General features: G+C 38.2%; 1 protein-coding gene across 2 annotated transcripts; it reads left to right on the top strand.

The window, feature by feature from the left end:
- The first annotated feature begins 20,221 nt into the window (after positions 1-20,221).
- Positions 20,222-47,376, top strand: TANK (TRAF family member associated NFKB activator). 2 transcript variants are annotated; one of them, XM_054069695.1, is made up of 9 exons: positions 20,222-20,353; positions 20,741-20,874; positions 24,556-24,702; positions 28,083-28,191; positions 29,019-29,131; positions 36,987-37,063; positions 39,290-39,408; positions 41,047-41,627; positions 45,840-47,376. In XM_054069695.1, exons 3-9 carry the CDS (start codon positions 24,604-24,606, stop codon positions 46,005-46,007), a joined length of 1,266 nt encoding a protein of 421 aa, XP_053925670.1. In that variant the 5' UTR covers positions 20,222-20,353; positions 20,741-20,874; positions 24,556-24,603; the 3' UTR covers positions 46,008-47,376. The 2 variants fall into 2 exon arrangements, with proteins under 2 accessions (XP_053925670.1, XP_053925671.1); XM_054069696.1 differs by lacking the exon at positions 20,222-20,353 and adding an exon at positions 20,506-20,660.
- Positions 47,377-68,323: the final 20,947 nt, after the last annotated feature.

Below are 68,323 nucleotides of genomic sequence, written 5' to 3' on the forward strand. Positions count from 1 at the left end.
TTAACTATCTATAAAAATTACCCACAAAACTCTGTTGAACCACCTATCTGAATCTTGTTGAAGCCAGCTCGCTTTTTTCTTCCAAAAAGCTCACAGAAGTAAGAGTTACTGAGTAACAAACTCAACATTTAAACCTCACAATGCATAAAAGCAGGGTCAGACTTCCATGCTGCTTTCTGAAACTTGCATTAGAAAGGCAGACTTGTGCAAGATTAATAAGCAACTTATATTTACTCAATACCCAATTCTCACAGTTCTTAGTGCCCAGGTCCCAGTGGACATTCATCACAGGGCTAAATTTCTCCTGAGGGTCAGTTACACACCGGACTCAGTTCTCATTTAGTCTGTCTGCAGAGGTGTTCTCACATTTATTTCTAATACATGACTGGTTTTCAGCCATACCTTTGAAAAGACCTTTGCTCACACTAGAAGTGGAGCCTGTGTGAATCTTTAAGTAGTGACTGGGGAAGACTGATTGGGGAAGCCTTTGTATTGGTTGTGCTTTCAGGAAACTGTTCTGCCCAGCTTGAACTTGTCGGAGTACACACCAAGCACTGAATGTGATATATAACTGAATACTTACGGCAAAATTTTCAGAGCAAATTCAAATCAGTGGTATTGTCACAGGTAGTCTCAAAATATGAATGTCATTCTAATGGCTATCATATAGAAATAATATATGTATATAAAATTGCAGCTCAGTTCAGAACTCAGCAATAAAAAGGGCACCTTAGGGTATGTTTACAAGTGCCTTACCAAATGCTACACTTAGGAAAAAATCATAATGATTCTTAGCAAAGACATAGAATTGCTTCAGACCTCTGGGTACTTAGAATACCTGCTTCTTGCAATAGGACTAGCTTCACTCAATTCAGAAACCAAAACAGTTCCCAGTGCTTAATCTCACAAGCTTAAAGACATAACAACACAACAAATCAGAGTCCAACCATCTAGCAATATAAACAAGATCAGTGCATGTCTCTGATAGCCAAAGTCTGATGGACATTTCTATTTTAGAACTCATTATTTACTTAGACCAAAGAACAGGCTCAGTGCTTTACAAAAAGGAAAATAAAAGTCCCTACTTCTAAGTAAGCAACACATAAACCTTGGCAGCTAGAAAACAAAAGAGCTGACACAGAGAAGATCTGAAGTACCACCCGCCTAATTCTGTATTCACTTCTCAGCAGAACTTCTTTCAGAATCAATGTGAATTACAATGATGTAAAAATTGCAGAATTGCTCCCCTACTTTGTTAGCATGATAACTACTTCTGTTCTAATTTCTGCTATGACAGTGCATTAGAGGTCTCAGCCTTTCTGCACAGTCCACATTCTGTACAAATACACAGAAAACACCACTGGCTGTCCTGAAAATCTTAATTTGATTTGAAGAAACTGTGAAGAGAGGAAGAAAATCAGAAAGTGAGGGTCATTTATTTGTACAGACAGAGGGGGAGTACTACTATTCATAAGGGTATCAGTATGTGGCTTCTATTTCCATATGACCATGATTTCTATGCAGAATGTGCTTCTGTTTCTTGTAATTAATTTGTTGTGAGGAATCCATTTTTTGACAGGTTTTGGGGAGGTTTTTGGTTTGGTTTTTTTGGGTTTTTTTTGTAGGGCTTTTGTTTAGCTGCAGTTATTCTTTGAATTCTTACTGATGTAATAAGGTATGTTATTTCTCTCTGTCTTTTCTGTCATATACCTGTACATTTCTAAATGTTTTGTACACAAAGTTAGCCTCCATTTTTGAGGGAAAGTATATCCAGCATATTACAGTAGAGACACATGCAGGGAATTAATCCTTTTGTTTTCTGTTTAATTTAAAGGAAAATTAATTCAGACAGAATGTCTAGAGTTGATCTTTGGGTAGGGAAAAACATGATTATTATTCATGCAGCAGTGTTTATTTCCATCTGTCACCATAGCAGTTCTTGTAATAACTTATTATACAATTAGTTCAATAGCCTTTCTGCTCCTTTTGTATCACTGCAACATGGAACTCCCCTATTCCTAATGCTTTCACTGTTCACATTTAACTAGCCATAACTAAATCTATTTTGAAATGTTTTATGGAATGCCGATTATGTTTCCTATGTAGTTTCTAAGATTAAATTCCAAAACACATTTTAGAAGCTACATATACAGATTACGTACAAGGTAAACTGTGAGAAAAGGAACCAAGAACCATGTTTAGAAACTAACGGAACAGTTCTTATATCTAAAATTGAAAATAAATTTTACACCGGCAGAACTTTTATGTACTTCTTCATGAGGACATGAAGGCTCTCATTTCATCTTCAAGGAGGTGTCTGAGCTCTTTCAGATCAGCAGCTTTTGGAGGCTTCAACAAGAAAAGAAATGCACAGACCGTGCAGTCCTTCACAGCCCCACAGGCCTAACAGGAAGTTTTACAGCAGAGAGAAGACACATGATGAGTTTATATTTACAGAATCAGCAGACAGTCCCTTACTAAAAAAAAAAACCACAACAAAAACAACTGAGTGAAATGTTATAGGGAAAGGAAAGGAGAAGTTGGGCATGGAGCGGAGAAAGAACTGTGGAGCAACTGTCTGGATAGTATCTCTGCAGGAAAGGACCTGCGGTCTTGCTGAGCATGTTGAAGGAGTCAGCAACAGTGTCTTTGTGGCAATGAAGGCTGTATTAGCCAGGGCATAGCTAGAAGGTTTGGAGAAGAGATTTAGCACTGGAACACGCCGCTCAGAGAAGTTGTGGAATTGCCTTTTTTTTTTGAGATTTTTGAAACTCAACTGGATGAGTTTCTCCAGAACTGGATCTAAGTTTGAAGCTGATCCAGCTTTGAGCATGAGGTTGGGCTAAATGATCTAGAGAGGCCTCAATTACTCTGTGGTTCCAAGTATAATACTACAGAGGTGCATTGTTTTTCTTCATCATATCTCATCTTTTTGGATAGATCTGCTTCATTAATACTCCCATCCCTAGAGGAGAAAATATTAACCTGAGAACTGACTTGAACAGTTCTGTTCTTAATTTCCAGCCCATGTAACTCTAAATATCTGATATCCAGAGGACAATTTCCTGCAAAATCTGTCCCACAGAATTACAGAGAAAAAAGAATGTGCTGGCTAAGGAGGAATGTTGTATTTCTATTTCTTTAAAACGGGGGTAGGGGGCTGTTTTTTATATAAATGTTTCAAATGATCACACTAGGCTATGAGATTCATTTAAAAATCTGTTTGAAATACATAAATACAGAACAAGTGGACAGAAAAGCAGTTGCAATTGCCATCTGGTAAAAAAAAAATAAAGAGATCAAGGACATCTATGGCCTGTGGAGATGCAGATGAACAGATCCAATAAAGAGATATGGATATTTCAGTAGTTGTTGTTTCAGTAAAAAAATACAGAAACCCATTAGTGAGTGTTGTACTTCTGCTTATTACTTCTCATTGTAAGGCTAAAAAAGCATCTGTATGCCATTCCGAAACTTTAAATTGTCTCTGATGAGAGAATTTAACTAAAAATTTTATATCTCATAGCACAAATTATAAAAGAACAAAAAGCTTTACAGTTTTATACGTGTACTAAGTTGTACATAGATAAATGAAAATGTGTTAGTATTACTCATGCTGTGACCTACATTCTAGAAGGGGTAACAGGTTTCTAAGTGGCTCTATGGATGGTCATCACTGAAAAAGTCAGAGAAGAACCACATTAGCAAGAAATTGCAAAAAAACTTGCTCTAATTTTAAATCTCTCGTGGGTATCCGCTTTTAAAGCAATATGCACATAATAGTAGTAGTAACCAGTATTTCTCAGTTTCTGCCAGTACTTCTAGTTAGCCAGCTTTTCCTGAACTGACCTCTGTCTCATTCCATGTTTGAGAAATATCCCTTGGTTAGTTGCTCAGATGAATGCTGTGGGATAGGTATGACGTTCTCCTCCTCTCTTTATCATAGGACAGAACATGACACCTTCTTAAGCTGCAACATACTGCTGCGAAGACATTTCTGTTTGTTTAGTTCAAAACAATTCAAAATTCATGATCTAAAATCTAAATATGTTGAGAGATGAGAGAAACTCAAATAAAAATAGGCATGCCAATAGAATATATATATATAATGCTTAACTAAAAAGGCTTTCTGCCTGCTGTAAAATGAAGATAACCAGTGTTTTATAGGCAGCTGGTAGCCCATATGCCAGATCTACTAGATCTGAGTAGAGGAGTTTGGACTAATCTGGTAAGCATGCTATGGGAGAAATGGGAGTACATCCTGCAGCATTTTATTATATCAAGCGAAATACCAAGAAATGTAGCTAATTTGCCTTGACCTGAACACATCACTGGCAAAAAAGGTACCCTGACAATATGAAACTTGGCCATCACCCAACCACATATCATACTTTTCTCTTCACTCCTTTTTGTCAAATATGAAATTTTTCTTTTTTATATCTTATAGGACCTCAATTCTTTTTGCTCTTTCTGTTTCTCAGGGGTTGGGGAGAGGGTTGTTTGTTTGGTTTGTTATTCAAGATTTTAGGAGTCTTTTAACCAAAGTATAGAAACAAAGGTACTTACCAACATGCCACTTCTAAGGAAATAGGACAGCTTCTTATGAAAACACATGGTTTATAATAAAAAAGACTCAATTATTGCTTTTGTGCAAATACATTTAGATTACAGGTTTTCTTTATATATCGTCTCTTCCTGCAGAAGTTCCTTTTAGTATATACCCACACATCTGACTTCCCACTGCAGTCACCCACCCTCTGTGGTACCTATGCTGAAAAAAGGGGTTTTTTGCAATGCTAGTAACATTCTTTTAAATATCACTGTCCCTAAACAACAGTTTAGGCTGAGGAAAAAAAATAAATAAAACCTAACTGTTAAAAGACAGCTTAGGTATTTCTGTATTGTATCTGTTCAAAGTTTGCAACAGCTAAACTTTATTGGCCATATTTACTGAATTCAAATCTGAAACTCTCCTCATCCTTCCCAACAAGCTTTCAGATTCAACTGTTTTGTTCAGTTAATCATAACGCAGTGTGCAGTGAATAGTTCTTCCTATTTCCCGTTATAAAATAATACAGACAGACAACTCATATCTCAACAGTATTTTCTAATAATGCTTTTTCACCTGAAAAAAATGGATATTGATACAGCTGGAGAGAAGCTTCAGGAAAGTAAGATTCAAGGAAACAGTATAACTTCAAATAAGAAGGATGTTCAGTCTTTGAAATACTGATACATGTCAGCGTTCCCTGAGGTACAGCACACAAACGTAGTTGTAAATCATCCTTTGTGACTATTCTAATACAGAAGCCTCTAAAATTCTCTATTTCATTGAAGCTGAAGAAAAAACACTAAGTAAATTTTAAACATCACAAGCACAGTCTAGTGAATGACAGATGAGGAAAGAATATCATATGTTTTGTGATCCATGTGGTTTTCTCTTTTAAAAGGAATATACATGTGTGTATTGCTCATAGCTTTGTAAATGTAGTGACCTTTCTTTACATTTAGCTTAACCATACAAATAAGAATGACTCACCTGGGAAAGATCACAGGATCAAACACTTTGACAGAACTAGACTATTTAATATTTTAATTTAAGTCACAATCCCCATCGCTTCTAAATGACTGATCTGGTTTCAGAGGAAGGTAGCAGAAATAACAGCAGAATCCAAGGGTATGTCATGAATAATCAGTAAGAGTCTATATTATAATCTGCATAGGAAGGTATTTGCAAATAACAAATAAGTTCTCTAAATGTCAAACATAAAATGCTATGATGAATTGCTGTATTGAGGAGAAATTATAAACTGACCCTCTACAGTAAAATTCATATTTAACAGATGAATCTGAGGCTTGATGAGTGTAAAGAAAATGTTTTCAAAAAGCACCTTAATTAGTTAGCAAGAGATTGCACATAGCAGGCAAACTTACTGTATAATAAATTTATAACGCTATTATCACCTATCTTGTGAAGTCAATCATTCTAGTTTGGACACTTAATTTACAGCACGATTTTGATGAGCAGTCTTTTGAGTAGGCTTCACTGGTACAGGGGAAAAAGACCTGAGCAAATCAGAAAGCCATCTGCCTGAAGGTTTCCCTGCTAGTACCAAAGGTGCATGTCAGATGGTAGAGATGACAGGGGGACTTGGTAAAAACTATCTGGTTTTGAGAGGCCCAAAAAGCCGATGACAAATAGTGAACAGAATGTTCAGAATGTTTTGATTCCCTTGTGAATAAACCATAGACCTTTTTTTTCACAGTGTGTCCGGGCAAAGAACTTCTCATCTTCCATATTGGTACACTGGTCATAGGCAAAGACACAGAGAATGTAGCAAGCATCAAGACAGGATATGGTGCAAAGCAGGGATTGTCCTTGTCTACCATTGCATATTAATTTGCAAGATCAGAAAAATAACCCAGAAAAATGAAGTAATAAAGACTTATGAAAATCTATGGTTTAGAACAAATCATCCTATCTTTTTAGACGTATTTATAAGTACCTTATTCCAATACTTTAGGTAGGGATATGGGTCTGTATTTCACCAAATCCGCCCCCTTGCCCTTTCAGAAGATGGGCATAATATAGGTCTTTCTACTAGTCATCAGGAACTTTCTCTAATAATCACAACTTTTCAAAAGATTTTTAACAAGGCCTTCCACCTACAACCAGTTCCTTCAGCACCACTAGATAAATCCGATCTGTCCTATGGACCTATACATGCCCAGTTTACTCAAGCTGATTTTGATTCAATTTTCTATTGTGGACAGTAACTTTCTCTCCCAAACTTTGCTGCTAGGAACAGAGACCTGCAAGGCCTTAGAGCAGACCTTGACAATAAAGACAGAAACAAAGATAGCATTGGTGTCAGCCTTCATCTTCATTATTAGATTGCTTGCCCTGTTCATCAAGAGGCACCATTTTACAAGGTGTTCCTTCTTCTGTCAATGTACCCACACATCTGTCTGGCTTTTTTTTTTTTTTTTTGGCTTTTTTTTTCCTGTTCACATTCTTTTCAGTTTCAGGTCTGGCTCAGCTGTGATCTTCCTAATTCCATCCTTGCATGTCCAAGCAATGCTTCAGTATTTGTCCTTGATAGCCTGACCATGCTCATATCTCCTGCACACTTTCTCTTTGTGCTTGAGTTGCCAAAAGGAAATTATGGGATTATGAATGGGTAGGCATGATCTGTGAAATCATGAATGGACAGGAGACATCCAAGTTACAAGATCATATTGATACAAAATCTTATCAATTTGAGAATAGCTTCCACAGATAAAACTTACAGGGCACTGTGTTATTTCTTACCATTACCTAACTCTGGGTTTCATCTGGAAGTTCACCATTGCCTCAATGACCTGACACAAAGTCCTGAAATCCATTAGATGACTTAAGAGAATTATTCAGAAAACTACCAACCTGAAATTTCATGAGCAATCAAGGAGCACCATCTGTAACGTTCTGTTCAAAGTATGTAATAAGAAAAAACTGTTGAGGTGCAATCTCTATCATTTTGATATTCAGAAACATACGGTGAACCCAAATGCTAAACTATGTAGCTAATGAAATATGTTGTTTTATTATACACATGTATAAAACAATATGAAAACGAAGGTCATAGGAGGACAGCATTTTTAATAATTTCCCAAAACACCTTTTGTATTTGACAGCATTTCAAATCTTTTAATGCTTTTCTATTTTGCAGGAACCTATTTTTATTCTTTGTATTATTTATGTAGCTGCTAACTGAGGTATGCTTACTAGTCATGTATGCATGCTCATCTTCATGCATTAGCAAGAGAAAAGTTAAAAACAGTAGGGAAATGGCACCTGCAGCACAGATGGGGAAAATCCCCAAGGAGCTGGATAAGCTTCAGGTAAATGCCATACTTTTTAATAAAAAAAAAAAAAAGTTCAAGTCACTTCTTATTTTTTCAGAGCAGTTCAGTCAATCTTGGGCAAGCTGTTTGTTGGTTGTTGTTTTTGGTTTTTTTTAACATTACCCTAATGCCAAACACATTCAGATAAAAAAGGGGTGAAGATAAATAAATCTGACAAAATAAATAAATCTGGTAATACTATCACTATATATTCATTACCCTTCCTGCCAGGCTGACACTTGTAGGGCCTTCAGACATCCAAAGAATGCTGATAGATCTTTGATTTCAAGTCCATTTGTTTTGAAAACTCACAGGTTTAACCAACAAGAACAACAATTTGGTTTAAAACCCAACCTGAAATACCATGAATGATGAGTGGATTTAAAGATTCGGTCTCAATGTTAACCTGAATGTTCAGGAGGGGGTGAGATCAGACAGTAAAAACTTTGTGTGACAGGGAAAAGATAAGGATGGCAAGAGGTAACTGGCACTAGGCAGGCTAGAACCCAAGTAGTGCTCTCTTTTACCTTTTATCACCACTAGGATTCGCTTCAAGACTTTTCTGTTTTAATTTTCCATAATCCAGTGTCCTTTGTTATTCTTACAGTCATAAGCAAGCCTGCATCTCGGCAAACAGGATTTGTCTTTTTACAACTGCAGACACCCTTTACAAAAAAATCAAAACTGACAACAGTCATGGTTCCTTCCAGGTTACTAGTTGAAAGATCAGACTCATCCTCTAGGTACGGATAATCTTGCAAAATATATCACAGTCTGTACCTATGAATCTCTTGTTACAACAATGTTTCCTTTATGTCATCATTTTTCTTTGCCTTTGGTTGTTTCTTTATGTCATCATTTTTCTTTGCCTTTAGTTGTTTCTTTAAAGGCAGGTGAATTCCTGCTTTCTATACTACTTCTACCACTACTTTTCCACTTCATTTATTTTTCTACCCAACTATAAGGCAGCAAAAGAAGAAAATCTTCTTGTTTCCTTATCTCTAGCACTGGGGAAGCTTCTTTATGCTGCCAGTCTATGAAGCTGGTGTTTGTCATGTCAGAACACATATGCTAAAAACATACAAAAGCCATTGTGAAGAAATATCTAACTGGAAAAAGTCATGATGGCCATAGAATTCCAAGGCTGGGAGGCTTCTGGGGTATAAGAAGCTGAATGGGAAAGAGCAACTGAGTTTAAAAAAGTTGGTGGGGTCTGGGTAAAGGCAAAGTAAAAACTGAGAAACTCTTACAAGCCACGTAGAAGCAGCAGGAAGTGAAGACAGAAGGATCTAGAAGGAATGGAAATTATTCTGGAGGAGAAAGAACAAGCAGAAAGATCAATGCATGATGAACAGACAATGCCTGACTGAAAGGAAGGAAGTTTTACCTAGCATTCCTCAGTTTCGTTGGCAAAAAATCCCTAATATGCAGGACCATTCCTAAGATGCTTTGCATATTTGTTGGCCACCAAAGGTAGGAATAGGAATGAAAGCTGTATTTCTAATGTAACAGAACGCTACTATTATAGATTAAATAATTGGTGTCTGACATCTCTCCATAATTAACCTTTTTCATTATACTCTACACCCTTCTTAACCTCGTCAACTACTGTTTTTTTTCCTGTAGTGTGAGACGTTATGCTGTCATTTCTTTTAATATAAAAGAGGCCAAGAGATTCATTATCACTGTTTATTATCATTATTCCTAATGATATAATGAGTTATTATCCATGGCATTTTACTGTATGTCTGCTCAAGTAGATTGGGATTTGCAGCAAGGTCCTATTTAGACATTGAATGAACCCAACAGTCATGTTTAATAAGTCTTATGTTCTGTCAGAAAAAGCAGCTTATTACTAATGAGATGTGTTATGCTATTCAATACCCAAATAAAACTGTATTTCTCAAGTATGTATGCCTGGGGCACAAATCTGACAAACACTTAAGGAAGCAAAATGCTGTCCAAAGAGACAGTGATTAATAAAGACCAGTTGGGGGGAGGTTGTTTCCATGTTCTAAAATACTGGCTTTGCTATACTTATTTCTTGGAGTGAATCCAGTCTGAGAGAACAGTGTAAGTATGCTAGGGAGAGCTTCAGAGAACTGAGGAATATTCACAGGGTCTCTGCCTACTGGCTGAAACGTCAGCCTTATATGGCAACGGCACTGGAAGCAAGAAAGACTTGCTCAGTTATGCCTGGGCATCTTCTGTTTCCTTAGTTGGGGGCTCAAGCATAAATAAGAATTAAGGTGAGTTACCATTATGTTTTGCATTACCTTTGCGTAACATTTTAGCCTGGATGCACCCTATGGACATCACCTTTACTCCAAGAGAATTCATAGAATTTAATTAGCACAAAACACATTTCACAAGCTACACTATGGAAGAAAAAATATAATTGCTTCCATCTTCTGCTGGGCTACTAGAGGTAAAACCTACAATCTGATATGTCTATAGAATGAGCTTTCCCAGCTTTCTGACACATTGGAACAGTCACATCTACAGAACCATTGGTACCCAGTGCTAAGTCACAATCACCTGGTCTTTCCTTGCATAAGATTGCCCTTTTTTATTCAGAGACTCCAACAGCAACTGGAAGTGGATGCCTAGGGAAGTGAGTTCTCTGGGTAGTTCTCTGGGTAGTTCACCTTTCCTACATCTGCTCCATTTTATTTAAAACTCACCTCAACACAGTCAGTGTAATTATAGATAATATTTATTTTCAAATTACTTCCATGCAAAAGTAAACATTTCTACACAATTTAAGAGAAACAAACTTTTGTCATATATCCTATAGCAGTTAAAAAAAATTAACCAAGATAGAAAAATGTTATAAAAATGATGTGAATATACATAATTCTCTCCTATTTAATTCCTCTTTGTTAAAATTGTCCATGAAGGTTTGTAACTTTGAATTTCTCTCCTATGTCTCCTAATTGCTTACAAACTATTCAAATATGTCTATATATTCCAAATACAGATGTAGTTTGGGTTCCTCCTTGAGATTGTCCTTTTTTCTTTTTTTGAAGAACACTTAATTTTAGCATTTATTAACCTTGTTATTTGTAATCATTATGATGGTATTGGTTGATTTAAATATTTGTATTTATATGACAAGAATTTATTAAATAAATTAATTAAACCATACAGTAATCCTAAATTGTCAGGCATTCCATTTGGCACAATGGAAAAGAAACACAGTAAATAAGGTTTTGCAACACAATTGATGTATTCCAACATAAAGTTTATGATTTAATAGACAGTACACTGTCTTCACGTGGCTTTATAATGGGAAAAGAGGTTTAATACTCAAGAAAGACAATACAGTGATACTTGATTTAGTCTGGTATTGCCCAGAAATAAGAACGAGCTGGCCTTTGGAATAATGAGTAGGAGAAGCAGTCTGGGCAGAGCATAATCTACCAGGGAAAGAATAAGGAACAGGTTGTGCTTATTTATTCTGATTTTTATTGTTCCCAAATAAATGAATGTTAATTGAGAAGAAGTGCTGTTACACATTTCATGTCACTCTGGGTGCATGCTCTGAAATCCCATGAGGCCTGGTTTAAATTCAAATTAATCCTAAACTACACTTAATTAGCATTGCTGTAGTTGATTTTGCTTTTTCTGTTTTAAGGAATAATATGATATCTTACAGTTTTGAAATGTTAAAATATATGATGGAGGTGAAGAAGTGATTTGGTAGCTGAATGACTTCCTGGCAGGAGAGAATCTGACAGGATGGCATTTTACTAATTAAGAAGAGTGCTGGACTAACCAGATGGGAAAAATACATACTGAAACTTTTTTCCTTTCTTTCATTCTTTTTTTTTTTCCCCAAGACAATGTAGAAATAAGCAAGGACAATGAAGGGCACACAAAGAAGGACTAGTAAGTAAGGCAATTTGCTAGCATAAAATAAACCTACACAAATCAGATAGTAACCAAATAATCCTGCTTAAATCAGATAAAAAATCAGGCAGTAACTGGAAGCCACTGATGTGAGCAAGATATTTCTGTGCTTCTGAGCCAACTCTAACATAAATGTCCAGTGTGACTTCTGGCAAATCAGTCAGGACTAGATCTATATAGACATTTGAAGTGCCTAAATCCAGTATACAAACATCATTATGATTGTTAGGAAAAAAACAACAAAACCCAAGGATTTTAAGAGATTTTCCATCTCCCTTAGAAAAAGAGGAGATAATACAAATCACCCCAGTACTATGGACAATGTAAGAAATGTGCTTTAAAAAATCCCAACATGCTAAATAACAATGAGAATGTTTTAACTAGAATGCTTTTAACTACCTGACATAATAAAGTTTCTGCTTTCTATGCTCTAAGCTAAATTACTGAGGAGTATAAAAGTATGTTAAAAATGTTTAAAAAAGATGGCAAACCAAGATAAGTCAAGGCACAAAATGGGATAAATTGCAAGGCAGAAAAGAAATATGTATTCTGGTAATACATCTGTAGCAAGACAAAGACAAAGAAAAGAGAGGTCTGCTACTCAGTAAAGAGAAAGGACAATAAGATGGTACTTGAGAGGCTGATAACTTTTTTTACTTTTCTTCACTAGAAGGGTCGACCTCAATCAGCTGGCTAAAATAATTAGTATCAGTGACAAGGGGAGAGAATACAGGCTAGAACAGTAACCTAGATAAAATATTTTCAAACCAGCTGGGCTTGAAGAAATTACTCTCAGCAAGCTCAGAGAACAGAATAAAAAACATTTCAGAGCCATTAGCAATTATCTTTGAGCACTGGTGGAGAACATATGAGCTTCTAAAAGAATGAAAAAGGACAGACGTCATGTTTATCTTTAAGAGGAGAGAACAGAAGAAACCAGGGAACTACATACTGTTCTGTTTTACTTTCATTCTGAGAAAAATATTGAAAGAAATAGTTGAACAAGTTTGTTTAAAGGCTCAAATTTTTGTCCTGTTTTAAGGATATAAAACACTCAGCTTGTATTTGTTGAAAACTATGGTGGAAAGTCTCAGCTGGTGCATCTTGTCCAGTTTGTTCATTGTACCTTGTGGAAAGTGTGGTTCAACTGAAGAATAATTAGAGTTTTAGAAAAAAATCTGTAAGGAAGAACAGAAGGTCCCTTGGGAGGCTGTGAAATCTTTATCACCAATATAGATCTTCAAAACAGGCAAACATATGTTAGAAGTGATTTAGGTAAAGCTGATGCTGCCTTTGGCAAGGATGGTATCTTCAGAGGGCTGGTTCTAGGCACCCGTAAAATAGAAAATCAGTCAGTAAAGCCGATCGTCAAAAACAGTGAAGTGGGAATGACCTACTGCCTACTGTGCCATAGAACATGCAAATATTGTTAGAATGGAGGCTGGAACCCAAAGATCATTTTAGCCATGAGACTGGAGAATTATAATCCCTGTGATCTGCCCTAAGCAGTCCATGCAAAATTGAATTTTCATCTCCAAGAGGCATGACTATAAAGAATTCAGGACTACAGACTATTACCCAGAGACAGCAGCTCTACTTAAAGCACTGCTTTTCAGCAAGTGCCATACTCTGTGTAGGAAAGAAATCAAATATCGGAGGCTGCAGCAGCCTTCACAAAGTCGCTAGTACCATAACCGTAAATTCCTTTTGTGATTCTTGTCTTTGGCTACTCTACTATCTGTCAAAAAAGGAGGAGCAGATACATTGGAAGACACAAATGTATCAGAGGTTGGACTGATAGAACAATACTTTTTCAGCCAGTTGCCTCTAAAAATTTGGAAAAGAAATTTAAGATCCCTTCTGTAAGGTCCAGGCCACAGCGTAGATCAAATCTTCTAAAAGAAGGCTTTAGAGACAGCTATCAGTTTAGCTGTACTTCAGAGTGTGGATGGAAAAGTAATGCCAAGCATGAGGGAAGGAGTTCCTCTGGTGTTTAATTTCCTTGTTCCCAACTAACCGGACATATACCACTTTACCTTTCTCAGTTTTATTCCCCACATTAAGAGTTGTCTTTCTTTACTGTTCTTTTTGCCCAGTCTCCCTTTTGCAATATAAAATGCAGTTGTTACTCACTGTTGCAGGGAATGATTTTTCAGTTCTGGGTAGAATTCTCCCATTGGATTTAATACACAATAAACTGATCACAGCGCAATTTAAGAGCACTGTCAGGTATGTAATCACACCGTACCGATGTTCAAAACCTAGTCAAATAAGTGTACTTCCAAATGGTACAGATAGAAAATAGCGTGAGCAAAATACCACTGAGAACATTTAATTCTAGGTTCTTGATGTTTAACTACTGAAGGGAACTGATAATTAATACAGACAAATTAATGTATAATAGCTTTATAAAAGTGTGGCAGATCTGAGTTATCCCATGCTTATTCAGATCTCTGATACAAGCCAGAATTCTCTTACATCTTTTCCTTCCTGGAAGCCAACAATAAATGGATACAATGCTAGAAGAGCAGGTGTGTTTTCACTCAGAGGAAGCAGCTATGGATATGAAAATGACTTAGCAGCTGGTGAATAAGAAGACTGAAGCTGTGCCAGACGAAGTAAGTGAGTGTGTGTGTGCGTGCGTGTGTTTTGCCACTAATTATGCAAAAAGGCCCAAACCCATTGATCATGTGTTTCTCTCCCTAGTTCACCAGGAATAAATCTCAAAGTGTGACAACTCTTTCAGAAAGTCTATTACTAGTGATACATTTTCTGTATTAGAGCTGAGAACACACAATTAATTATCCTTTTTTTATTTTACCTTTTTACACACATATTCCTGTTTACAGCACGGTAAGACACGTATCATTTGCAAGAAGCTGTTTATCATTTAGTCCTCATAGATTCACAGATGATGAGGCTGTATTCAACCAAGCACAGTGTCAACACGCTGTAACCCACTACACAGCACACAGCCTAAATCTCTCCTTGCTTAAAGTAGGGCAAGAATTACCACAAAATTCTGCAGGCACAGCTCTGATTTATCTTTGGTGCATGCAGATATCAAGAAATTTCAGTTAAAACATGAACAGCCTGACTGCTCAATAACTGCTGAAATCTCTTTAGTTTACTTGATTATAGAACTTCACTGCAATGGTACGTATTAAGATTTACGGAAACACTCATCTGAGCACACTCTCATTGTCAAGCTTAGACTCACCAAATTCTCATAGGATGACTATGAGTAAGAATGAAGAAAAGCACTCTGCTGAAGTCATAAAGCCATCTTTTCATTTATAAAACAATTTTAAAATTAACACGAGGAGCTGGAACATCTATATCAACAAGAAAAAGGCTGCAGAGATGAATCATTCCAAAATATTTTTTCACTGTGCAAAGAAACAGAACTATTTATTTTCAAATTCCATTTTAACATACAATCAAATAATGTTGAAAGGAAGTACACCAACTCCCTGTGTCAGGGAAGTTGTACATACATTTTCCATTGCTCTGTCATCTTGTAAAAATAATTAAAGGGCATTTGTGTATTTCCTTAAAAAAATGAAACAGAATCAAAAGCATTTTACTAGATTTCCCTATAAAATTTACTTTAGGAGGAAGCAAAGTTTATTCCAGTGCACAGATTTCAACAACATTTGCAGACCCAGTTCAAAACTCCTTCACTAAATAAACTCCATTAAATGTTTAAATGCTGTCACCAGCTAAAGAACAGAAAAAGATCTCTAACCACCACACTTTCTTGAGGCCTTTTTCACAAGACCTCTTTACAATCCACCAATCAAGAAGGCTGTCTTGCTATGTACTTACATAGATACACCCTCTTGTAAGTTATTTATGCAGTTAGAATGATTACTAACAATGAAAGCCATGAGATTAGGCAGCTGATCTGCTGGTCGTCACAATTTAACTGTAAACATAGTAAAGCTATATACAGCATCTTTTCAGCAACCAGATAAAATTCACCAACTGATAAACTTGCTCAAAGGTTTCATCTTTCAAGTGGATGTTCTAAAATAATAAGAAATAATTCTGAATGGATGTTCCAAGATCTTTTGGAGCTTCTGCAACAGAAATGTTCCCTATCCTCCTGCAGCATCCTATCTTTTACAGGAGATTGTTTAATGCAAAGAAATTCCTTCACATTTGTATCAGCATGAAGTCATTAACATAAGAACATATGCCACATTGGTTCAGACCAATCTTATCTTCAGCAGTGGCTAGAAATCAATGCCCTGAGAAGAGTAAGAACAGGGTAAGCATATGTAATACTTTCTCAGAGTCTTCTCCCAGCTGCCAGCAATTTTCAGGTCAGAGAACTTCCTGAGATTGATGCTGCCTGTCTCTTCAGTTTCCCTCAATGAATCTCTCAAGTATTTACTTGTCCAGTCTCCCCTTGAACACATCCAAAATTTTCACATTCTGAATAGTTTTGACAAGAAGTTCCATAGGTGTACAAACACAGGTCCATTAACTTAATGACTGCATCAACATCTGTCTCTTCCTTTTCCCCAAACTCTGGCATTTTATGAGACTACAGAAGCAAAAATAATACCATGGTGTGAGTGATCTTGCTGCACTACATAGCTCCCCTTTTTGCAGAAGAGGAAAAGAGGTCATAAGATCCCAGAAATGAAATATGTTATTTCAAATACATCTCTTCTTTGACTTCTTCCGCTCCTACTTTACACTGACAGCTTGAATAAAGGCTTGGGATCAAACAACATTCAACAAATAGTGCAAAGACTCTTTACATCAATCTTGTTTTCTTAAATTAGATACTGAATACAATGTAGCTTGTTCTAAATCAGCTACCAAGATTTACTGAATTTTAACAAGGAACAGAGGGAGAAGGCCTGTGTAATGTAGCCGATGTAACGATATCTTACTTCTTCACATTGACTGGTCTAAGGAATTAACGCTTACGTGTAAAATCTTCTGAATACTGGTCTCTATGGCAAAGATGCACTGATGCTAGGGAAAACAAATTTTCCAAGGTAAATGTTTTCCCTGCATTGTTCTACAGAAACTCAGTTTCACTATACAGTGGTTTGGGGAGGAAGACACAATAAGGATAAAAGTTAAAGAGAGCTCAAGAGTCTGCATAATTAAGTTCCTTTGAAGCTTAACTAAGAATCAGTGGATTGGCTTTGTGCTATTCTTCTCTAAAAAGTATTTCGGCCTCCATCTTCTTGCACTCTAACACAGGTTACATCCTGTAGAGATGAATAGCATTAGTGTTACAAAGCTGCTGCTGTTTTCCGTTGGTATCATTACCATCACTGGCTTTTTCTTCACAACACGTTAAGAAGTATGTATTATATTCAGTTTGAGAGCCACTATGTATGTTAAGTGTTCCCTAGAATGCACGGTTGCCTGTTCATGCACTGCTGCCTTTTCATACAAGGTACCTTTTCCCAGGGTAGTGAGCCTCCAAAAATCATTGACAGCACTTAGGGAAATAAGGAATGTTGCACTGGATCCAAAGCCACTTCACAGGCTGTTTCTGCTGAAGTTTCTGCTTCAAAGAATGGCTGGCTGCTTGCAGTTGCATTTAAGGAAGTTCTTCAGTTGTGTATTTCTCAGTGGAAGTTCCCAGCTAATATTAGTCATAAGCAGTACAGAACCACATTTCATAATCCTGTTGACACTCCTCCCAAGCAATACAAAAATTGTCTGTACTGTTACTAAAGCAATGAGAAAAGAAAATCCAAACCTTTGGTTTCAACACTTCGTAAACAGAATCAGTAAATTATACTTATAAGCTTCAGCATTCACATATATAGAAAAAGTATAAGATGAGCTACAAACTTTGTAACTGTACTAACACTATGTGGCTTATAATGCACCAAGTCTGTACGTCTGCACTCTAATAAAACTTTCTTTCTTTAGCTTCTGGAACACGGGTTTTGTATGTTACAACCTATAGAGAAAATACACACCTTATCGGCATTGCATATAATACAGTTTCCACGGGCTCATCAACAAAATACTATTGTTATTGAGAAAAAAAAAGATTCTGCCTCACCTTCCTTCTTACTATGGAATGACAACACTCATTCTAAATCAATTCACAATTATCCTTTTCTGACCAGGAAAGGCATTTCAAGAGCAAAATATGCTTTTTATTTTGTTAAAACAAGAAGAGGAAGAAGCTATTGAAATAACGGAGAAACATCACAGAGTAGCACAGACCCTTTCAGCCCCCCGCGGAGCACCAAACGTTCCTTTGGGACCACAGTTCACAAGCCCATGGAAGGGTTTAACCCTCTGCCGTGAGCCACCTAGTGTCAGAGCGCACGCCTACAAGAGGGGTGGCAAGGAACATTTTAACATCCTTCTGAACGCTGGTAGAAGTCAACTTGTACCTATAACTTCGAATTGTATTAAGGAATCAGGTTTAAACCTTTACTGAAATACAGCCTTTCAGCAACTGCCGCCCCAAAAGCCTGCGTTAAGAGCAGTCAGTTCCTCTCCAGACCAGCAGAGCAGAACCAGTGAACCCTGTGATCACATCAGGAAGGACTACATAAAATTACTCTTAAAATACTGTTTTGGAAGTAATGTCAAACCATAAACTGTATACAGATGATGTGAGGTATTTAAATAAATAGATTTCTTGACCCAATGGAAAACATGAATTTTCAGTCTGAAAAAGTATTAACTTAGTAATTCTGCCCACCCAACAAAAAAAGTTTCTAAGTATAATTAGTCAAAATAAGACTCGGAGTCTGAAGACAAAGTGAAATGAAATAATAAAAATCTGAACCTCTTCACCACCACTCCCAAACTCTAGATAAGTGGTTTGCAACTCGTTTTAAGATTAGTAGATACCTAAAATCTTAAATCATATTAAATTATACTGATAAGTGCCTGTTCTTCCCAGTTATCTCATGAAGATTACATAAAGGAAAGTAATTCAGCCTTCACAATGACATAAAAATGTGAAATATTGATGTGGGACAGAAATACAGAAATTCGTTACAGGAATAACTGTAGGGAAGGAAATACAGAGACTGAAGAGAAGGAAGCAGGAAAATATAAAAACAAAGCAAAATGAGGAAGAAAAGCACAAAAAATAATTGACCACAAAGCGAAACCACTCTAAAAGATCAAAGTTAGAGAATATGTTAGCTACACAACACAGGTTTTTTTCTTTCATTTAACAATTTTTTCAGAGGGTTGGAACTCTCTAAGAATGGCAAGAAGGGTTTACTGTAAAGCTTGTAACATACATCTTACTGTAAGTGTGGAAGAAAAAAATAAAAAAAAAGAAGATACAGAACAGCTTCTCTCATGATTTACTGCAAAAGAATAATGATATGAATTTAAGAATTGCAGATTTTATTTCCATTACTAACTGAAATGTCCATTACCATTTAAGTGCAGGACTACTTGCAAAACTAAACAAAAATATACAAATTAAAAAAGAAACAATAGCATCTTTTTGCCCTTTAAAAAAAAAAAAAACCTAGTTGAATAAAACCTTAACTTGGATATTTCAAAACACAATGTCTCTGAAAGAGGAAATTGAACCTACTCGCTCTCTTGGAAACATGCTAACAGAGCAAATCCTCTCTGGCTAAGATTCGGTAGCCACTCGTTATTGCCTTATTAAACTATCTGCCTCTAAGTCTCTTCAGCCTTAGTACAGGCTAAAACAGACCAAAAGAGTTGTTAAGGTCTCAGCATGAAAGATAAATGATAATAGAAATAACTTTCAAAGGAGAAAAACTGGTGGCTGCTCTTCCTATGGCGGTTTGAGCGCAGTCTTCGGGCTTACAAGCGCACACACCCCGGGGAAGGTGAGGTTGCCATAGCTGAAACGCAGTTTCTGATCTGTGGTCAGGCAAAGGGGGGATGTTCTGCTCTGGGAGAACCAGCACAGCCTGGCTGCGTGCAGGGATGGCCGAGGCTACCTCGAAATCTGTAGTGCTTCTCTGCTAGCGCTGTGGCTGCAAGCATGTTAGAAACGCCTTGTTTTCTCCCATCAGCTCCCTCCCTCCTACACACCTTCAGGAAAAGAGTTGTACTCATACATGTGACCTAAATAGAAAAGAGTTTGTAGCAACAGCAAAATTAGAACTGCGTGTTTCTATTATATTCTCACCTATAAAATCCATTGCCCGCATGAAGTAAGTGCGGGGAGGGGGGGGATTGCCACCCTGATAACCTATAAAAGTACAAGACCCTTTAGCCTTTAGCATGGGAAGTGCAGCCCTGTTACAAACATCAGTGCTGTTATTTACGAATCACGGAGAGAGACCTCCCTAGGAAGGGCCGGGTGGTAGTCGGGGGCAGCACAGTCCGCGGTGGGGGCTGAGGTGACGGACGAGGTGCTCCCAAAGGCACTGCGAGGCCGGGGCGCCCAGCCCAGCAGCAGCCCCCGCGTCCCCACCGGGTCGGCACAGCGGGCGCCGCCGCGGCGCGCCGCCACGGGGCGGGGAGAGGCCCGGCAGGAAGTCCCTTCTGGTTCCTGGGTCAGGGCGCTCGGGCGCGCTGCGGCGGCGGCGGCGGCCGCGGGCTCCGTCGGGCGCTCGTAAGTGCGGATCGCTTTTGGAGCCGCTCCGCTCCCTTCCGTGGGGCGCGGCGGGCGCTCGGCATGGGGCGGAGCGGCGCGGGCCGCCTGCCTGCCCGACCACCCCCGCCCCGCCGCGCTTCCGCCGTCCGCTTCGAGGGGCGCCCGTTCCGCTCCGGGGGCAGGGCAGGCGCGGAGTTTGCGCGCGGGGCCTGCGGCAGGCGGGGCCGGTGGCGATCGCCGCGGAGCGGAGCGGGCCGCGCGGGCGGGGCCGTTGTGGCGCTGGGGGCTCCCGCGGGGCTCCCGACTGGGCTCGCAGTCGGAAAAAGTAGGAATTTGTTCCTTAGACGAAAGAAAAACCGAAAGCGCAGTGAGCTCTCGATCTCTTATAAACGATTTCCTCAACAGGTTTCCCGTTCCCAAGATGATGGCAGTGTAACTTACAGAGCATTTCCTTTGGAGGGGTTACTTTGAAAGCAGAAATACGTAGAGAAGTATTGGCTTCTGGATGGCATCTGTGTTCTCATATGACCCTGAGAGAGGTAGGCACGTGTATCATGAACAAATGCGCATACACACAGGATTGCCTAAAACTTTTTTTTTCTTTTTTTTCAGCATTTAAGGTGTTTACTGGGGCACTATGAAAACTCAAAATATGCCTATAGTGATCTGTGGAGCTGGGATTTGAGGATGTACACCGCAGTATGTTGCTAAGCTTTGTGTCTGAGCTTTTTTTTGCATTAGACTCCTAGAAAATTCATATTACTGCTTTTTTCCCCCTACCTATATCACCAAAATGTTTCTCATTTGAACCAAGTATTTTAAGTGAACCTACAGGTTTCCTTGGGTTTGTTTACTTAAAAGTTTGTCTTGCAACATTTGTTACACCCAGTTGTTTTCTCATGTTCAAGTTTGCCAGAGCTCCGGCAACACAACACTCCCAGGTATGCACATCTGCAGGACCCCCTCATCAGACAGACTCTGGAGCTAATCTTTCTCTAATTCTGCCTGTTAGAATAAATGCAGCATTTTGTATTGCTGCATCTGTTCTGGCTGCACATTGCTTTTCATTGTTGTGAAGGTCTTTAGGATCTGTAATGTCACTAAAGATCAGGGTTGTCAGCATTGGGCTGAATATGTTCCCATTGCTATATGGATACAGCATAATTAAGCCAAATGAAAACTGTGAGGATATGTGTTTGGGGGTTGAGGACATTTTGTTTTAGGGTTGTTTATGGGGTTTTTTTAACTCTTGAAGTGATATAGGGACAAGAATAAATGACAAAGAACATTTGGCAAATTCCCTGATAAATATTGATGCTTATGGAGGAGAAGCAGAAAAAGGAGCCAGTTTTTCTAACTGCAAGGAGTTCTGGATATGAGATAGATAGCATAAGAAGCAGTTGCTTATTCCAGCAGTAGGCAGATTGGGGTGTGACTACCGAGTAGTTTAATCCAATCTAAATCTAGACTGCTGCAGTCCTGCCCACGGCTAGTCTCATGTTCCCACTACCTCCTGGTGTTGGTAGTAGTGCTCCAGCAGCTTTGCAGTGAGCCAGCTCCCATTTAAATTTGGGGGTTGTTTTTTAGTGAGTTTGTTGTTGCTATTTTTAGGAAGTAGAAAGGTACTTTGGCACACTCAACCGTGTGGCATAGAAATGCTGACACTAGTACAAGAAAGTGACAAAAATTGATGGCCAGAGATTCCAGCCAGAGTATCCTTTCCTGTGGCAGTGCAGACTTGCCATCACTGTTACATAACCATGACTTCATAGTACAGTTCCTGAGCCAATGCTGACATTGAACAAAGGAGTTCTGTTTCCTTTTCTTGATGTCTTCTACTCCTGTGCTGGGTTCCTTCTGTTATCATGCCATTTCAAGTGGTCTGTGCAGCTGATCTGCATCAAAAGGAACATAGCAAAAATACTTCTGGCATTTAGTCTTAAGCTGAATTGGTTTGCTGATATGGCTTATAGTAAGGCTGTTTGTGCTGGAAGAAAAGGAAGGATGAGGTAGAAGCAAAAATTAGTGTCATGGGTATGGGGGAATATAAGACCAATTCTTCTAGTTACAGTTCCATCTTAAAGTGTAACTAGTGATAACTGTTGCCTCTTTCTTACTGCATGGAGTATGGATTTTAGGGAGCTACAATTAATACTTCAGGTGCAGTGTTAAATTCTGCTTGATGGATCAATTATTTTTGTTACAAACAGTCCAGATAAGAGCAGAACTCTTTGTTAATACTCCCAGTCTCAATCAATCAGTAAGTAGAAGGCTGGAAGTTCGGTATAAATTTTAAATATTATTTTTCAAATTGAGATTTGAACTTGCATGAATGAAATTAATGCCTTGATTTTCTATGAACTGTGTGTCATATGGAGCTGAACCCCATTCCCTCTATCAGAAGCTGAACATAGTCTTTTGAATCCCATCACACTCATTTTTGGAAGTTGCCTTTTTAAGTCCAGGGCACTGGAATTTACTAGGTAATTTGTTACAAGTGTCTCCGGAGAATTCAAGAAAAGTACAAAATCAACATCTGTGCAAACTGTGAGTTTTTTAAGAATGTGAGAGCACACTTGCAGTCATTTTCAGCAGTAACAATGCCCTTCTGTAGTTTAGTACCCAGCCCTGCAGTCAGCTGTAATATCTGATTTTATTCATTGAACTACAGAAAACAGTCTTTAATTTGAAACTGAAAAATAGCCTGCCCATTTATTTAAAGAAGTGCCCCAGCTATTAGAATGAATATTATTCTAATAGAGGGGATACTCTTTGGGGGAGGAGAAGAGTTGATGAAGTGTCCTGTACTACTAACAGTGTTTTGAGACAGTATGCATGGACCTGAGTTTATTAACTAGTGTTTAGGAAAGAAAAAAAAAAAAAACCAAACCAAGACCAAACACCTTTCATATGAAACAGTATAGGAGTTTTACACAAATATGATTCCAAGCTGTTAAGGAATTAATTTTGCTGCTAATAAAGTACAGTCGTGCTGTAGCTGAGATACATTTGCTTTTGCAATACATACACATCATTAAAAAAGGTGTGACTAAAAGGACAAAAAGTGTGACATCCATACAGCAGTCTGTTGCACTTTTTAGGAAAGTCAAACCACATTTCTGTATTCAGGCTCTATGATATGGAAGAACAAGGAAACATCAACAAAACCTTCAAGCTGCAATCCTTAGAATTTTGACCAGTATCCAAGACAAGTTATCCTCATATCCTTCTTGCTTGGCTTATCCTCATCCGAGTGCAGCACTCTACTTAATAGTGTCTGAGGTTTATGGATAATCCTAGAAGATAGTGAGAGATTATAGTGGCTCTCCATACTGTGTACTATGAGGTAACCATGCTTTAAATATCAGGAGAGGAGATGTGAATTACTGATATTTATTTTTTTTTTAATGCTGGTATTTGAGGGGGGATGGGGTTGAGACTTCACTAACCTATCCTCTAATGTTCTTATGATATCTTTTTATCTTAAAATTCATGTCATATACTACTATAGAAGCAAATGACTTGTGTTTACAAAGTTCACTTTATCTTGAAATTGAAGTCTGTGACAACCCAGAGTGTTGTAGTCTTACATGTTAAAGTTCATGAGCTGTAGTTTCAGGAATTGTTATTAAAATTGTTCACAAAGTTTAAAGAGTTCATAAATCGCATGAAAAGTTCTGAGTCTTGCTAATTCTTACCAGCGGGTATAACTGATTTTTAGATAAAAGATGTTCTAATTCACCTTGTAGTCTTGATTGTGTTGCCATTTTCAAATATGACATAGAACATGACCTAATGTTCTTGAGGTTTTATATTTTCATTGCTTAATGCCAAAAGTTGAGTTTTGTTTTTTAATGCTACCTATAATCTCACAATTCAGTAAACATTAAACTGTTGGAAATGTCATAAAATCTGGTGATCTTGCACCAGTTGTAAGTCCCAGTCCTCAAATACTGTAACTACACACACATTTACACATTCTGTGCATCCAGAATTTGATTCAGAGTTAACCTGCTTTTATTTAAACCTATCTCTGGACATAAAATTAATTGTTGAGGTAAGCAGAGCTATAGTCCAAGCTATAATATGAATTAATGTTCAAACGTACCTCACATACTACTTGAATTTGTTATTAATACAATATATGCTATAATATTACTTTTTAGTTATATACCTCTCTTTCATACCATTTTCTGTTTTCCTTTCTGATTACTTTGCAGGTCTGTTAACTTGACCATCTTTTCAGTGATGAAACAGCATTTGAAAGTATGGACAAAAACATTGGAGAGCAGCTTAACAGAGCTTATGAAGCATATCGACAAGCATGCATGGATAGGGACCATGCTGTGAAAGAACTACAGCAAAAAGTATGTGCTGGGTTCTAAATTGTACTTTTAAAGCCATCCTAACCATGGAGTTTTGTGGTACATGCAGATTTCAGTTTCACCGTCATGAAATGAGGCCAGTACACTGAAAAGTAGTTCATTAGGCTGCGAATGTAGTAGGTGGTTTTCAGGTTTTGGACCTTTAATTTTTTTGTAGTTTTAAAAGTGAGAAAACTGTTGTCTGTTTTGGAGGATAAGTGGAAGTCTTTTCATGTAAACAGCAAAGATGTACATAAAATTTACCTAGCTTTAATGAAGTACTTTTTGAAATTAAATTTGCTTTATGAAAAAATTGCTTTTTAAATTATTCATGTAAATAGTTTAAATCATTTTTGTGTTAATAGGAAGATACGCTATATGAATTACTAGTTTACTTAATTTAAAGTTCATAGGCTCTAATATGGTAAGCACTGTGCAAGACATTAGGAATGATTTGTGTGTTCAAACATTTACAGCAAATTTACCGTGAAGACTAAGTACCAATTTTTAAGAAATAATAATCTTGTACAATTAATTGTTTAATTAAGAAGTAAAAGAAAGATTCTGGAGGCATTCTGACCAGTAAGGAGCACCTTTGAACTTTTACTTAGTCTGCTGTAGAAAACTTAACTTCAACCAAAACTCTTGTAGGACTTCTCATCACATATGCCAGCACATTGCAAAGCTACCAGTCTTGGGCTTTGTAATACTGATTGTATTGTGCATATTCTTCCCAGCAGTGAAACTTCTGTTATAGGAAGGCTTGAATGTTTTTCATGTTACAGTACTTCCTGATACTTCCATAGAACTGGTAGGCTGGGCCTTTGTTCAGGGGCAGATGAACCACACTCGGAGTCAAGTTATGGAAGCAGTAGTAGAACTGGTAGTACAGAAGGGTCTACTACAGAATACTCTGATATCTGGGCACAATCTTGCCGTGGCCTTGTATGGCAAGGTAAGTAGACAAGGTGCTGCAGAGCAGGTAGCAAGTCAGTCACATGTGCAGTCGTCCATAGTGCAGTCTATCTCCATTCACAGTCTGTTGCAGTTGTGCTGGTGCAAATCTGTAGCGCTTTCTGTACTTAACAAACACAAGTAGTGTGTCACAGAATCACAGAATCACAGAATCACACAAGGTTGGAAAGGACCCATTGGATCATCGAGTCCAACCGTTCCTAACACTCCCTAAACCATGTCCCTAAGTACTTCATCCACCCGTTCCTTAAACACCTCCAGGGAAGGCGACTCGACCACCTCCCTGGGCAGCCTGTTCCAGTACCCAATGACTCTTACTGTGAAGAATTTTTTTCTGATATCCAACCTGAACCTCCCCTGACGGAGCTTCAGGCCATTCCCTCTAGTCCTGTCCCCTGTCACTTGGGAAAGTATACTTTGTGCTGAAATTGCAACTCAGTTAACAAAAGGCAATATATTTTAGAGTGGAAATCTTTTAAGTCTTGTCTCTCATGATGAACAATTAATTATTTGATGAAAGCCAGTTAAGTTAATACTCCTGGATCATCTAACAGTACATGAAAGAAACTTATGCCCAAGAAACAAGACACCGGGTACAAGGTCAGAGAGGTCTTCTAAAGTCTGTGGAAGAAAACCAGTGAAGTGCGAGATCAGTGTTGAGTGAACTAAATGCTTGCAAGATTCCTCTCCGCACTTTCTTTGGTTCAGAAATTAAAAACTAAAGCCTTTGATAAAGGATTACTACCAGTTCAAATCTCTGTCCTAATCAAACTTTCAGCAGGTGGATTTCATGACTTCAAAAGAACAAAAGTATTTTTTTAAGAAGAGTTGATATTGTAATTAGTTGGGGTTTTTTTGTTTTCCCTTTTTTTTAACCAAGCTCCTGCTTTTTAATGACCTCTGTAAAATGCTTTACTCTAGCAACTTCCTCTGTTCTTTGTGTGGCCTTCACACATTGTTGGATTGTCCACCATTCTGTTGTTAACAGTTTACTACTTAAGTTACCAATAGGCCACTTGTTTTGCCAGTCTCTAGAGCTGGGAGCCATGTCAAGCACACAGAAGCCAGAGTCATCTCGGCCAGATGGTGTTTGATACAGATGGATGGTTGGTTGTCATGCAGATCTTCTAGTTGGTAACTTGTTGCTGCCATCTGACTCAAGGAATAATTTGTGCACACTGGCTGTCAAAAGCATCTTCTCTTCTGTCTGTTTTAGCTGTCATGTCTGTGCTCTGTACAGAAGTGTTGACAAGACATTGCTGTTGTACATTTTCAATTTGGTTCTCAGTGATTTTTCTGCTTCATGAGGTCTCTTATAGCTGCTGGAGTGTACTGCTCTTTGATCACTTCTTTTTTTTTTAAATAAACTCTCACAGTACAACTACTACCTGGCCTTTTAAAATAAATTTTCCTGCCTGCTTGACAGACAAACACATTGGCCAGTAGAGAGGTGTGGAATTTAAACGTGACTGAGATTTGATAATTAGGTAGCAGTATGGGTAAACTATGAATAGAGGTGAAAACAATGCTGAGTCTTGTCCCAGGTCATGACCTGTTCAGTAGTAGACATATTCTTAATTTTAGAAAAATTGAGTGCATTCCTTTATGATTCTTTGCTGGGACTTAACAAGTTTTCTTACCTGCATTTAGCACTAGTGTAACGGCACTATTAGGCATGCGCTAATGAAATAATAGGGTTTGAATATTAGCATCTTCCTGCCACCTGACCGTTTGCTCAATGATCTGGCTCTCTTAACAATATTTATACACTTCAGTGAAATGTGAGCAGTCTTATTAGACTCTAAATGGCCTGTTCATAGCATCAAATGCAGTATAGCTTTGTGAAGAATTAAGAATGCTTGCTTGCTTTCCCCCGCTGTTTTCTAGGTTAGAAAAACAAGTCTACTACATTCAAAAGCGAACAGGCAAAACTCTGTTCCATAGGCAGTTAAAGTTATTAACAAAATATCTGTTGTATGGAATAAGTGGTGTTGTTGTTTTCCATTTAAAATCTAATTTTTTAAAAGCCTATTTTTATATAATTTATTTGTTAGAAAATATGGGGAAAGGAAATAACTGATCAGTATTCTGAAGAATACAAAAAGTCTAACTTTAAACCTCATGTGTTCTTTGGCAATGAATGAAGAATCGTAACTTAAAAGTTATCCTGTCTTTTACAACTGCCACAGCTGAAACAGTTACTGAAAATCAGGATTTATTTCCTGTAATACCTTTTCTAATCAGTGCAGTCTCAAAAATATGGACTTGCCAAAGGTGACTGTAGTTAGGTTTTCACAGAGATCCACAACTACAATTATCTTTAAAAGTCAGAATGCTTTTTATATGCCAAATAGAAGACCTCCAGTCAAAACAGAATAAGATTAATGCTAATTAAATTATATTTGCAGACAGAAAACTACATGCAGCAAATACGTGAACAGCAGAAGCAGATAAAGCTTCAAAAAAGCATTATTGCAAAACTGAAATCACAGTTAGCTGCTCTGAATGCTAATAGAGGTATGTACGCCAGTTTGCACATTATTTCTTTTTATGCTGTGTTGCACTGATGAATAGTTCTGACTTTGTTGCTTTAGTTTTTACAATCTACATCTCTCAAAGCAGTATCATACTTCTCTGTGAACGTGAGAGTTAACACAAATGTGCAGTTTCAAAATCTATTTATAAAATGCGACACTTCTGAGGTCTCTCTTTATCCTCTTCAAGAAATGGTGAGATTTTCTTTAGATGTAGAACTTGCTTACACTGAAGTTGGGAAAATATGGACTCAAATCACTCACTAGAATTAAAACCAAAATTGTTACCCACTAATTTTATAATTAGCTATTTATAAGTTTAGCTCATAAGTTGTTCTAGATGTGAGTGCTGTGGTTCTGTGTTCATGTTAGACGAGTCTTGTGATGCTAATCTTATTGGATAACCAAAGCTTTATAAACAGATCATTCTCTTTCAAATCAAATACTTATTGATGGATAATTTTCCACTGTTTGACTGTATTACACAAATAAGAGAAAAGAGTCAAAGTAACCATGTGTTAATCTGCCATGCTCATTAAATATTTATTCACACTAGCCTAACACTCCTGGTTTTCATAAATACTAGCAAAGTAGTTGGCTTTTATTTTTAAGAGTACGTGTATATTCTTTGTTGCTGGTTTAGTCTGGCATTGTCTCTAAGCACAGAGTTGGCTTGTATTACTTGTTTAATATGAAGGCTTGCTCAAAGAAGATAAAGAAGATATAAGGCTAACTTCTTTTAATTTTGCTTGTACTTAGAACCTGGCTGGGGTAAAATGCAGTGACAATCAGCTGCTTTATTTTTTTAAGGTAATGCACATCCCTGCATTCTGATGCATGAAGACACAGAAACCTCCAACTTATCTTTGAGCCAGCTCTCTGAAGAACTGAACATAGCAAAGCAGGGAGAAAAACTCTTAAAGGTATGATTGTCTGCAGTATATTTAACATAAGATCGTGTTTGTGCTGTGGTTACATTATGAGAACCTAAAGAGGGAAGTAAGATTTTTACTGGTGCCTTTGAACCACACTTCTTCTAATACAATCCTCACCTGAAGTGCATGAGTGTTGTGCCATTGCGGTCTGCTGTGGTGAGCTAAGCATCTGGGTTTGATGCTTCCCAGTGCTGCCGCTGTTTGGCTTTTGAGCTCCCTACAGTAGTTTTGATCAGAAGGTAGGAACTTGCCTGCTTATTTATTTCTTAACCTTTAAAACCAGTGGTCAGGAAGGGATTTTCTCTTTCTCTCACAAAAGTTTTTCATATTGCAACTGGTCTGTGTATTCTTGCAAGAAATGGAGAATCTGCACTCAAAAAGTGATGGACTAGAAAGTGAACTATCCATTCATTCCTCTGGAGACTGAATATTTTTTTGGATTTTTTAAATAGCTAGCTTTAATATGATGTCTCTTCTGCCCCTCTTCATTGAAATAACACTGAGATTTTCACTACAGCCTGTTGAGAGTGACAGGAATAAAAGTAAAGCAATAGCACAGAACAGATGAAAAATACCTTGAATGAATTTTGCATATTGAGCGAAGACAGTGACAGAGATGTGCTGTCTTTGCATCTCTGTCATTATTCTTACCCTAAGTCATCCTACTGTGGTTTTTGAGAACTGTTTTGTAATATAAAATCGCTTATTTTTCAATATGAATCTCCATAGCAGGGACCTTGTAACGGTCGTTAAAAGACCCTTAAGCAAAATCAGGCGTTGGATTTAAAAAGAATTCATTTCAGGATTTGTTTGCTAAACCTGAGCTATAAATAAATTTATTATGCTAAATTCACAGAAATGCATTTTTTTATCAGAAATGTTCATTTAAAAATAATTTCATTGGATTACTGATGCCTGCTTAATTACTTTGAAGGAATCTCATTTGAGAGGAAGCCTTTGCAAACATTTTAAATGTACTGTTACCAAAGATTTATATATGCTCCTTTTTTATTTAAAAGAAGTCTTTATGTCATTTTTCTATGCTAGAATTTGTAATCATGAGATGTCATTTCTTTCCTAATCTTTGCATTTATATAGAGTACAACATAGATGAAGGGTTAATTCTTTGATTGAACATCTTTGCATATTTTTACATTTCTCTGTCTTGAGTTGGATACAAATTATGTCTTATGGTTGCACATGGAGACCTAGCTAATTCTAGTATTTCATAGTCTTGTTTCTTAATGGACAATAGTTTTAAGTAACTTAGTTATATAATGAGTAGGAGAAAGGAAGGTGTGTTGTCTGTTCTTCTTACATGGGGAAACACTGAGAAATTACATGATCTATATAGAAGGTCACAGGCAGTGCATGAGAAATGTTCGTGCAGAATCAACTATACAGTTTGTCTGCATTTAAACCCAGGCACGGTGCTATACAAATAAGATCTTTTCAGAGAGGAGTAGGAGAGGCCTAAACCCATGCATAGTCAGGTTGATCAAGCCTACTTTATGTTCCTCTTATTGAGAATGTTGTATCTCTCTTACTCCAAGTGCTGAAAGCATGGAGCTTGAGAAAAACATTTGATTGGACCAAGGCCAGCTACTGCAGAGGCACATGGATATTTCTGCACCATCCTTCTGATTTCATAGGGTTTATAAGCTTTGGTAAAAAATAGCAGGAGGACCCTAATGTTTGGTGGTGTGCCTAGTAAGCTTCCCCTGACATGCAAGAGTGATACAAAGATGTTCAGACAGCACAGCAGAGGTGTGAAATTAAAAAAAAACAAAAGGAGCTGTTTCTTCATGTGATAGGTGGTCAGACAGTGGAACTTCCTGCTTCAAGGGAAAATTGCACAACTTCATGGAAGAGAAAACTGTTGAGAGTTGAATACATGGAAGCTTTTACTATGAAGGTCAGGGAATGTATTAAAGGATGTATCATGAATGCCACTTTTTTTCTTGTACTCTTCCATAGACATCATATTTTTACATCTGTTAGAACAAAAATCCACCATCCTGTCTCTGATCCAGTATATCTGTCCTGTCTCTAACTCAGTAAAGTATTGGCTTTTTCTAATGTTCAAATTTGGAAGCTCAAGTATTCTATTTGAAAGCCTGTATTTTTCTAATCATATTCTATCCACATTCTGCTCTAAACCAAATAAATTATGTCTACAGCCATTGTCCTCTATTGCATTGACTGCTTTATTCTACTTCACCCAAAAAAAATTTGTTGTTTACAAAATGTCCAGTTCCAGATAATGAAGTATGATTCCTGTCTGTAAGTTAAAATGTTGCTGTTACTTCCTCTGCTTCCTTGGAACTCAAGAGTCTTCCCTGTGACTGGAGGTGCCTGGGTTTATCAATACTGAAAGTGGTTTTTGCTATATCCAGTGGGATTTCTCCATGGACTATATTCAGTCTTCCAATAAAGTAAATAGAAATCCTGGATTGACTGTAATAGGTGCATGGTTAGAGCTTACATTTCAGAGGTTTAAAATGAGGGAGGCGTTAATTTTTCTGTTTTTTCTAGTATGTGGCCATACTTGCACATTTTACCTGCTGTTGTCAAATTCTGTTGCCAATGTGTCCTAAAATGGGGTTTTGTTGTTGTTCACACTAATCTTCACTGAAAGAAGTGAGCAAACCGGATTGGCTTGGTGGTCAGTACCAAACTATATACGAGATTATCAGATATTTTCAGTCCTCTGCTTCAGGAGACCAAAGAGACCTAACTTGCTGCCCGATGAATTATGCATATGGTATACAAGACTGTTCATCCTGTAATAAATGTTCAGGTCTTTTTTTGTGCTGGACATAAGCAGAGGAATGGCATATGTACGGTAGTCATCTTTGTGCTCAAAACAATGGCGCTAAATTGATACCTAAGAGCAGCTACTTCAGCAGTCCTGTAGAGTTGTGTGTTCCAGTCAATATCAGCTCCTCTCGTGTCACTTTGTTTCCAGTCTTTGATGCAAAGAAAGCTGTACTTCATAATTTTCTGCTAGCTGACAATAGTATTTTTCCTTGAAAACTCCTGACAGCTATGACCTGTGTGACATACTTATTTGTCATGGCATTAGCTTTGTAAACCTCAGCCAGTTTATGAATGTTACCACATTGTTGTGGACACTCAAAATCAGTCAGTACTAGAAGTACTGTAAGACTATCAACCTGTGAAAGGCTTTTTTATTGAAAGATTCCAAGAGGTGTAATAGTTTTTCCTGGTGTGATATCCTGATGGTGCACAAGAATTATTTACATCAGTATGTACTGATATGTCTTCATTGCAACATGTTGCATGGCTTTTCTCATATTGGTTCCCACATGGCTTTGCTCATCACTTGCTTAAATGTTGTCCCCACTTCTGCAGGAGAATGTAAGAGAAATGGAAGAGAACTCCTGAACATTGCTGCAATGCTCCCAGTTACCTGAAAGCTTTTGAAAGCCCACACGTTATTTCAAGTTCTAGAAAAATAATGTGTGTGCAGATTAATGCTGTATCACAAATTCAGTGAGTTATTTTACTATCCTCCTTCAAGAGCAAATGTTGTGTTTGAACTTATACTTTTTTCTAGGTGTTTGGATTTCCAGCAAATAATTTTCAAAGGAAATTACAGGAGAAGCTATGTCCCATTGTTTTTTTAAATGAGAAATGGAACTTCACTGTGGAATGTTTGGGAACTCTGTGACCAAATAATGACTCTGTGGTAGCTTGGAGTCTGTGAACCTACAACATAGTGTATCACTGCCTTCCCATTCCTGGAATGGTAAAAAGCAGTTCCCTTTAATACAGCTACTGTGACTTTGTTGTAGTCTTTAAAGAACATGGAAAAGGTATATAGTTATAAAATTTTGTCCAGCATCTGTCCCTGCTATAAGTTTCTTCAAAGTATTTTCAGATCTGTTAAGAATACTTCTATGCATGTCTCCATCTCCTCTTAACATAAGTTAAGGTTTTTCCCCACATAACTAGATACGATTGCCTTTTCTCATTCATCAGATACTTCCCTAAGTTGCTTTGAACTTTGTGTCCCATAGCACTGTAATTCTTCATAGTGGGTTTTTTTTGTCATTTGAGAAAATGAAACCTAGTTGCTGTAGCATCAGTTATATAGCATAATGTATGAGTTCCGTTTGTTGATTTTGGTTCTTTTCATCTGCTTCCCTGGATTCTTATCTATCATGATGTATACAGATTCCACAATAGAAGAGTTCAGAAAGTGTTTCATGATCTGCCCTAGGACTACACATATATTCCCAACACCATCTGCCAGAAGTGTAAAGCATGGAAGAATGGTTAGGATTAAGAAATTCAGAACACCTAGAGCAGAAATACCTTGTAATTTCAAAAGCTGAAAGAATGGGATATGTAAGACCTGCAGGTGATGGTGAGAGAGTTTTGCTGGGATAGAAGCATCCCATTTTTAAACAGTGTTTTCAACCCACTGTGCAGAAGAGGCTTAATCTGGATCCCCGAGATACCACCCAAGTCCGAAGTCGCATTGAAGCTCTTACCATAGGCTTACTATTTAAAGTCACAATTGAAACTAAAGAAAAAAAGCAATGCCTTCAAAGCTGTTTTTCTGTGGTTTTTTTAATCCAGCTACTATAACTTTTTGAGGCTAAACTGTTGTGTCAGCTGCATATGCACACATCCATCCATGCTCAGCCACCTAGGGTCTCTGCGGAATGACTCTGGAGCCTTCCCTACAAGGCTATTGTTGTCTAATAGAGTAGCTGCTACCTACCTAATCTCCAAATGCACAACCTCACCCTATTTAGGTCCCATTTGTAAATAAAATAAATGTTCTTGAAAAGTGCTTATTTGCTTCCTTCCTCTTCACCTTGCCCTGCCTGTCTACAGACTATCTTATTGCATTTCACTTATATTACTTCTTGCAGAGTTAACCCTCTGAGCTTACTTCTCTTTCAGAGACAGACATGGGGCTTCAGGACAGGTTTTATAACACTTGGTACAGTTCAAGATCAGTGTTTCTATAGATTTCATAAACTGACAACTGTAAGGTTTTTATAGCCACAGTTTTTAACTATAGGTTGTTGGTTGAAAATTATCCAAGGAGTATCTTTGTGCATATTAGAAAAATTGTTCATTAGATTCTTCTTCATTTTACCAAAAAGCCCACATACATAAAAATTCCACGAATTACCAGATAGATAGCTAAAATGGGGCAAGCCACTGCTGCTTATTTCACAAACCTTTATAGCACTGCAATATTTGCAATGTAATCCTGATTACAAATACAAATTGGGGGATGAGAGACTGTAGAGCAGCCCTGCAGGAAGAGATCTGGGGGGTCTGGGTTGATTGCAAGTTGAACATGAGCCAACAACATGCCCTTGCAGCCTAAGGATCAGCCATTTCCTGAGTGCATCAAGCACAGCATAGCGAGCCAGCTGAGGAAGATGACTGTCCCACTCTACAGTGCACTGATGCAGCCCCACCTTGGGTATTGTGTGCGGTTTTAGGTGCCTCAATATAAGAAGGATGCCAAATTATTAGAGTATGTCCACAGGATGACAACAAAGATGGTGAAAGGTCTCAGGGCAAGACTTAATGAGGTTTGTTCAGCTTAGAGAGGTGAAGGCTGAGGGTTGACCTCATCACAGTTTACACCTTCCTCAAGAAGGGCAGCAAAGTGGCAGGTGCTGATCTCTCTTTGTTGCCCAGTGATAGGACATCAGGAAATTGAATGAAGCTGCATCAGGGGAAATTCAGACTGGACATTAGGAAAAGGTTCTTCACTGAGAGGATGGTGGTTCGCTGGAACAGCCTCCCTAAGAATTGTTCATGGCACCAAGCCTCTCGGAGTCCAAGGAGTATCTGGACAACACTCTTATTTATATGATTTAGTTTCAGGTAGTCATGTGAGAAGCAGGGAGTTGGACTTGATGATCCTTATGGGGCCCTCCCAACTTGAAATATTCTGTGATTCTATGATTCTGTTCTTGGGTCTACTCAAAAATTAAAGTAGCTGCAGAATATCACCTTCTTAAAAAATGTTTAAGATTGATAGAAGTTAATGAAATATTATTTTATATGCAGTACATACAATATATTGGACATTAAATGTCAATGTAAATTATATAGTAAGTGAACCAAGAGAGTGTATTTGTTTTATATAAACACTAATATGACTTCTGTAAATTCAGAACATACAGTTGTTTTGAGTAATCATCTATGATGGGTTACATCTATGTGTAGTAGTAGAAGTGGTTTAAATTTAATAACATAATAAGTAAAACCAGCCCTTGCTTATGTAAGAAAAGATTGATTTAGCTTATTACAGACTGCGGAATAGCAATATTCCATAAGCCTCTATTCTATTAATTGTACTAGCATTTCTGAAATTATTTTTTAGGAATAGTTAGAAAGTGAGAGCATGAAGTTGAAGCAACTTGAGGGCAAAAACAATCAAAAGGAAAGGAAACTTATATCTATTATTTCCAACCAAGATGATGAATTAAGAAGTCTGAAAAACAAATTGAGAGAATTGAATGAGGCACAAAAGGGTATACAGATGCTAGTGTATAAAAGGAAGGTAAGATAAGAAACCAGATACAGGGAAAATGAAATAAAAAAGCTTTTGTAAATTTTCACTTCTTCCATACATACTTTAATTAATTATTCTAAGAAACTGATTTTAAATTTCAGCATTATATAGTTACTAGGAAATTGTTCAAAGTATATGAAATGCATGGGGCACACCAAACTATTAAATACATTAATTCAATATTAAATACTGGTTGGTCTGTATGTTAATTATTTTTACATTATTTCATTAACTATTTAGTATTTGTGAAAACTCCAGATTAGCATTTCTGCTTTATAATTTTCAGTTGGAAATTTTAAGACTGAATTTATTTTTTCATTTCATGCCACGCTATTTTTGGTTATATTTTTGTTATTCTGTCCTTGTGAGATAGCTAGATTACAGTGACTGGTGTGAATCAACCATGTAAATGTATTTTAGGTAGCTCATTTAAAGTGAAAGTAGGAAGGGTAGGAGCACAGCAACACATAACTTGTTGCTCTTGGACTTCCTAAGCATTGTTTTACTGACTGTGGCAGGCATTTGTAACCCATGTTGTTAGGTATAAGGCCGCTCAAATGTGTCTGCAGGAACTGCAGTTGCACTTTGGTGCAAGTTAAGACCATCCTCTAGGCTATGGATCTGTGATTATAAACAATGTATGGTTGAAATCAGCTGATTTGGCAGGTATATGATCATGTTCTGTGTCTGATTTGGAGCACATATGAACTATCCAGGCCATCTGGTACTGTAGATCTAGTGGAACTGGAGCATAATGACTGGTTATTATAAAAACTCATAATGCCTGGCAGATTTAAAACTGTAATACTAGAGTGAACCACAAGGTGGTAGTCAAAGTTAATAACTTATTTAAAAACCTGCTAGAACTCTTGACGTAATAGGTTGTGATGTGTTCATTGAAAATTTCAGTGAATAAATTGATTTTTAAGAGCTAAAATAGCTGGACACTTCACTAATAAGCTTATACACAACACATGATCTTACCTTATACGTGATTGAACTAGAATTACAGTCAAACAATATTCTTAGAACCAGTTTCCTTTCAAGGGAATATGTGCAGAGGAATACCCCACTGAGTTACTAAGTTAATCTAAAACCAGGAATTTCATACAAAACAGTGAAAAACTGGTATTGTCATTTTGGGAATGTTTTGAGAGCTTCTAGAAGGACTACATGAAGGATCCCATGACATTTTTATTCATATCAGGGTGAATAGCAAAATGAATATGCTAACCTGTGATCAATATTTTCATATTTTACTTCAAGGTGAAAAGTAAGAAAGCTGTTCCATATAAGCCTGAATTGTGTCTAGGGATTGCTGGTGTTTCACCTATACCTGAAAGGTAAATACTTTTTAAATATTTTTAGTAGTGTTTTTAAATTTGCTTTTAATTGTCTTTTCTGCTATTAAATAAGTCCAGCTGTCTACACAGTACCTTAAAAAAATGAATGGAGGTGGAAGGAACAGGAGCAGCAGAGGTCAAAGAGCCACAGTGGGAAGGTAACAAAAGCATCAACTCTGTGGAGTCATAGCTGGGGCTTTGCAAGTATGTAGAGTAAGTTGGGAGTAATAAAAATAGCTGCTCGGTTCAGCAGGAGGTTAAACTCTGTGGGAAACAGCAGTGGATGTTAATGAAGGGTTTGGGGTAAGCATTAACTCTGTTGCATTAACTCTCTTCAGATAGGAATGTACAACCGTAATGGATTAACTGATGGCAGCACAGCAGAGGAGCCTGCTGCGCTGCCAGGAGGAGGTCTGATAGTCAGCCTGAAGAAATAAGTCTTGGCTCGATCCATCCCAAATGAGAGCTTGAAAACAGGTTTATCTGTAAGCTGAAGTCAGACAGCCCTTGCTAAGATGAAGGGGCCAAAACCAGTGTATTTCCTAAGCAAGTATTCCCTTTTCTGCCAGTGTTTTAGCAAAAATATTGACCAAAGTCTTGGGTTTGCATTTTTCAGAGGATAGGCAGTAATGCTGCTTTTAACAAGTCTTCTGAGGTCAAGTAGAAGATTCTCTAAGGTGAGGCTAGGAGAGCATTAAGGAGAAGTATAAACTCCTGCTGTCTTTTTTACCCTTGCCTAGGCGTCTGCTTCTGGCTACTCTCAGACCTAGGCTAGGTGAACTACGTGGATCTTTAGACTGACTCACTATTGCTTTGTGACAGGAAAAAGAGGAAATAAGACTGTGATTTCATAAAGGCTTTTTTTTTTTTCCTTACCTGATTTATATCTAAAAATGAAACACCTGTACCTGTCTTCTGTCTCCCTCCTCTCAAATAGCTGCCTTACTTTACTGTTTTCTTGGAAAGAGGTATGTGACTGGTAAGATTACTGGTAAACTTACACTAGTAAGATTATAGTATCACAAATATCTAGCAATTGATTCATCTAATATCTAGATTATGATATGTATAGTTTATCATCTAATAATATGTATTTTTTAAAGCTCCAAATAGAAACTTGTGTTAAGGGTCTTTTTTTAATTTCTTATTTATCAAAACACCTGAAAAATCATCGTAATGTGTTAACAGTAGCAACTTCAACTCCTGTAGATTTTTTCTTCAAATTATATACAAATAACATGTCTTCAAAAAGGTAAGTACAGCAGAACTAGAAACACAGCTCATGACAGTCCCAATTGCCATATGAATAAACAATAAAAAGGAAAAAAAATTCCTTGGGTTAAAGAAAAATCTCTTTTGAGCTCCTTTGTTACAGATATGCAAATGAAAACACAAATTTCATTCAATTCTCACCAACTTCACTTTTCATCTCTGGACATCATTTTATAAAACCCGTGCTATTGGAAATATAAATTACTCAGCAAGTTTATTAAAATTTCACAGTGGAATTTTATGGATACATCAGTAACTGAGTAACCTAGTGCCTTTGGGCACATAAAATTCACACCAGCATCAAGAACTATTTTTACCATTCTCAGTGCAGATAATTAAATATCAGATGTCCATATGATACTCTGGAAAATATATAATTAAAAAAGTCCCTCGAATAAAAGGAAAAACCATGTGATATTGTATGAAACAGAGAAGGGATGAGTTCACAAGCCTCTCCCCAAAATGTCAAGTAGACAGAGAGGGAAGGAGCAGTAACAAATTCTTTTGTGTTCCTTCTCCTGCAAAGTCTGAAGTACACAGAAAACAGTGGAAAAAAAATTGATTTGCATGGCAGCAGCATCTTATTTTCCCTGGAATAACATGGAAGCAGTACCCTTGTGAAAGATAAGCTGTTCCACAAAATACCTGAGGGAACTGAAAGAAATTTAAAGACTGCATCTGGGGGGCAGGGGGTATCCTTGCAGGATCAGGCTCTAAGCTTAAATGTATGTGTGTATGATATGACTAAACAGCTCTTTGACAACATTTTATTCTCCCTTTCCTGCTTGCTTTTACTGAGGAGAAAAAAAAATATGTGTGCATATGTTGAAGAACAAGGTATCCAAGAAGAGTAGCTTATAGTATTGCTTTTCCCTGGTTTGTGGGTGTGACTAAAATAAAGGTCACAATAAGCTAAATTAGTTGAGTCTCTTATTTACAATTTTGATCTTCCAGGGAGAATCTGGAGACTATTTTCCAGGACATGAAAGAAGAGTGTCATCGAATATGTATGCTAGCCAGAGAACAAACAGACCAACTGAGTAAATTTAGGATAAAGCCAGAACCTGAAACTGGTAATATCATACTTAAGCTCTTATTGTGATTCAACTGTTTGAAAGCTTTGCTTTATATTTGAAAATACTGTAAATTACACATACATAGAAGTACTTCCACTGTTTACCATCTGCCTTTTTCAAGTCTGTTCACATGGTGCTCAGTATTTCACCAAGAAAATGCACCGCCAGTTTTGGCATTCTATGACGAATGCTCCAAATCACATGCTATAAAAGACAGTCATCACATCAGTGGCTCTTGTAATTGTTTTGTCCCTTGGAGTGAGATGCAGGCACTTACTACATGTGATATCCCATCATACTGTGTGAATGACAGCACTTGCTTGCTTTTAATTTAGCTGTCAGTTCAAAAGATGTCTGTTACAAATGTCTCTAGCCCCATATCTGTTAGAGGAAAACTGCTGGACGGAGGAAATTTAGAGGACCTATTTTCTAGACTTCCTTGTGCAGACTTTTGAATACTGTTTTGTAATACGGGACAAGAGCTTAATCCAACACTTCCTGAAAACAAAAAGAGAGGCTTGATTTTTATTGCAACCGGAAGAGTTCCTGAATGCCCGGTTCTGCTAATGTTTACATTAAATACAATGTAAACTATTGTGGGTATTCCCTATTAGCTTTTCTTAATAGTAGGGTCAGACTCTTGAGTGATTTCAAAAAGCATCTGCTGAACTTACACAGTTGAAGCAAAAGATGCTGATTTCAGCACTTCCTTCTAATTTAGCTTATACCATTACTGAAGTTTTGTTACACAAAGTAATAATGTGTACCTTGTGCCTTAAAATTGCTATATCTGAACTCTGTTATTATATTTTGATTGTACACTACGAAACTTAATTATTTGGCGTGGAAATTTGGGAGATAAGTGCTTTGCAACTTATTTCAGAATGGATTTGTTTTCCTTAAATAAGTGCCAAACTCAACTGCATGAAAAGCTGTACATGATACATATGTAATCTGCTTTATTTCTGTTACTTCTGCGGCCCACATTACTGCAGCATCTGAGTTATTTCAGAAGGCTGCTGTGGAATAAATGTGTGCTGAAGTTATTCTCTCAGGTTACTCTTAGGAGTAACCACATGTATTATTACCATTTTTGTTAATAAATTGCTGAAAATGAAGGGAGAGTTCTCAAAACAAAGGGAAAATCTGGTCCCACTTACGAATAGTTATTCAGTTTAAATATTTACTTAATTTGGAAACCAATGCGAGCTTAGTACCTGAATACCTTCTAAAATTGTGTTCATGGTGCCTAGCATGTTGTTGGCACTGTGTGAAATGGATTTGGTTCCAGCTTCTATTTCTGCCAGAACACTTCAGTAAATGTATGCAAGTATGTGTTAAGAGTATGGGACAACATAATTTTCATTAAAATGAAAATGTTTATGGCCATAAATCAAAGAGATAGAATTATTAGAACAGAATTATTTCTGTTTATTTCTGCTCTATAGTTTTTATGTCAGAACTAATGTTTGTGAAAGAGAACTGTACCTCAAACTGGTTTTAAAGAGAAAAAATAAAGGTTAAAAAGCCAAGGAGGAATATCAAAAACTTCTCAGGAAAAATATCCCAACACCACACTTTTAATAACCGTACTTCAGTGGACTATGTAATGTTTTCTTCATTCTTTCTTCACAGAAATACAGTTTTCCATGCCGATACAGTGCACTGATAAAACTGATGAACAAGCAGAAGAGCTTTTTAAGCCTCGGGTTATAAAGGATATAAATAGAGGTGCATCATGCATCACATCTATCACACCAAGAGGAGTGGGCCAAGATGAGGACAACAGCTCTGTAGAATCACTTTCTAAATTTAATGTCAAGTTTCCACCTACAGACAATGACTCTGCTTTCTTGCAGAGCACTCAGGAAAAAACAACAGTTCCTTGTACTGGTATAGCTGAAAAGATGCTTCAAGATCATCATTTTAACCTGGAGCACAGAGACCGTGCTGTTAACCTCAGTAAATTGGAACCTAACTCATTTGAAGTTCATGGAGTTGATCTCATGACCTCAGCTTTACAAAACTTTACTGTTGACAAAACAAACTCCTCAAATCATGCAAACATGCCCATAGAAAAGACCCATGACAAAACATGTTTAAATACAGCAAACGCGGTTTTCACATTTGTACCAAAGCACACTAACCTGGGTGTACCTGAAGTAATTCTTGATTCTTTAGAAGCTGCTGGGACAACCGTCAGAGGTCCTCATCAGGTATCTTTGTATAATACTGTATATTTCAAAAAATGGTAATGATTCAGACAAGCTTTGCAAAGATTAATATATTTTGTGAGGTATCAGTCTTTTTTTAAGACATCTCTTGTCAGTTCTTTCTGATACTGAAATATGTGTACAGCACACTTTTCCAGTGAAAGGGCAAGAATTTAAGCAGATATAAGCACTGAATATGCTTGCACAAATTTCAGTACGTTTAGATATTAATTATTCCCATATCTATTTCAAAGCTGTCATTAATCGCAAGTTGCCCCCTCTCTTTCTACCCTTGATCCCAGTTGAATAGGGCATGTGATTGTTTTAATTGTTTTTATCGTACACGGAGAATATGACAAATGGACTAATTAAAAAGCTGAGCAGATAAATACTTCACTGTGGAAAAATTACATACTTTTTGTCTCAGTCTGATGGATAAAGAGCACCCTATCCCCTCTAAGAAAATTTAAATTTTTTTATTTATCTTTTAAGCAGTCAAGGAAAAAAGCTACTTTTTTTTAATTTTTTTTTTCAAATGAAGGGAAGTTCACTAAAATACCTTATTTTAGGCTTATGAAGGTATTTTGGCCTTGAATTTCATTGAGAGCTACTTGAAGGCCATGGAAGCTTCAGAAAACAAGGCCCCGTTGCAGTAATGCAGAAAAACATTTCAGCAGGTTCTGACTGTCACATCTCTGAATACTTTGCTGCTTTTGTGTAACATTCCATCTCAAATGAAATCACTGGCAAAATTATAATGGACCTTTATAAACAAATTTTTTTACATTTCTCATACCTTGTTAGAGGAAACTTTTCAAGAATAAACAAAGAGTGATATTTAGGAATTCTATGAGGATGGATTTGGCATAATTTTACTAATTGCCTTGATGTGGGTTTGTGTTCCTTGCTAATAACAAGCTACATGCAGCAGAAGAGATTTACCTCTCAATTTGGCCGCTGCGTGACATCCAGTGCTAGCATTTGGAAAGCATCTGTAGGATGTGATAGCTTTGATGTTTTCTTCTAAAATGTACCTAATCTAGTTTAATTTTCTATTGCAAATCAGGGTTGGATAAAAAGTTTAAAGCATGGAACATCTACTGTTCTTCATCATTGTATTTTAAACTATAAGCCTGATTTTTCAAATGTATTTAAAATATATATTAGTAATGTAGGAGATCTCAATCCTATACTGACTTAATTATCAGTTTTTATTTTCATCGGATCCTCAGTTTAAGTTGTGACTGAGTTAAACAAATTAAGTCATTTATTTTATCACTGGTAGTATTCCTGTGGAGCTGTTAAAGAATTAACTCCACTGCTTGTTACTATTCTCTTTTTCTGTGTTCCCTCTCCAGCTTGTTATTTTACTAGTTCGTCTGTGTATTCATTTTTCAATAGATGGCACCCTGCATTGTATATTACAGCAAGTGAAACAGCTGGTATGTGATAATAAATTGATAGGGAAGTATGCAGCTTAAAAAGAGAAGAATTGCAGTTCAGTAGGAATAAGCTTTTGGTTCGATCATTGGTATTTCTGCAAAATAAGGAAATTAATTTGGAGCCATTATTTAAAGTGTAAATTATCTACTTAGCGGAGAAAATGTAATACTGCTAACAACCTGCCTAAAAGAAAGGCAGGGGTGAACTCTTTCAGTATTTTAAGTCATATCTAGAGTAGCACTGTAGAACAAACGGGACGTTGATTAAAATGTTATCTGTTATCCAGAAGCTTGGTTGAAATGACCCACTACTACTTTGGAATCCATTAACTACACATCTATGCATATCAGTTTATTTAAACATCCATCACCTTACTGCTTTCAAAAGATGTTTTTAAGTGTTTGTCCCAGTGGATTGGACTCAGCTTTGGAGTTCTACCTGACTGTTAACTGTGCTAAAGATTTGATTCACAGATAATATGTATGTAAATTAAAATACTGATTTTTTTACAAGTTACTTTCATACATTCCCTTCAGGCTGTATTAACCTCAGCAAAATTTATGCATACATTTGTTCTTAGTATTTTTACCGCCTTTCTAAGAGGTAGCTAACACTGCTTACGGCTTCCATAATCCCTTCCTCTGGTGAAGTTCCAATAGGGAGGAATTATACACCTGATCTTTTTTTCCTAGTATAGATAAAACTTTCAAGTATTTACTACATATGTTAACTTATAAAATGGAAAACCCCATAAATGCAGTAGATTTGGCAACAGTAAGTTCTTGGAACTGCTCTCAGTTGCTGTAATAAATTTAGCTCTTTCTTTCTATGTGGATACTAAATGTGAAAACTCGGTAGTTTTCTTAGGATGTAACTTGTTAAAAAAACGTGACTGAAAAGAGCAGCAGATTAAAATAAACGTGGGTATTAGTGGTACATTTAACTGACTTGCATATAGATGCATGTGTTTATCAATATTCACAGTTTGAGGAGGTTGTTTCCACCAATTTTCTAAGAATGATCATAATTTTAAAAGCAAATTGATAGTCTATTAATCTTGATTTGATTTTTTTTTAACATGTGCTTAAACATATCCCTATTCCGAAAGGATATTAAACATATACTTAACACTTAAAGAAAGAAATGGAAGTGCCTGCCTCAGTGGATTGCTGAATGAATACCTCACCTTGTTGTGCTTCCAAGATTAGAAAACTTACTATGTTCTTTGTGGGGTTTTTACAACACTATTTTATCTTTTTTTAAATGGTGCTTTACATCATAAGATATTAGAAACAAGTAATTCTAAATACATTTATCTGAGGATATTTAAGTGTGTCAGTGTCTAGATAGATTTAGTATGCAATTTACACCAGCAACATACAATAAGTAGACTCTTTGAGCTGAAAAAAGTGGTGTGATTGCACTTAATTACTAATGAGTCAATTTAATTATATGGATTGCTGACCATAATGAAAGACAGTAAATCTGCTATTGCTTTCTGATAAGCTAAACACTGTTTAAAAAGAATGGACAGAAATTTGACTCCAAGTTTAGCTGGTTTAAAAACAAGATTTAACCGCTATGAAAGACAGGTTAGTTGTACAGTCAGTTGCCATGGGAGGTACAAACAATAGATTCCAACTATTTTGCATAATGAAATCTGAATAAGAACTGAAAAGTAAAACTCTTGAGTAAGGATTGATAGCAAGAAATTTAAAACTTTTAAAGAAACTACTTTCAAAAGTATTCTTGCTTGCCTTTCAACGTGTGAGTGAAGCAAGAGAGAAGAAAACTGAGCCAAAAAAAAACTGTAGAGCAGTCTCCTCTTCTAGGTTCCATCCCCACATAGAGCTCATACCAGCTTGCTGCTGTTCTGTCTACTTTGCAGTCACAGCAATATGCATTTATTTTTCATTTTACTCAAAACATAATCATTCTGGCCATATTACATAACTGTATATTTTGTGTTGTGTTGCTAATACTACTGTAAGGAAACTTTACTTTGAAAACTTTATGATTCCTAGTTGGTATGACATTAAATAGTTAGTGTACTCTGACTTAAAGTATGGATCAAGCTGAATTCCCTTGAAGTCCAGTGCCTGGTAAACAGACTTACTGGCTTTAAACTAACTAGCTCAGGGACCAAGAACAGTACAGCCAAATTTAACATAGTTCATAGAATTACCTGAACGCATGGATAGATATTCAGATGGTTCCTTTGAGTTTGATGGTGTCATGGCATAAGGAATCCCTAAACCGCAGTCAGACCAAATAAGTAACTTAAGCCATATGACATTGCTGAGGTAATTTTGTAAGTAAAACTATTTATGTGTCAAAAAGAATATAAATAAAATATGATTCATATTAACTCTGTAGAAGAAACATTTTATTCAAAGGTAAAAACGTGTTTTCTCGTTTCTCTTAAATGGCTGTTATGGATTATAGCTTCTACATTACTGAAAATGCAAAGTGACAGAAAAGCCTTAATATTTATCAGACTGATATTATGGACTTTTGCTCGTAGAAGTATTTATCGTGAATAGATATCAAGGCATTCTAAGTGTTTGCAAGGAAAGTATGTTTATAGAACTCTGAAAAAAACAAAGTCCCTCCTTGCTTTCCTTAACGGAGAGCTCTCTAGTTCTCTGGCCAGGAAAGTGTAAAGGATAGCTGTTTTAAAGAGGCAGGTATTTTTTTAATGTAAGTGTAAACCACAGCATAATGTAAACCATGTTGTAAACCACAGCAATAATCATTTTCTGTTTCTTTTAGCTCATTTGGCAACCTCAAGACAATGATTTGCTGGCACAAGCTTATACAGACTCTGAACTGATTCAGTGCGGAATATGTGAATTCTGTCAAGAAGTTTTCCCACCATCTAGAACATCTAAGGAAGATTTTCTTCGGCATCTGTATTCCCACTTAAAAGTACAGTCTTAATGTATGAGAATTCAATGGATCACTGTTTTTTTTTGCATACATTTGATTTTTTTTTTATTCGCTAGATATGCTAAGAATTTAAGAATTAAGGCTTTTTGTAACAACAACTCATAACTGAATTTGTCAGATAAGCATATTTTTAATTGTCCTTCGACAAAGTAAAATGAAACTGTAAGTCAGTCAGTACTGTAATTCACACTGTTGCTTGGTATGCAATATCATTTTTGAGAATGATGTTAAAAACTGGGGTTTTTTTTTTTCTATTTTTCTCCTTGCAATTAATCGTTGTCTGAATAGGCCTAAAGCCATGATATTTACGAGGAGCGGGATCAACGCCTTAATCTGTCTGGGGATACTGGTGTAATTCTAGGATTTTTTTCTCAATATCCAGTGACATGTTTATGTTCTCCCTGACGTAAACAGGAAGATAAGTCGGCTCACATTTTTCATTTTTATTAAACAAAATCCAAATTTAATTTACAGTAATGAACCTTTTAATTCAGATTCTTGTAAAATCATCACAGTAACTGAATGCCAGTTGTGCTAGAATTAGGATAGGTTTGTTCACTAGTATCATAAATGAAAGGTTGACTTGCCCGATTAATTGTTTACTAGAGAGAGTATTCAAACACAGCACATAAATTACTGTTTTGCCAAAATGTAACAGTAGCAATTTTATGGATATCTGTTACCTGTTATAAAAAAAATAATTATTTTGATCATGTACCTTTCTAGCATTAATAATTAGTAAAAATCCTTTCATGGAAAAGGTTGTATTAGTATGAAGGATAGAGTGAGAAAAAGTTGGACTTTCCCTAAAACTAATACCAACGATTATTTACCTTTCCTTCTGGTCTGGTATGAAGGATTGCTCAAGTCTGTTGCAGCTTAGAAAGGAAAGGGGAAAAACCTAATCCCCCAAATCACAGTGACTTAATTTTTAACATGAATATGCTTAGTGGCTTTCTCAATGCAATTTACATTTGTATTTAGTTGAAAATTTGCATTCCGATAAAGTTTGTCAATTTTCTGGATTTATTTGGATCAAATTAAAAAGCATGGAGGGGGTGGTACTAAATAATTTAAATTTAATTATAAAGGGTGGCTTGGAGCTTTTTGCATTTGAATCGAATATAGATTTTAGTCCTGATGTTTGATAATTAGCATTAATATTTTCATAGCAGCAAAGCACAACAGTTTTTTAAAGACTTGTTTGCAGGTGACCGATTTTTGAAAGAATTGACAGCTGCATAATTTTCAGAAATGGATTTGTCTGCAATTATTTTCTGTTTTAAAACATCTCGTGTTTGTGACTGGTTGTCAACAGAGTGTACTGTAATAAACAACAGTGAACAGTGCCTTTCTGCTCCATGACCATGACCTGGAGAGTGAGTTTGTTACTCTTCCCAGCTGTCGGCCCTCGCCTGCAGCCAGCGCCGGGGAGGATGCGCTCACCCCTGGACTCACCGGGCGGCGCGTGAAGTACCTCCCCGGAGAGAACGGCTGGGGGTGGTTCCCGACAGAGGCAGAAGTTCCGGGATTGGGAGAAAAGATGGGGATTCGCACATCTCCAGCCAGCCCGACGCAAAGCCCGCTTGTCCCCTCAACCGTGAAATTCGGGCTCAGGAGCTCACGTTATTAAGAGCTGAACAAACTGCGAATCACCTTTAAAGAAAATAAAGTCATTTGTTCCCCGCCCTGCGGCGCCTGGAGGCGTTTTCCCCCGAGCCCCTCTGCTGGCGGGGCACGGAGCCCCGCGCCAGCCCGACCCTCGCGCTGGGCCGCGGCTTTCTCTGGGCCGCTGGCGGCACCCGCGGAGCTGTGGCATCGCCTGCAGGCGGCGCGGAGCGGGGGCAGCGGGGGGCACGCGGTTGTCCAAAGCCTCGTCGACCAGCAGATCCAGCTCTCACTACGAGAGCTCCTGCCCGGTGAGGCGTCCTGGGCAGCTGTTTAATTTTGTCTGCTTAAAACTATTGCTGCCTGAGGGCGTCCAGATAGGCTTGCCGATCAGACCCACTGCGAGGGCCACCGGTTTGGTTTAGAAATAAATACAAACAAATGTCACGCTGAGCAGTTGTGAGGCACTTGTAGTGGGAGGCGAGTGCGGTCCCTGAGTGGGCCCCAGTCATACAGCTTTCCTGGAGGAGGCTACTGCTGCCAGCAGGGACATCTGCTTTATTACGCTCACCAGAGGAGGCTCGGTATTCCTCCCCTCCGCTCCCCCTTCCACGCAAGCTCAACTCGGCAGAGGAGGATGTATCCAAAGGGGAAGTGGGATTTCATTACATAAATCTGGAGGAAAGAAATGGAACTTGGGAGGGAAGAAAGAGCAGCAGAGTCATGCCAAGGTGTACTACCAAATTCGCCCCTTCCCTGGGCCAGCCGAATCCCGCCTGGGGTAGCCCCGGGGCTGAAGGTGCTTCCAAGACTCTCGCGCGGTCCCGCCGCCCGCTCGAACCCCGGTGCCCACAGCCACTATCCGCGGGAGCTCTAGTTCTGGTGAGGAAGGGAACCGCTCTCCATCCTGCTTGGGAGGTTTCTGGGGAGCCTGCGGTGGCGTAACGCTTGCCCCAGCCTGGCGCAAGGGCTCGGTGCCGCGGCCCGGTAGAACACATGTAGCTCCTCTGCCTCCCTAGCTAATTCGACAGCTGCTCGTAGCTCCAGTAATTAGACTGTCAATGCTTGTTAGAGGAGAGGAAAACGCTCCTATGACAGATTCCACGAGTCCTCTGTTTTTTAAGATATCACAGAAATCACCAGAGCATTAACTGAGATCTCTTATTTCTCTGGAATCAGAAGGGAAGAAGTTCCCTCTGCCATCTCGCACTCCAATCAGAGCTCGCTTCCGACTCCGTGAATTCAATCCAAGAGGCGCAGGAGAAGTTACCTTCCTTCCCTGGCCACCCGGGAGGAATAGAGAGCTTTCTGGCCGCGTGAACTTACTTTTAAAATCCCCTCCCCATATTGCTGAATTTAACTAAACAGATATCTCAATAGAAATGCAGTCTTTTCTCCACTAACTGAGCGGAGGAGTCACTTCACACACGGTCCTTCACCATCCGAGATCATGTTAATTCAGAGGATGCTCAGGAGGGGCTATTCCCCTTTTACGAACAAATTCACTGGAGGATCAAGCCGAGATGTTCCTACCCCCACCCATGACTCCCTCAGCAGATGAGACTCAGAGGAGGCGATTTCTTTTCCTCCCTACCGTACATTCCCCTTTCCCCCGCAATCATACGAGGTTAACTCAACAGTGGAGTCTCAATCCAAATGGTAACTGGGATTGCATTTTAAAAAAAAAAAAAAGGAAGGGGGAGAAAAAAAAATCAGAAATAGGGAAAGAAAAGAGAAAAAGCAGCAGGCTGATTACGAGGTGTCAAAACTGCCAGGAGCAAGAAGGTGATAGCAATCAGGGGTGAGAAGAGTGCGCCATTCGTGCGGGGCAGCTAATTATCCGTCTCATTTGAGAAGAGCAGCATTCGAGGCAGCAGCGTTCGCCTGCTGAACGGTGACAGATTGGCGCGGAGGAGAGGGGAGGTGTTAAAACAATGGAGCCGGGCTCGCGAGCGCTGCTGCATGCTAATCAGCCCGGCCTCCTTCCTTCCTTCCTTCCTTCCATCCTTCCTTCCTTCCCTCCCTCCGCCTGCCTGCCGCGATCCCTCCTTCTCGCTGGGCACACGGCAAGCCCAGCACAATCAGGCCCCTCCGCAACATCCACGCCCGGCACGCGTGGTAACCCAGGGAGAGTCCCGGCGGGGCCGCGCGGCGGGGCAGGCGGCGCCCGGGGGGATCTGGCGGGCCTCTGGGTATCAGTGGTAGATTGCAGAGCCCAGGCTGCCAGGAACCCCGCAAGGGCAGAGGCGAGGAGTTCTCCGTACATGTCTTGTGGGTTCCTTATGCCGACATCCTGGCTACCTCTTCCCGCAGGACAGCCGGCAGCGCGGCAGTGTTACCCAGTCACAGCCACCCACAGCGCTGGAGCCCCAGGCCAGGCCCGCGAAGGTGCGAGGAATGCAGAGCTGTGCCGGTTACCGACGGGCTGCCTGGGCTCCGCTGCCCTCGCAGCCCGGAACGCTAAGCAATGTAAGCCAGTCGTACGGCCGTGTCCCTGCCGCCCCTCTTGCCTCCTGGATCGCTCGGCCTTGCGAGCCTGAAAGACTGCGGGTATCCCGTTTGCGCCCTGTGAGCAAGTACAAAAACGGCTGGCCTTCCCCCGGGCCAGGAACAACGCTGCCCGCTTTCAAACGGTGCGGCGGGGTCTGCAGAGAGAGAATGGCTTTGCGTGGGATCGCCTCGGCCTTCGCGTTCCCAGAAAGTCCACTCTCTGCGGGACCCAGAGGGCACGCCCTGGCGCTGGAGCGTTAGCAGCCCAGCTACAGCGAGTGCTCCGCACTGCCATAAGCAGAGGAATGAGCGTTGCAATGTTTACTCTGCAATATTTCTCAGTTTCCATTCCATCCTGCCCTGAAAGATTTCTCATTACTATACACTTCAAAATAGTATTTATTACAGATTTACATAATCTGTATGTTTTATGTTAAGAGAATAACACATTGATGCTGTACTACTGAAAGGAGTTAATCTAAGCTATGTCGTGTCTGCTTTAATAGAGTTCCAACTAAAACACACCCGTGTTTCCTGGCACTGACAAGTAACACGTATCTGGAAGGACACTGCCCGGCACGTTAGGTAAGCTGCCAGGTGAAGCCATTGCTCGGCTCCTGAACCTTCACCAGGTTATGGATCAGCACTCGGCAAAACTGAATGATACGCATCTCCGTGTAACCTCCCATTTAATTTAACAAGTGTTATTTCAATTAGCATGTGCCTGTTTTACAACAAGAGCCATGCGGGTAAGCAAACAGCGAAAGGGATTAAACTGTTTTAGGCCTGAGGTAAGCAGCACGATAACTCAGGTCGAATGCTATTTAAAACAGATTTGAGTGCGTGTATGGCTAGGCGGTAGTAAAAGCGTTTAAATTTTGTTATTCTAAGTCTGTCGTTGAGTGTACTTGATGAGATTGTCCATAAGCATACAGATGGTGAGATTTTCGTGCTTCTGTGGCATACTGACATCTCAGGCTGTAAAAATAAATTCCCAGATCGCTGCAATACCTAAGAAGTAGAAAAATCCAGTCCACCTTAATGCTCAACATTGGAGTGCTTTATGTAAGAGATTTTATAACACTAGATACACAAGTTTGTGCAAATCGGAAATATTGATTTAATGGGTTTACAATATAAATCAAATTTCAATATAACTTCTCTGCCATTTTTTCAGATCATATTTCCTATGTTTCTGCATTTAGAGATATGGGGAGGTGAAGATAAAAAAACTTGCCCTTCTGTGCTATTATCTGTAATATTTTTTAAATCTGTAACTAAGAAGAAGGGACTGACTTTTCATTAGATCAAGCTTACTTTTTATTAAAAGATTCTGTGACTGTGTTTTCACACAATTTTCCAAACTAGTAAAAAATTATATATCTATTTTGATGACTTATGCTGCACTGAAAAGGTGCGTCAAAGACGAATGCTGAGATATCTTCTCGAATATCATTATCACTTTTACCCTGCCTAAGGAGCCATAATGTGGACTGATCCGTGCATCAGCCTCTTCAGCCTGGAAAACAACACTGATATTGCTCATAAATAGCTGGGGCAGAGCACCCCTATTGGTTAATGTCTGGCCGCAGACAAGGTGCTGTGTTTATCAAGATCTCCGAAATGACCGGATTAAAAAATTTTAACTAGATATATATATCCGGGTGATACTGTGAAAATGAGCTAAAACAAAAACGTATACTTTCAAAAGGCTTAAAATATTCAATCGGTGATAAAATCACTACTTGTAAAAACGTGTGTATTTTCATTATGCTTAATTTGCCATTCAAAACAAGTTTTTCTTAATAAGCTCTATTGTTTCTATCTGCTTTGTGAAATGTAATACGTGTGAGACAGAAAGCAGACTCGGAATGTGAATGAGTCTTGTTTTCTCTTTCTATCGTTTTTCAAATACAACTTTATTCATATTCACAGGCATCTTTAAGTCGAGAAAAGGATTAATGGAAGTGGCAGGGCATTCCTAAGGTCATGATCTGAAAAGATGAAACATGAAATCTTATCTGCTAGTCTTTTCCTATATCTTATTTCTGTGCAATATAAGTCTTCATAAGCAAAACACTCCCTGCTTAATAGTTATGTTTTCGCTCTCAGCGGTGACACAAGCTTTGCCAGGTTTTCACTGTTTGCGTAGTTCATTAAAATACTTTAATAAATGACTCGCTGTTTTAAAAAATCACCACACTATCACCCGAGTAAAAACATCTATATCCTCCCACTCCTGCAGTGTCAAAAAGTATAGTCTCTCAGGGCAAAAGGGTACTAAGCCTTTATAAAGGTTTCCCATCTGTCATCAAGCGCGACATCAAGCCCTCTAGGTGCTGTGAAAATGATTTTCTCCGGAATCCTCCAGCCCAAAGATGCCATCCTCTTAATTACAAGCATTTGAGATCAGGAATGCCGCCGAATTCCCTGGAGATTCACAGAAGATATGCAAAAACAATCTCTTCTCTTGCTTGCCTGCCAGGGTTCTGTACCTGCCCACCAGCCAGCCGGATCATTTGCTAGGTAGTGATGGATGAACCAGGGCAGCCCGTGCAGCTGCGCTGCCGCCCTTACTGATACGCTGGCACTGGAAGTTTCTTCTTTGTAATTGACCGCCAGCAAAGGAGCGACAAATAATGTTCTATTTATTTATCTAATTGATTAACTGCCCTTTTCGGCATCACAAGGTACACGGGTTACTCCGTACACGGGATAACGGGATGAAACAATTCGCTGAGATCGCGGACTGTGAGACTGTCAAAATATCTGCTTACAACAGGTGCCCTGAGAAGCCTCAGACACTGCTCCTGGGGTCGGTGTGCATGTAAAGGAAAGAACACGTACAGAAGGGGTGCAGAGTCGAGCCTTTGTGTGACAAGACCGTGCCTGCACAGCAGACACTGAGCCTCCGGTCGGGCAAGAATCCTATCTACAAATGTCCATTAGCACTTTTTGCAGGGGTGACAACCAGGTGAAAGGCCATCCGACCCATCGATTTATCAACAGCCGGGCGTTAGAGGTTTCTGTTGTTCTGAAGGGATTGCAGTAGTTGTACGAGGAGGTACAGAACGTGAAGTGAGCAGGGGAAAAATCTCACTGTAGTATTATGCAAGTTCTCTTCCAGTACAGAACCACACTAACGGGACTAGCTGGCTTGAGAGATACTGTTCAAAGCGCAACGCAGACCTGGTGATGGATACGTCTGGAGAGGCTCTGATAGTGTTGTCAATCCAAGCAGTGTAGACTACATTTTTAATACGCGGAAACATGTACATAACTCTGGACATAAGGGTGGGGGCGTAAAAAAGCCACGTCCAAGCTCAATAGGAGCACAGGAGAGAAACCTCGGGCTCCATGCCATCCGAGATGTGAAAGCCCACGGAGAGTCAGCAGCCAAAACCGCATACACTGATTTTTTAATCGAGTTCTCATCCATGTGTCCATTTAACTGCAGTTGATACAGATCAAATAAGCTTGTTACTTATAGATTCCCACTTGCCTCAAGTGATACAAGACAGCAGCAATATGAATATCCCTGATTAGAACGTATTCATCTGATTTCTTTATTCAGGGAGTTTAATGTCCCTAAGTATTCAAAGAACCGTAAAGGTCTTCCAGCATAAAGCCGCCAGGCTTAACCCTCCTTCTGCCCAGGGAACAGGAGATTTTCTTCTGGCATTAAAACTTACTTTCATTCTCTCGCGTAATTTCTGAAATCTCTTTCAGCATGCTACTCCCTACATTTCTCCGAAGTTTTTATTTCATATAATTTTGTGTATACACACAGACACATGCATTTCAGGCAAGGTAAATCTGAGAATACATAGCTGCAAAATAACATGAAAAATTATATCAGTTGGTCATGAAATAGGTTCCTCCAGCTTAGTAAGGTTTTAAGAGTCGTCATTTGTAAATATACGTTGTGTAATGATAACATGGCATGATATGTCCTGCTTGCAGTTGCAGCTACGTGAAGATACGTGTAGTAACTTGTGAATGCTTCTTCTAAGAGAAAAAAATGCTGTATGCTTTACAAATTCTTGTAAAGTTAGCTTAGTTTTACGTTGGTTTTTATGGTCTAAAGGCATGTGTGTTGCTCCTTCATGTAAGCCTCACCGACTGACTCACGCAAGAGGCAGCTCAAGCGGTACCTGTCCCGAGGACCCGACACCGTACCTTGTGCGCCCGGAGCTTTAACGCCGATCTGTCGCGCGGGAGTGTACGGGGATCGACGGTCAAGTGTGAAAAAAACACCAATGTAGATGTTACCAGCAGTACAGTCTGTAGTCATGCATTCCGACTCACAAGCCTATTAAAAAGTAATGAGCGTAACTAAAGTAAGAATTAAGCTCTGCTTTTTATTTCATGGGGAATATCAGTAACGCCTAGAAATGCCCGTCCGGCCTGAAGACGCTACAAACAGGAAGAAAAGCAGTCCTTTCAGCCTTTTCCGACCCCACCATCGGGTGGAAAAGGGATGCAAGACCTGGAACGTGACGCCACTCTCAAAACTGTCAAACCCCTTACGGGCTTCAAGGGAATCATATGGCCAACAAACTCAGCTCCAGTTTGATTTTAGTCAGTCTACCAAAGAGAAGAGACTACCAGAATGGCGGAACAGCAATTACCTAGCCCTTTGCGTGAGGGTAACAAGACGATAAGGCTCCTACAGCATTTCAGAAGGTCCATATTTCCTACTGGGCCTAAGTGACTTTTCCATTAAAGGGTGAAGAAAATGGCTATTATAAGACAATGTCGGTGAAGAAAATGTTACTATATAACAGCCTGGTTGCGTCTTTGGATAAAGAGTTTATAGGAAATAACACACAGAGTGGACTTACTGGCTTGCTGTCCTCAGAAAAAGGTCCCTTTCCTTTTGTGATGTTTCCGAGACGAAGATAAGAGGGCATTAGCCTTCTTTTAAACAAGAAGTTCGTGGAGTGTGTGGGTGTGTTTGTGTTGGAAAGGGGAAGTTTCTTTCTTTAAAAATAAAGCTGTTCCTTGGACTTTTTTTTTTTTTTTTTTTTTTAAACAAGGCTAAAGGGACACGTCCCCTTCTTTGTCTTCAGAAGAAATGGCAGAAAGTTCGAATCTTCTCGCTTTCTCTTCCCAAAATAAACGCCTCGTTACGATTAGATGTGCGGTGCCCTAAAAAAATGAGCAACAGCTCCCAGGTCCAAGCAAAAATACACATTCAAAATATTTTTGAAGAATCAGACTAATCTCAACCTTTATATTTAGAGTCGCAAAGCTGCAGTAAAATATCTTTAAACTGGGTTCTTAAAGTTTTATCTGGTGGCATTTTCTTAGGTTAACTGTGATGGCGATGATGAGATGCTGTGAGCACTAACGCAGCTCCCATAGGGACCCGTGGCTGAGCGCGCTGGTGACCGTGGAGCTGCCACGTCTGGTGTTTCGGAGGCTGGGATGCACACTGGACTGACTTTACCGTCTTATTTAAATGTGATGATTTTCTCATTTGTTGCATTGTTTGTATTAATACGAATATCTTGTTATGTTTGTTTTGTCTCCTGGGAGCCAATAAAGCTGTGAAGTTTTTCTTTACACCAAATGCAGCTCTACGGGCGATCAATCAATGGGTAGTTTTTGGATAATCTGCGAGAGTGAGAAATCTAATAAAGCAAGCAACTAAAAAAAGGAAAACAAAGTCTATTTTCTGTTAGGTTAGCTACGTCAGAAGTCAGGTTTTCCACCATGCCTTTATAAGATATTTAAACAGCTACATTTAACTATCAGGGCAGCACCTCGCTAAATAAACTTGGGGGCATATAAAGGAAAAAGTTTAGACTTTGTGACCTCGGCAGCAATGTGAGTGACTTACCCAACAATGAAATTTACTTTGACACTTGCATTTCTCCCCACCTCCTCCTCCGCAGTGGTGGATGCAAACAAGCTAAGGCGAAATGAGGACCAACCATGAACTGAGAGAAGAAATAAGTAATTTTTTTTTTAATTACTATTGCTTTACCATACCAGGTATAATGTTAAGAAATAGGTAGACAAAGACGATATAGTTAGCTTCTAGGTCGCAACAAGGTCCGTAGGAAATCATGCCATTTCATTTCAAGGCAGCGGTTCCCTTATCACAACAAAATGAGTTATAAACAGATCAAAATAACAATCTGAATTATCTAGCATTAGTGGCTAAACTGATCAGCCCCAGATTATGTGATAAATTGTTAAATTGCAGTAGCATTGTTTTGGAATTGCTAATTAAAAAATAAGTAAACCCCCATGACTCTGGATATGACAACTGAAAATACCCACAAATTATTTAATAAATGAAGCGTCTAACAACTCTAACACTTCCTGCTCGCCTTGTTAATAAATGTAATTTGAGGTAGATTTTTAAAATCTCCCATCTAAACAGTGAATTCATTACGCGACGTTCAGATCTCCAGATGCCTATGGACTCCTCGGAATTAGGTGTTAAATAGACAAAAGTGAACCAAACTGCCTTTAAAAGCACAGCATGACCATGTAATTCTTTTTCCAGTTTGTGGTAAAAAATGATGAAACTTCTTTCCAAGTAGCTATCACCCAGATTTAGTGTGAAAAGTAGTGTAATTGTAATTCACGCCATCAGGGTCTATCACTGATAGACTATCAGCTGTTCTGTAGTTAGGAAGGCTTTCTTTTCAAATAGGAAAGCTGCCAAGTGCTCTGTGATACCTCCAGCAAGCTTATCGGATGGAAGATCGGAGCCAAAACAGCAGCTGCACACATATGCAAATTGGCAATTAATAGTATAACATTCTGGGGACGATTTTTTTTTAATATGGGAAAGTATAGCGGAGCTACCTTAATATCAACCTTAAGAGTGACAGGGAACTTCTTGCCTGAGCGGCCACAGAATAATTACCCTCTGGAGAGACTTTCACTCTATTACTTTCTTCCTTCACACAAAGATCAAAGCTTTGCTGTCCTGTGGAGTTTGTCTCCATCATGAAAGTTAACTTCAGGCGATAAAAAAAGGGGAATACCTTGTAGCTTCGGCTTTCGAAAGTCGAGAATCGTGGCAATAGGCGCTTGCCTCCGACCCCACTCCCCCCTCCTCAAACGATCAAAAAAAATGTTTCGTCATTTTGTTTTAGCTTAGAGTGTTTATTTGTTCCTTGAAAAGATGTCCCATGGTACATGGAACTCTTAGGACTGTGCATTTGTTATGGATAGTCCAATCAATGACAAAGTAATCGAAAGGATTAATTTTATGTATTTTCCCTAGCCTGCCGCAGTAAACCAGCTTGCTTTATTTAGCCCAGCATGTATGAATACGAGCCTCCCAATTAATGCAGTTGCTTGCTTTAGTCAGAACATCGCCTTTCAAAGGATTCTCACATGATCCTTTTCTTGTAATAGCAGGCTGGAGCTGGAAAGGCTTTGCGAGGCGGCTGCATTTCACACCAGCCCCGTCCCCAGCGCTTTCCTCACTGCCTGTCTGTCTCTTCTAGGACAGGCAGGGGGTGATTAGCTAATGTTTTCGATAATCTGTGAATTTTTAATAGTCTTACTTTCACGAATAAAGATCTCAGCGTGTTTCGGATTAGGCGGCAAAAGCGGGTTTTCCGGGAAGGCGGGCCGGGCGGTTCGGGGCTCTGCCAGGGCAGGTGCCTCGGGCAGGGGCTCGGTGCCACAGCGCGCGGTGGGAGCCAGCCTCGGGCCGCCGCGCCCGTCCCGCCGTTGCCACGGACGCTCCCGTACCCGTCCGTTTCCATTTCAGGGCCCGGTAGCCGCATTTGTAGTTGAAACGCCTTTGTGTTCACAGGCTTCGATTACGTTTCGGTTATAAACGGAGGCCGTTTCGGGCCGCGGTGCCGACAAGCAGCGAGGCGTCGCTACCGGGCGCCGCCCGAGCCTCCGGGCATCACGCAGCCGCTCGGCGCGGCGCAGCTCCCGCCGGCAGGCGCGGCGGGCCCGGCCCGGCATGGCGGGCGCGGCAGGCCACCGGCCCGGCCTCTCCGAGCCGCAGCTGCTACCGCAAAGCCAAGGGTTTTCCAGCGCTTCCTCAGTCACGCAATAGCCTTAAATCTGACTGCCTCCTCCCGCCCACCCTGCCCAAGCCCAACGGCGGCTGCTTACAGCCCACCCGATAACTCGCTCAGACAAAGAGAATAGATTTAGATTTAGAATACAATTCTTCACCGTTCTGTTCCATCATCAGATCGATATCGCACACAAATTAGAGAAAAGTGGGGATACAAACATATCCATCAATCTGGTTTTGAGCTGGAATTGGAATATCTACACATTTACTCCTGCAGATCCTGAAAAAGTCAGATCTTTGAGAGGGACGATTTTTCTTGAAATACTAGGGTCCCAAAGGCAAACCGACACAAACCTTCACCTAGAGATGAGTACACAGACATAGGAAGACTAGCTTGACTAAAACATTAATTCCACCAGATACACACAAGAAAATCAGTTTGCAGGATATTCAACAAGCAGTATCTACAGTCAGATGAGTTTCCCATCTCCGTGCTTGCCTACATTACTATTTGCGATGCCTCTTCCAAACTGCAAACACTTCTTCAACACCTTTGTTGATCCACTCATTCATTTTTTTCTAGTGTCTCATAAACACACAGCATATAATCGTTCCTTAACAGTGCTGTAGTTTCAGTATGTTTTAAAGTTTCCCATTATTTACCCACATCAGCATCCCAATGTTTGTATAAAGTAACATAGGTTCTGATAATTTCTCCCATTAAAGAACTTCCTATTCAAGTTTTAATTTGGACAAAGAATGGCCTTCATGCATTCTTGTGAATATATGTGTGTGAAGATATATAAATATAAATTAAAAAAATTTGCATTCACACAACTCCTTTGGTTCTTTTTTTCCTAATGATGACATAAATCTCATTAATCAGCTAAGTTTAAAGAACAGGCTTAGATAAAAGTGAACATATAATCTCAAACAATGTAAGGCACAACCTAATAAAGATAATCCTGGTGTTTACAGTTTCATGTAAATCAACTGTATCCAGGAAATTCAGAAAAAAAATCAATGGGATTATATTTATGATTAAGGAGAGCAGGGTGCGGGCCTGCATCCTCAGATCACTTAATTAAAACTGTGTACTGGAAAACATGTTGTGCTATATAACCGCACACACTGCTTGGAGAGTTCTGTGACTTCTGGAGTTGTAGAACATAATGTCTCTCTCTCAGTTTTGTGTATGGTTTCCATATAATTGTATCTAGGAACTTTTGCATCAGATGTAGGTAAAGATACAATTGCCCAAACAGTATAAATATGTTTGGGTTTTTTTTGACTACTGTGCAACTCAGACATTTTTATGTGTTCATTTATCCTGTTTTAGAAGATAACATAGTGTTTTTTAAAATTCTGTCTCCAGAGAAAATATAACAAAAGGGGAGTTAGGAGTTTATGGCCAATCTCCTAGTAATTTTTAAACTTGTTGGTAAAGTTCAACTGAGTTTGACTGAGAAATATGTATTAAGATACTAATTATCTTTTTTTTTTTTTTAATGTTATAGAGAAGAATAAGCCTTTTAATACTAGGGGAAAGGCACAAAGAAGCCAACCATTACATGCTCTGTTTGGCAGCAGTGGGGTTACCAAAAAAAAATACATAAGCCCTTAGATCAGTGTCACCATGTGACATCTCTAACCTAGCTGGCAGGCCAGAACCCAAGCCCAGCAGTTATGGGAAAAGTCAGAAATATTCTGGGGATGTCCCATTAAAGGAACACAGGATGTCTTGGAGGTTTGAAGATACAGAGTTAATCTAAGGATTACTTGGGATGCTGAGGGGATGGGCCTATATAGAGACAAGTAAAGGACATAGGGGGATACAGGAAACAGAACTATAATAATTCCATTTTAATTTTAAATGAACAGCTTTACACATCAAGTACTCTTATATTTCACATTGGACTCTTCTTACTGGTCCTGAGACAATGGATAAGAATAACGGTCATTCACAGTGAATTTCAAAACTTGGTCCACCAATCCAGTGCGTATTTTTGTATTATAAAAAGCAATCCTTCAACTTTTACAGCAGTGCATTGTGGCAGAAGGTTTTTGAATGTACTTGTGAAAGTACACTCTCCTAATATTTTACTAAAGAGAAGCTATGAACAGCAAAGGCTGAAGAAGAAAACAAGTAAATTAAACGTGATGGTAATGGAAGAGTGTGGTATGGGTAGGCTACCTTTGTTGGTTATTGACATTTGATTCATGAAAACAATGTAAAAGGCTTTGTTTTCTTCCTTTTGTTTTCTTTACAGTACTTAAGCATTTTAGTGACACAGTCTTCCAAAGTTAAAAGTTGACTCTATATTTTTGCATTTTAAGGATGTGATTTGAACATTGCACACAAAATAGCTTATGAAATTTGAAAGTAAAAAGAAGGGAGAATTCTGGAAGAGAAGTGGCACAATAAGATTCTCTAAAGTATTGCCACCTTGGAAGACAGAGTTGCTCCTCAGTGAAAAAGATCAACTTCAGAACTGGATTTTTCTTGAGAAAGAAAGGAAGAACTACATAGGAAAGTAGTATAAGCAGGGACTGGAATAAGATTTCTAGATAACATTTGCAGAATCTTAATAACCCTGGATAAACTGTGGCCATTCCAGCAATTGTAGCCATTCCACTGGAGATGTTTTTGCAGAAAGTGAAGGGATGACAGTGGAGATTTATACCATCCATATCTGAGAGCTGGGGAAAGTAATGCACCTATGGATATAAACTACTACAGAACAGTGTTGTTCTGAATAATGCACAAATTACGTATAGCTCTGTCAGACTGAAAGAGACAGTTCCCTAGATGGTACAAGGGAAAAAAAGTCTTATAAACATTTAATTTCAGGGAGACCTGAACTGATTGAAAAGGTCACAATATGAAACACCCCCCCACACACACACGTTTGTATGATCTGCAATACTGGGGCTGGTCAGATGTTCACAATATATTGCTCACCAAGAAATTCAGCCCAAGAATTATTAAGTTTTTTGGTGAATAACTTTGAATAATTAATCCTTCTGAGAAAATCACAATCTGTTCACCAAGAGTTCATGAAAAAAACAAGGTGAATAATTCATTATGAATTATTTGACCAGTTTTAGCAATGAGATTCTGAATCTGTCTTCTTACGGATATTAACCTCATTAATACTACTTAGATAAAACGCTTCAAGATAATTAAAATGATGCAATATTGCACATCTAATATCACTGAGTTTCATTTTGTAAATACTTTGGAAATAAGTATTTATTATATTTTTAAAGGCTTTGTGCATCACTTTAGAAGTATTGGTAATCTTGGAGCAATTAATGCAACAACAGGACATCGTTAGATAAGAAGAAACCTTCACAGTAGACAGATTTAAATGTTTAAGAACTGGGGTCTACTGCTATAACATACAGCTGAGTGACCAGTTTAGTAGTAAGATGCTATGACTTGTAACCCTTAGGGAATTTGAGACCATGTCTAATTCTACAGGGAAACAGTTTCCATGGATGTGAAAGCAATCAGGTTCTGCTTCCCATTCTTAAATATTTATAAAAGGGTAATTATAATAATTACAAAATTATTGTACAATAATTTAGTAACTGTATAATGCTACAAGAGTAGTTTCAAACTGTTCCAATGTGCCACCCTAGAACAACACATTTAATCCACTACTACAATATTTGTTTAAATAGAAAAATGACATTGCTTTAAATTAGAAGCTAACATATTCTGACAATTCCTAAGCGATGCATAGCCAACTACCCAATTGCATCAGCTAAAGCTGCAGTTGCGTGACACTTTGAACTGCTCTACATCAGAGCTGCTAGTGTGCTTTCTGCCAAGAGTTTCTGCCTATTCCCTTGTACCAGCAGCAGTGGTTGGAAGACGCTGCTACCCTACTGCCTTCCAACAGAGGTGAGTTGTTTCATGGCAGAATACTATTCAGAGCATGGCCTGACAATACAACTAGGCTGGTCTAAAAACAAGCCCATATCAAAAGAGATTATCCTGCTTCTTTTTTAGTTCCCAAACCTGGTTTTATGCCTCCCTGGCATAGGTATTTATCTGACCCCACAGGGAAGCCAAAGGGACAGAAAACCAATCCTATAAAACATACTTCTCTGGATTAGTAGCAGGCCATTGAGCTACAACAGATTTACTGTAAAGTCAGATGAATGAAGGTGCCAGTGAAAATGCTGGAGAAGAGCACAGCAAAGAGAGCTCAAGGGAAAGCAGTGGCAACATATGGCCAAAAGTAGGGTTTGCAGCAATCAACATTTAGATTGGCTTCAGCTTCAGTGGAACCACAGCCTTGGATTTACTGTAAATAAGATCTAATTCTGAATGAACTTCCTCAAAACAAACATAAGGCGAGTCATTCCATACTCCTCCCCCAAGAAAAAAAAAAAAAACCCAACAAAAACCAACCAGCACATCAATTATAGTGATTGTAGTAGCAATAGTAACTTACTTCATCTAATGCATTTTCAGCCACTTGGTACACCACACGTCAACTAGTTCATTTTACTTGATGCTGAACTGAGTTATATCTACGCAAAATTTAATTGGACCCTTCAAAGAATATTTAAATTCCACGTAATTGTAAACATAATGCAAAGCATTTTTAGAAGTGTTTTACTGTTTACTATATGCAATACACTTCACACGACTTCTAAATGATGGTAAAAGCATTAAAGCATTTTAAAAGAACAGTTCTTGTGGAAGACATTTTCCAGATAAATAATTCTGAAGGTTATCCTCTATCAAGTGCTATGCTATTAAAATCAGTTTATACACTATGAACTATTTACTATACACTACTCATAGATTTTGGGAATGTTTTCAATACTCCTTTGAAATTTGAGTATAAAATCTGGAACTGGCTAAAGAGATATAACTTCAAAACAGCTTTCTTCCGTTCACTGCATTAAAACATATGCAACATACACATAGTAAAAATGAAAGACAATCTATAGTTTGACAGTTTAAAAATGCTAATAATTATTTCTATTAATAAATAAAACAAAATTGTTATAGCAGCATGTTGGCAGAAGGCAAAAGTCTTTACAGGTGAGATTTGGCCACACGGCTCCTTTTCTCATCAGTCATACAACTGCATACCAGCTCTAAGAATTTTGTCTTTATTAGTATAGTACTAGCTTTTTTTTAATCTTGAGTGCATTTTGAACAGGAATTAAAGAGGGACTGATCTCTGCCAATTCCTTCAGCTGTAGCATTCAGAAATACAATCATTCCAATTTTATTTTTTTTATTTTCTATTAAAGAAGGCATTTATATTAAAAAAAAGTCTGTATTGCTAATAATTAGAGAACAGAAATTGATGTTACTAATAATCATAATTATTAGTGCTAATTCATATTAATTACTATTACTACACATATTACTAATGATTAGATAATACAAACTGTAACCACTAATATCTACACAGGTACGGTTACTTTTGTAGCTAAAGTATTTTTACTAGCTAGCCTACTGTTCATTTGTATGTCATCATAATAATTCTCTAAAAACGCAGCAAGAAAAAATGAGGAAAACATAAATCAGGAGATAGGATGGACAAGATTTCATAGAAACACAACATTTTAGAGTATAATAGAGTCAAAAAGCGCTAGTAGAAAACATGCATATGGGAGAAACATTATCAAGATCTGCATTCATCACTTCCTGATGAGTAAGTTTTTTCTTATGGTCTGGAAAAAATACTGCACAGATTTCTTACAACTACATCTCTTTGCAGGATCGACATGTTGCCCAGTGGATCTTTTGCTCTGCCCTATCAGAGAAGAAACTTTTTATCTTAGGACTAAGTCTTTGGAAGGTTGGTTCTTTCTTGGTGTTGGATGGGTTCCTTGGCCCTGAATAGAGCGATAACAGTGAGATGGAAGGTCCAAGTAAGTAAGTAGCAAGTCTAGATTGATGGAAGTCACTCCCGTAACGGGGCACATGTTTTGCTTATAAGCGTTAAGGAAAGGGGATCTAAATTTAAAAAAAAATTGCTAAACAAAAACTTGCTAAAACAAAGGATTATCAGCCATTTATTTAGATGAGAGTGTGAGATAAGACCTCCCACCAACTACCAACTCATTCTACTACAGCTTTAGTTCACTAAACTTTCAGCAGCTTGCCAACTCTCACGATTTCACTGAAAATTTCCAAGTATCATGTGATGTTTTACACTGAGAATCTCAGCTTCTGTTAAATCAAATAAAACCATGATTTTTTCACACAAATAATGCTTACCTGTAAAAAATATCAGTGATTTAATAGCACAAATGTGACAGCAGTAAGAAGGGAAGTGTATCTCTTTTTGGCACTTTCTCTAATCCCGGTCTGATATTCTATGAACTATCTAAAGTGCAGATGCAAATATCTTTGTTTCAGACTTATTTAATTACATTAAATAACCTGATTTTTTTTTTAAAAAAAATAAAGCTTTGTAGTATCTTTTCAAATCTTATGTCTGAATTACAGTTTTCTGATTATTACTGTTCCAAAAGGATCACAGTAATAATGATAAGAAGTGATTATATTTACTCTCTTCCAGTTAATAACTCCAAATGCTCAAAATATATATATATATAAAATTTCAGATTCCTTTAAGTGCAGGTAAACAGCTTTCTTCACTCTAACCAGACTTGTACTACGAACTAAGATGTTACTTCATTTCCATAAACTGCAGAAAGTTCACAACAAAAGCATGTGGAGCCTTTATTGAGTCCTGTGATCCCGCTAACATACTATTTTTTTAAAGGATCAGATAAATATGGGCATTATGTGCTAAATAAACTTGCAACTCACAGAATTAATTTACATTTTTTGATTAAACCCCTCCCACATCTGCATTTTATTATTTTTAAGTTGCCTTTTCTTTGTTTTAATTAACTCATAAAACAGCCGTTTTAGTGTCTGTAGTCTGATCTGTTCAGCAGTGCTTTAAAATGTCTACTGTGGAACTAAGAACAACATATAGCTTTTAAAGGCGTGAGCTCAAAACCGAGTTGTTAAGAGAACATGCTAATATTGGATGCAGGACTGAAAATTAGGACATGCTGGTCTCATCCTAGGAGAAGCTATCAGACTAGTTAGATTTTAGACGGAGACTATTTTCCTTCTGAATACAACAGCCTTGCTTTTAGTCAAGGCGCTGTCCTGTTCCTTAAAGCCATGGCTTGGCCATGCATTCCAGTATACTCCAAATAACAATATATCTCTTCTTTCAGCAATATTCCTCTTCTTCTTCTTGGAGAACACAGGATAAAATAGTGACAAATAGGCATCGGGAAGACTTATGAACTTCAGGTAGTTGTAAATATGAGATTTCCATAAGGATTAATGGCAACAGCTCTTCTGTAAGCAGCAAAATCAAATCTTCTTCAGACAAAAGCTTTGTTCAGGCACTCTAATTATAGTTAAATAATACTATTTCATTGATGAAAAGACAGAGACTAGTAAGCATATTTAAATTAATCAATAGATAAAAAGCTCTTAGAGATTATCTAATTAAATCAATTCACTCTCTTCAGTCTACCCGAGTTTTCTCTACCTTGAGAATTTATATTCAACTACATATCTTAGATTCTCCACATTTAAAGATAGTCCCTCTTCTCTCAGCATATTATTTGTAACAATTTCTTTAGTGTTTAGTTTAATATTAGGCAAGATAATTCACAAGATAGTTCAGCAAACAATTCCATAAATGGTAAAAACTGTGAGATCATTCTTGCTCACTCTTCATTCACGCAAGCAGAACTCCATGTAATACAGTTAACAATTCATTGTCTAGTTTAAGTATGGCAAGTATTAGTGCTTTCATCCATCATCTCTCAAGCCTGAATACAGTTTAAAATTAATGAAACTAGGCCCCACTCTTTTAAAACAACTAAACATTTCAGTTTGAAAAGCAGCTACTGTGCAAGCAGCCCGACTTAAAGAGAAAAATACAAGGAAATTCTGGATCCATAATTCACCCTCCACCTTCTGACCCCACCAACCGCCATATTAGTGTGCCCCCACCAAAATACCAGCTTGTGTTTACAGTTTCGTTTCTCCTGATGGTGGATGGGCGCGTGTACACGCACTCGCTCTATGTGCACTCAATAGGATCATGATCTGGAGAGCTGAAAATGTAAACACAAGCTGGTATTGTGGTGTGACTAGCGGTTTGTGGTTTCTTTGTTTGAATATTTCAAAAATGGCACACTGGCCAGAACTAAAGAGGAGAAAAGCAGAGCTGCTATTTATATGAAAGTTTGATTCACATTTCAGGTAGATGGAAAGGGCTACAAAACTGGAAGCTATTTTTCAATATTATAATTGTTTCAGAAGTCAACTACATTTCAGTGCAGGAATTTTGTTTTCAGGGATAGATAAAATATAATTTGCCCTTAATTCACATAATGATAAACAACCTGCTTGCTTTTCTGCCCATTGAGCAATTTTTTACAGATTAGAAATGCTCTATTCATCACACAAAGGTGTCCGTAAACATGTGACTGAAGTAGGGAATATGGGTAAGCATTCATGGGATTTGCTCATTTTAGGTAACTACAGCTCATTCTCTTTTTGTAAAGAAGTTACTGGATTATACAGCTGGTCATTCTCCTTATTCAAGCTCAAACACACATTCATATGTGAACCAAACATCACAAGCAGAGCTCTGAAATGGCATATTCATACAGTTACAAGAGTGCAAGCTTAAATCAGTGTCATTTCAGAATTTTTTTTTCTTTCTTTTTGCTTCACTGGAAGTAAATGAAGCACAATGACTCTATTAAAAGACCATGAGTCCAAAACCTTATTAATTTTTTCCTAAGTGTATCAGCCTGTCTTAATTAAACCTCTTAATATAAGCATTCTTTTGCTGCCATTCTGAATGTGATTGGGGAGGAAGGGAAAGAACTGAAATTCAGCTTATAAAGAACTAGATTATATCCAGTTATATTATCACATTGTACTTTTTTTTTTTTTTAAATAAGCCTATCAAAAGTAGAGACTTAAAGTAAGGTATTCTATTTTTTCATTCATTTAGTAGAGTTGCAGACTGAATCTAATACCTATTACACACACTATAATTCTCATCACTGCAAACTTAAACAGCTGAAAGTACAACTTAAGAAAAACTGAAAACAGAGAGCAAGCTTCTCAAAATGGTGAAAAAAGTCCAGAAATTCTGTTGGCATTGCCACAACAACTCTTTATTCAACAAAGGGAGGACAGTTCTGCAACTAATACCAGTGTTCCATATAAGAACAGCAGTGTATTCTTATAGTAACTCACAGTTCATGAAAAGAGCACCTACTTTATAAATATTTTTCAGTTCAATTTGATTAAAACGTATCATGTCACATAAAAAGCAGGAAAATCTTTCTTTATTATGTAGTATTACCTTACACACAAAATCATACAATAACACTCAGATTTCCTCTTCCAAAACTTTTCATTTTAGATTTGATCACTTTACACAAACTGCACAACTGCAATGCCATCATAAGGTAGAACATCTTGCTTCTTTTTAATACATTACTCTATATAAGTACCCTCCCAAAGACAGCTTGTGAGCATTTCACGAATTATAATAATGGAACCACCTACATGTATATCAGTGCTGACAGATCTGGATCATCTTATTTTCACCTGCAGTAAGTTCAGACTCAGCTGAAAACTAAATTATACAATGAACAGCTTTGTTGTAGGAATATGCATGGCCTTATTTTCCACCAACATTTGCAGAGCAAATGCGTGCAGCTAACATAGATATTTAATATTAATGGCAATAAATACTAATGATCTTGCAATATATTTTTTTTAATCCGAATAAAACATAAAGTTCATCACTTATTTTTTTAGACACTGCACTATAGAGGAATGTTTTTGTCTATATTGAGGCACACCTGTTCAATAGCCACTATCTGCAATAGTTTAATGCAGAAAAAGGAAAATGTATCCAAAAAGATCTTCTTGTTGCTAGTTGATACTGGTAATAGTATTCCCATTGACTGCAATTTCATTAATTAGATGAAGAATTATCTGAAGGAGAAGTTAGCATTCAGTTATTACACACAATACCATAGAATTCTGATGGCCATTTGTAGTCAGGACCTTTACTATATGCTTTTCTTAAACGTAGTGGCAGTTCTGGTCTAAAATAAGAGGACTGATAACTGAGCTAATAATGCCTGCATTTTC

Source organism: Cuculus canorus, chromosome 6, assembly GCF_017976375.1.
Source record: "Cuculus canorus isolate bCucCan1 chromosome 6, bCucCan1.pri, whole genome shotgun sequence".
In the NCBI taxonomy this organism is placed as follows: domain Eukaryota; kingdom Metazoa; phylum Chordata; class Aves; order Cuculiformes; family Cuculidae; genus Cuculus; species Cuculus canorus.

Excerpts from the sequence above, each read along its gene's own strand:
- TANK (XM_054069695.1), top strand. The coding sequence starts at position 24,604 with ATGGACAAAAACATTGGAGAGCAGCTTAACAGAGCTTATGAAGCATAT. Across the intron at positions 37,064-39,289 it reads GTTTCACCTATACCTGAAAG|GGAGAATCTGGAGACTATTT; the intron begins GTAAATACTTTT and ends TTGATCTTCCAG. Across the intron at positions 39,409-41,046 it reads AAAGCCAGAACCTGAAACTG|AAATACAGTTTTCCATGCCG; the intron begins GTAATATCATAC and ends CTTTCTTCACAG.